This window comes from Pristis pectinata, chromosome 39 (genome assembly GCF_009764475.1).
Source record: "Pristis pectinata isolate sPriPec2 chromosome 39, sPriPec2.1.pri, whole genome shotgun sequence".
Classification (NCBI taxonomy): Eukaryota; Metazoa; Chordata; class Chondrichthyes; order Rhinopristiformes; family Pristidae; genus Pristis; species Pristis pectinata.
This window is the reverse complement of record NC_067442.1, coordinates 1,384,723-1,455,248: the sequence shown is the minus strand read 5'-3', so window position 1 is coordinate 1,455,248 and position 70,526 is coordinate 1,384,723. Positions and strand designations below refer to the sequence as shown.

General features: G+C 50.4%; 2 protein-coding genes across 3 annotated transcripts; both read right to left on the bottom strand.

The window, feature by feature from the left end:
- Nucleotides 1–11,413: 11,413 nt before the first annotated feature.
- LOC127587266 (uncharacterized) lies at nucleotides 11,414–24,508 on the bottom strand. Its single transcript, XM_052045562.1, has 7 exons — nucleotides 24,496–24,508; nucleotides 22,892–23,011; nucleotides 21,984–22,136; nucleotides 17,614–17,739; nucleotides 17,129–17,281; nucleotides 15,328–15,573; nucleotides 11,414–13,634 (listed from the first exon to the last, which is right to left on the bottom strand). The coding sequence occupies exons 2-6, from the start codon at nucleotides 22,995–22,997 to the stop codon at nucleotides 15,446–15,448; spliced, it is 666 nt and encodes a 221-aa protein (XP_051901522.1). The 5' UTR covers nucleotides 22,998–23,011; nucleotides 24,496–24,508; the 3' UTR covers nucleotides 11,414–13,634; nucleotides 15,328–15,445.
- A 7,523-nt stretch (nucleotides 24,509–32,031) lies between these two features.
- Nucleotides 32,032–54,048, bottom strand: LOC127587257 (interferon-induced protein 44-like). Of its 2 annotated transcripts, none has more exons than XM_052045544.1 (7): nucleotides 53,958–54,048; nucleotides 36,942–36,987; nucleotides 36,636–36,828; nucleotides 35,347–35,475; nucleotides 34,544–34,706; nucleotides 34,361–34,458; nucleotides 32,032–33,032 (listed from the first exon to the last, which is right to left on the bottom strand). In XM_052045544.1, exons 1-7 carry the CDS (start codon nucleotides 53,965–53,967, stop codon nucleotides 32,868–32,870), a joined length of 804 nt encoding a protein of 267 aa, XP_051901504.1. In that variant the 5' UTR covers nucleotides 53,968–54,048; the 3' UTR covers nucleotides 32,032–32,867. The 2 variants fall into 2 exon arrangements, with proteins under 2 accessions (XP_051901504.1, XP_051901503.1); XM_052045543.1 differs by lacking the exon at nucleotides 53,958–54,048 and adding an exon at nucleotides 37,070–37,110.
- Between the last annotated feature and the right edge of the window lie 16,478 nt (nucleotides 54,049–70,526).

The following is a 70,526-nucleotide window of genomic DNA, read 5'->3' as shown; positions in this document are numbered from 1 at the left end:
ATAACTATTTCTAACTCTACAATTATATGTTAGTATATGCAATACTAGTGAAAGGCAGACATGCTTTTAATAACTTGGCAAGCACAGCATAAAATACAGATGGCGATGACAATGAGGATGAGAGCAGTTGCCCCGTGAATGACAGTCGCCCACCATCCCCCCCCAGAGACCCAAACGGCCTCAGCGTAAGGGGATGGCCATTTAGGAGGTCATTAGAGTCCTGATGAAGGGATTCAACTGTCCATTTCCCTCCATAGATGCTGCCTGACCCACCGAGATCCTCCAGCTCCTTTGTGTTTTGCTCCAGATTTCCAGCACCTGCAGTCTTTTGTGTCTCTGCTCAAATATTGTGCTTATTTAAATTTACCACAAATCTTTGATGCTTCTATGATATTCTAGTTAATTCTGACGATATCAGTGATTATTGTATTTAATTTTGGGAATGTTAGTGCAAGCCATCAACTTCCCCTGCCTTTTCCATGTGGTAGATGTTAGTCACTATATCTGCTTAAAAATACATCTCCAGAGGGGAGAATTTCTAAGAGGGGAAAGGGTGCATCTCGATCTCCCACTGTAACCACTGGAAGGTTGACAGAAGCCTGACAAAGTGAAGGAAATGACTATTTACAGCATTTCTCCTCCAATTTTTTCAGCATTTTGCAATGAGTATCCGACTGGAAATTCTACCTTTTTATTTCTTACATGTATGTAATGGGTCACCTGTAGCAGCATCGCATGAATGGGTGGATTCCCTCTTGTAGAGATCCCATGAGTAGGAATGTTGTGGTCTGGCGACACCACACCATGTCCATCCACACTGTGATATCACTCATCCACTCCTGTTTCTGTTAGTTCCCACTCACTACTGGATCTCCCAGACCATCAAGGCAAATATTCCTGAAACTTTCCTGCCTCCCCTTTGTTGTCTGCTTGGAAGGACAGGCTTGTGTTGAGACAGTGCCAACCACGTCTCCCAGAAGTGGTACAGGCTCAGGTAAGTTGGTGGTTTGTGTTATTTTGTTGGCAATTGCAGCATCTGTTTTATGCAGAACACCACATAAACCTGCACTCAAGCGAGTTACAAACTAATCTGTTTTTTGGTGGGGTTTGCAAAGATGAGACATTGTAGACAGTGACACTTTGTGGAATATTACCACGCGATCTTCAAAATCCTTCTCACCAAGCAGACCACATTCAACTCTCTTGTTTCAGGGACCACACCCCTGACTATTCAAATCTCCCTCAGTTCCCCACTGTGACAGCTTAGGGGATGTGGTTGGATCCTGTAAGGGGTAGCACTGTGTGATCCAACCAGGACCCAATGAGTGAAGAATGAAACACGGCAGTTTAATACATCTTACCTCGTTGCTTGTACAGTGCAAACCCACTAAACTGGTGTTCCTTTGGCTGCAGCCCAGTGGTGACAAAAGAAGAATTTTCGCCTTTTGTCACTACAGACGTTGGCTCGGACACCCAGGATAAGTGCCACAGCATCATTCGCATCAGCTGAGAGCTTTTGTTTAACATCTCACCTGAAATACAGAGCCTCCCACAGTCCAACATTGGTGCTCCATTGTATTGTCAGCCTGCATTTTTATGCTGAAGTCTCTCACTGGTAGAAGTGTGGCCCAGCCTGTTGTGAAACAGTGAATTTACAGAGTACTTTGTTGGGAAAGTGCAAAGCTCAGTCAGCCCACACTTCATGTGACAGCTGGATGTGTTTGCTGCAGGAGTTGACTGCTGAAACAATTAGTTTATAAAAGAGCGGAAAATGGTTATCTAACTTCCCCAGCTACTGTTTGCACAGCAGCATGCTTGCTCTTTTGGCAGGAATGAGCGGGCCTAACTATGGAATCTATCTACTGTGACACTGCCCCTTCTGAAATTAGTAAGCTGCAGCTGGGGATACAGAGAAGAATATCCTGAGAGAAGGGGACAGAAGGGAAGGTTTCAGTTGTTAACCTTACTAAATTGAAGGGAATGCCTTCACTTATTTAACAGTAGAGTGAGAGGGGACGAGTAACCACCAAGACATTGGTGGGTAGGGTGGGGAGAGGGGTGTGTGAGGAGAAGAGCTCTCTGCTGGTGTCATGTGTTCTTTGTTAGTCCGTGGCAAACTTGGGAGAATGTATCCCCCATTATTGCATTGAAAACTACAAAAATCTTACAGGACATGTCAGGGTAGATGTGGAGGTGATGGTTTCCCTGGTTGGGGGGTCAAGAACGAGGGGACCTGATCTCAAAAGAATTGCTGTACATGGGGAGAGATCTCTGGCTCAGGATCCCAGAACTAGGGGTCACAATATCTGCTCAGGACTGAGATAAGAAGTCTTTTGACCCAGAGAGCTGTGAACCTTTGGAACACTGGAACCAAGAGGGCAGCAGAGGCTTAGTTGCTGCATACATTCAGGACTGAGATAGATAGCTTTAGATATTGATGGAATCAAGGCCTAGTTCTTAGTTGTTTGGCGCAATTTGGGTGAAACCCACCCCATCACAACAGCTCCCTTGTTCCCCAGTGCTGGGCCAGCGCCCCGTGAACTGAACCCCAATTCTCTCACACCAGTCTCTGAGCCATGTGTACAATTCTCCAACACAGACATAACAACAGGATCTTTGCCTTTCCACTCCTCCCTCAGGATGTGTCCTTGACCCTGGTACAGAGCAGGAAACACACTGATCATGACTCACACTGATGGCTGTAGGGAACAGTATCTACCCATCAAACTGCACTGTCCTCAGTCACAACTACATTGCTTTTCACTTCCCCATCTCCAATGGTCCTCTGGTGCTGTGGTCATTTTGCTCTTACCCACACAGACTGCAAAGTGCTGATAGTGTGGACCTCACCCTCACAGGGACTGGTTCAGGTGGATAGTTTAGATATGTCATTGAGGAAGTGGAGGGATGGGCTAGTAAGTTTGCTGATGACACAAAGCTGTCAGAGGTTACCGCGGGACATAGATAGGATGCAAAACTGGGCTGAGAAGTGGCAGATGGAGTTCAACCCAGATAAGTGTGAAGTGGTTGATTTTGGTAGGTCAAATATGGCAGAATATAGTATTAATGGTAAGACTCTTGGCAGTGTGGAGGATCAGAGGGATCTCGGGGTCCGAGTCCATAGGATGCTCAAAGCAGCTGCACAGGTTGACTCTGTAGTTAAGAAGGCATACGTGTATTGTCCTTCATAAATCGTGGAATTGAATTTAGGAGCTGAGAGGTAATGTTGCAGCTATATAGCACCCTGGTCAGACCCCACTTGGAATACTGTGCTCAGTTCTGGTTGCCTCACTACAGGAAGGATGTGGAAGCCATAGAAAGGGTGCAGAGGAGATTTACAAGGATGTTGCCTGGATTGGGGAGCATGCCTTATGAGAACAGGTTGAGGGAACTTGGCCTTTTCTCCTTGGAGCGACGGAGGATGAGGGGGGACGATAGAGGTGTATGGGATGATGAGAGGCATTGATCGTGTGGATAGTCAGAGGCTTTTCCCCAGGGCTGAAATAGTGGCCACAAGAGGACACAGGTTTAAGGTGCTGGGGAGCAGGTATAGAGGAGATGTCAGGGGTAAGTTTTCTACTCAGAGAGTGGTGAGTGTGTGGAATGGGCTGCCGGAAATGGAGGTGGAGGCGGATACGATAGGATCTTTTAAGACACTTTTGGACAAGTACATGGAGCTTAGAAAAATAGAGGGCTATGGCTAAGTCTAGCAATTTCTAAGGTAGGGACATGTTCGGCACAGCTTTGTGGGCCGAATGACCTGAATTGTGCTGTGGGTTTTTTATGTTTCTATGTTTAAGGGGAGGCTGGATGAGCAAATGAGGGAGGAAGGATTTGAGGGTCATGCTGATAAGGTCAGCTGAGGAAAGACAAGAAGGCTTGAGTGGAGTATGGAGAAACAATCTGCTGGAGGAACAGCAGGTTGAGCAGCGTCTGTGAGGGGGGGAGGAATTGTTGATGTTTTGGGTTGAAACCTTGTCTCAGGACTAAGAGTGGAGAGGGAAGATAGCTGATATAAAGAGGGTGGAGGTGGGTGAGACAGGGCAGGGGGTGATTGGTGGACTGAGGAGGGGTGAAGGACGATGGGTAGATCGAGCTGGGTAGGGGAGGGGTGGAGTTGGGAGACAGAGGTAGGTGGATGGAGGAAGAGGCAGATGGAGTCGGGTGAGGGGGGGCGGAGGGTGAAGGTGGAGGCAGCTGCTGGAGGGAGATAAGCAGGAACACACAGTTTCCAGTGCTGGACTCTGGTGTAAGGCAGGTAACAATGGGAACCATTAGGGGACGGCTGAAGGGCAGATGGAACCAGAACCAGCGGAGGAGCCCGTGGGTGGTGTGGGTCGTGGGTGGATGGAACCAGGAGGGGGAGGGGATGAAAATGGATGATGGGTGGCTTGAGGGGGATGTGTGGGAAGGGGGACAGAAATGGAAGGACGAGGAGGATTGGAGGGAGTGAACAGGGACTGGGGGGTGGCGGGAAAACACACCAGTGGTGAGGGTTAACTGAAACTGGAAACTTCAGTGTTCACACCATTGTGCTGGAGACCACCCAGGCGGAATATGAGCTGTTGTTCCTCTAGTTTGCATCGGGCCTACCCCCTGGCAGTGGAGGAGGCAGAGGATGGACAGGTCAGTGTGGGAATGGGAAGGGGAGTTGAAATGGCAGCTGGAAGCTCGGGGTAGCCATTGTGGATACTGCAAACCGGTCAGCTGGTCAAGGAGTTGTTGAGTGCAGTATGGACCGGTTAGGCCCAATGGCCTATTTCTGTTCCGTGTTTTCTGTAATCCTGTGTAACTTTCTTAATTTCAAAGGTTGTGAATGTGTGGAATTCTCTCCCCAGAAAGGCTGTGGGTACTCGAGGTTTATGTATATTCAAAACTGAGATACGTAGATTTTAGGATATAGAGGAGCTGAGGCAGATCAGCCAAGATTTTATTGACTGGCAGAACAGGTTCAAGGGGCCAAATGGCCTGTTCTAGACCCTGTTCATTCTGTTCTTGTGACTGCTCTCTCTGTGTGCAGGCAGTTCCCTGAGAAGACTTCCTGTTCAAGGATTTCTTCCATTCCCTCAAACACATGATGCATCCTCTTGTCCCTGGTGGTCCCATACAATCTTTGACTAATCTGCTGCTAATGTGCTGCCAGAAGCCTTTGCTACTTCCCTTACTGTTGATACCAATCCTCTCTGAGGGGCTCCTTTAACCTTCTTATTCTCTTCAAGGCTCTGTCTTGTACCATCTTGCATTCTTCTTTCCTTCAGCATTATCCTACACTGACTACGGGAAGTAAGCGGACCCTTGAATGAGGCCTTAGGGATGAACTTACCAATGACCAGTGAACTGCTCAAGCACACGGGTCACATGAGCTTCAGAGCACGCTGTTTCAACCAGTGTGTCCTGGGCACATTCTTCCAAAGGGAGGCCAGTTCTAGCCAAGTTATTCCAGTGGTTAAAACACTGACATCCATCTGACAATGTGGGAAACTGCAGAAGTATTTCCTGTCTCAGAAAATGCAAGACAAATCCAATGCAACTAATTCCTGTCCAGTCAGTCAACTCAATCATTACGTTGGAAGGTGGTGTCAATGAAACCATCAAGTGGCACTTACTCACCAGTAACCTGCTCAGCGATGCCCAGTTTGGATTTCACCAGCATCACTCACCCCAAACCTCAGCACAGCTGTGGTCCTAACATGAACCAAAGAGCTGAACTCCAGTGGTGAGGTGGGAGTGATTGTCCTTGATACCAAGGCAGGTGTGACCAAGTGTGGCATTGATGAGCTCTGGTAAACAGTGAGCATCAAGAAGGAAACATTGCAATGGTTGGAGTCACACCTGGTGCAAAGGAAGGAGGTTGTGGTTGTTGGAGGTCAATCATCCCAGTCTCAGGAGTTCCTCAAGGCAGTGCCCTGGGCCCAACTATCTTCTGATGCTTCATCAGTGACTTCCCCACCATCAGATGTGTGGATGTTCGCCAAAGATTGCACAACGTTCAATCCCATTCATAATTCCTCAGAAAATGTAGCAGCCCACGCCTGCAAGTAGCAAGTTCTGGACATTGTTCAGACGTGGGCTGATATGTGGCAGGTAAGCAGAGGAGCAGTGGGAAGCTTAAAAAGGAGCCATTACTGTGCTCATTTCGAGGATCTGAGAGCCAGGAGGTGGAGCAGCAGTGGGAAGTTTGAAAAAGAGCCTTTCTGATTGGCTGACAAAGCTTTTCAGAAAAGCATTTCTGAATGGCTAATTGTGAGACACATCAGCCAATAAAAGAAGCAGGCTCTAGCAGAGTGGCCATTATGAGATGGGCCAGTGTTTGAGTGGCAAGTAAAGAGGCTTTGGCTTGTGAGGCTCAGTTAAGGTTCTTTGAATTTCCTTCTTAGTTTTAGACCATTCAGGATGGCGGTTAGGACAGTGGCATGTTCCTCCTGCAGGATGTGGGAGATCAGGGAGACTTCCAATGTCTCAGAGGACTACACCTGTGGGAAGTGTGTCCAGCTGCAGCTCCTTACTGACCATGTGAAGGAGCTGGAGCTGGAACTGGACGCCTTCAGGATCATTCAAGATGCTGAGAGCATCATAGATAGGAGTTTTAGTGAGGTGGTCACACCTAAGGTACAGGCAGAAAGTAGTTGGTGACCACCAAGAATGGAAAAGGGAGTAGGCAGAGAGTGCAGGATTCCCCTGTGGCCATTCCCCTGAAAAACAAGTATACCATTTTGGATGCTGTTGAGGAGGTGACCGTTCAGGAGAAAGCAGCAGCAGTAGCCAGGTCTGTGGCACCAGGACTGGCTCCAAGGCTCAGTGGGGAAGGGTGAAGGCAGACAGGACTATAGCGATAGGATACTTGAAGGGTAGACAGGAGATTATGTCGTGGCAAAAGGGACTCTGAGATGGTGTGTTGCCTCCCTGGTGCCAGGGTTGAGGATGTCTCTGAGTGGCTGCGGAACATTCTCAAGGGGGAGGGTGAGCAGTCAGGTCATTGTGCACACTGGCATCAATGACAGAGGTAGAGAAAGAGATGAGGGAGTGAATATCGGGAATAAGGGAAGAGGTTAAAAAGCAGGATCTTTAGGGCTGTAATCTCTGGATTACTTCCTGTGCCACGTGCTAGTGAGGGTAAGATATAATAGGTGAATGTGTGGCTGAAGAGTTGGTGTCAGGGGCAGGGATGCAGATTTTTGGACCATTGGGATCTCTTCTAGGGCAGAAGTGACCTGTACAAGAGGGATGGCTTGCACCTGAACTGGAGGGGGACCAATATACTGGCAAGCAAATTTGCTAGTCCTACTAGGGAGGGTTTAAACCAGCTTGGCAGAGGGATGGGATCCCAAGCATCGGGGAGGCAAATGAGAGGCTGGAAAGTGATGCAGAAGTCAGTGACAGGCAGGAGAATTTCAGGGAGTGAGGAAAGCCTATTGGATTAAATTGCATTGATTTGAATGCAAGAGGTCTGACAGGTAAGGCAGATGAACTCAGGGCTTGGATAGCTACGTGGGACTGGGATATTACAGCCATTATGGAAACATAACTAAAGGAGGGACAGGACTAGCAGCTTTATCTTCCAGGGTTTGCACACTGGCCTTCATCCTCAGGGCATCGAGTTTACGAGTTGGGACATTATGTTGCAGTTACATAAGTCACGCACGGAGTATTGTGTACAGTTTTGGTCACCCTGTTATAGGAAAGACATTGTCAAGCTGGAGAGGTGCATTAGAGATTTATGAAGATATTGCCTGGACCAGAGGGCCTGAATTATAGGGAGAGGTTGGCCACACTGGATCTTTATTCCTTGGAGCGTGGGAGAATGGGGGTGACCTCACAGAAGTTTATAAAAATCAGGAGGGGTATGGATAAAGTGGATGGTCATTGTCTTTTCCCCAGGGTTGGGGAGACCAAAACTAGAGGACACAGATACAAGATAAGAGGAGAGAGATTTAAGAGACCAGAGAGGTAATTCCCTTACACAGAGGGTGGTGAGTACCTGGAAATGAACTGCCAGAGGAAGTGGTCGAGGTGGGTACAACTGTAGCCCATAAGAGGCATTTGGATAGGTACACAGAGGGGAGGTGCTTGGAGGATTATGGGCTGAACGCAGGCAAGTGGGACTAGCAGGGAGGATGGTGTGGTCGGCATGGACCAGTTGGGCCGAAAGGGGAGGTCTTGGGAATAGTCTGCATGACCGTAGAGGAGGTGCTGGGTGTCTTAAAATGTATGAAGGTAGATAAATCTCCAGGGCCTGATCAGGTAGATCCGAGAACCCTGTGGGAAGCTGGAGGAGAAGTTGCAGGAGCCCTGGCTGAGAGATATGCATCATCGTTAGCCATGAGTGAGGTGCCAATGGACTGGAGGGTTGCGAATGTTGTGCCTTAATTTAAGAAGGGCTGCAAAGAAAAACCTGTGAACAATAGACCAGTGAGCCTAATGTCTGTGGTAGGTAGGTTACTGGAGAGGATTCTGAGGGATAAGATACGTACAACTGAAAAGATGGGGATTGATTAGCGATAGTCAGCATGGCTTTGTGCATGGGAGATCATGTCTTATCAATTTGACTGAATTTTTTTTGATGAGGTGACCAAGAAGGTCGATGAGGGCAGGGAAGGCAGTAGATGTAGTCTATATGGAATTCAATAAGGCCTTTGATAAGGTTCTGTATGGTAGGCTGCTATGGAAGGTTAGATTGCATGGGATCCAGGGAGAGCTGGCTAATTGGATACGCATTTGGCTTGATGGTAGGAAGCAGAGGGTGATGGTCGAAGGTTGTTTCTTGGACTGGAGGCCCATGACTAGTGGTGTTCCCCAGGGGTCAGAGCTGGGCCCATTGTTGTTTGTCATCTAATGTCAACGATATACAGGGCATGGTTTGTAAGTTTGCAGATGACACTAAAATAGGTGGTATGCTGGATATTGAAGAAGGTTATCAAAAATTGCAGGGGGATCTTGATCAGCTGAGTAAGTTGACCAAGGAATGGCAAATGGAGTTTAATTTGGATGTTTGAGGTGTTGCATTTTGGAAAGTCAAATCCAGGTGGGACTTTCACAGCGAACAGTAGGGCCCTGGGGAGTGTTGAAGAACAGAGACCTTGGAGTGCAAGTACATAGTTCACTGAAAGTGGAGTCACAGGTAGACAGGATGGTGAAGAAGGCTTTTGGCACGCTAACCTCCATCAGTCAGGGCATTGAGTATAAAATTGGGAGGTCATGGTGCGGTTGTACAGGACGCTGATAAGGCCACACTTGGAGTATTGTGTTCAGTTCTGGTCGCCCTGCTGTAGGAAAGATGTTATTAAACTGGAGGGAGTGCAGAAAAGATGTAAATTGCCAGGACTTGAGGGTGTGAGTTATAGGGAGAGGTTGGACAGGCTAGGGCTTTATTCCTTGGAGCATTGGAGACTGGGAGATGATCTGATAGAGGTGTATAAAATCATGAGGGACACAGATAGGGTGAACGCACTCCATCTTTCTCCCAGAACTAGAGGGCATAGGTTTAAGGTGAGACAGGAAAGATTTAGTAGGATCCTGAGGGGCAACTGTTTTTTATACGAAGGGTGGTATCTATGAAGAATGAGCTGCCAGTGGAAATGGTTGAGGCAGGGAATAATATCTTAAAAGACAGTTGGACAGCCACATGGATAGGAAAGATTTAAAACGGCCAAACACTGGTACATGGGATTAGCTTGGATGGGGCATCTTGGTCGGCATGGACCACTTGGGCTGAAGGGCCTGTTTCTGTGCTGTGTAACTCTATGGCTCTATGAGGTAACATGAGCACCAATGAAATGCCAAGCGATGACCATTCGAACAAAGGGAAAGGCTCACCACTCACCTTCCAGTAACAGTATCACCATTGTTGGGTCAACCAGCATGACGTAGCTGTGAGCCCTCACTGACCCTACCTCCTTCCCTTATTCCATGGTCTACTGTCCTCTCCTACTGATTCCTTCTTCTTCAGCCTCTTCCACCCATCACCTCTCAGCTCCTTACATCACTGCCTTTCATCATCCCTCACCTGGACTCACCTATCACCTGCCAGCTTGTGCTCCTCCCCCTCCCCCAACCTTCTTATTCTGGCTTCTGCCCTCTTCTTTTCCAGTCCTGATGAAGGGTCTTGACCTGAAGCGTCGACTATTTCCCTCCACAGATGCTGCCTGACCTGCTGAGTTCCTCCAGCATTCCGTGTGTGTTGCTCCAGATTGCAGCATCTGCAAAATCTCTTGTGTCACTGATAAGTAACTTGCCAGGATTGACTATGTAAATAACATAACTTCAATAACAGGTCAGAGACGGGTATTCTGATGAATGACTCAACTCCTGATCTCTCAAAGCCTTTCACAACTCAGGAATGTGAGGGAATACTTGTCTGGATGGCTGCAGCTTCAACAACACTCAGAAGCCTGACCACCATCCTGGACAAAGCAGCCCATTTGATCAGCACCCCATCCACCCCCTCCCTCTGCAGTGTGCACTGTCTACACGATGCATTGAAGTTACTCGTCGAGGCTACTCAAGACAGCACCTCCCAAACCTGTCACCTCTCCCACCCAGGACAAGGGCAGCAGGGGCGAGGGACCAGCACCAGCTGTTGGTTCCCCTGCACCATCCCCATGTGGAAATATATCGCTGTTCCTTCACCGTCACGGGGTCGAAATCCCGGAACTCTCTCCCCAACACCTTCTCCACACGGACTGCAGCAGTTGGAGGTGGCTCAGCTCCATCTGCTCAAGGGGTGGACAGGGAAGGGCAATAAATATCTGCATATTAAAAGAATTCTCCCATGACCCTGCCCCCTTCCCATCCCAGACCTCTCCCCTGCAGCCTACAGTCCTCCCAGATATCTTCAATTCTGCCCTCTCACACGACAAATGTAATCCCTCCCCACTGGTGGCTGTGCCTTGTGCTACCTGGACCCCAGGCTCCCGAATCCCCACTCTACTTGACTCTGTGCCCTCCCTTTCTTTGCTTCTTTTACATCATCCCCAAACCTTCCTGCTTGACCCAGCACTCACCGAATAGTGTCAGAGAGTCTTACAACATGGAAACAGGCCCTTTGGCCTAACCCGTCCCTGCCAACTGTGTTGCCCAGTCAGCTGGTCACATCTGCCTGCATTTGGCCCATAGCCCTCTAAATCCCTCCTATCCATGGACTTATCCAGATGGCTTTTAAACATTGCTGATGTGCTTGCCTCAACCGTTGTTTCTGGTAGCTCGTTCCAAATATGCACCACCCTTTGTGTGAAGAAGCTGCCCCTAATGTCCCTGTTAAATCTCTTGCCTCTGATCTTAAACCTCTGCCCTCTTGTCTTAAGCTGCCCCTCCCTGGGGGAAAGACTGTGTGCTTTAACCCTGCCTATGCCCCTCATGACCTTATACACCTCCATCAGGTCACCCCCCAATCTCCTATGTTCCAGGGAGTAAAGTCCCAGTCTACGCAACCTCTCCTTGTGACTCAGGCCCCCCAAGTCCAGGCAACATTCTGGTAAATCCTCTCTGCACTCTTTCTAGTTTAATAACATCTTTCCTATAACAGTGTGCCCAAAACTGTAAACAGTACTCTAAGTGCGGCCTCACCAACATCTGCTGGGTGCTGCCAGCAGGCTGACCTTCTCTGCTCTGTAACCTGGATGGACTGACAGGGTCGGCACTGGGAAGTTTCAGATATCCAGCGGTGTCATCCAACTGGACCCTGAAGCACAACATTGAACCAGGGCCACAGGATGTCGATGTTAAACAGAGCTGCCACGTCACTACCTGTGAGATTGTTTCCTGTGCAACTGGCAGCGGGAGCAATAATTTTATTTTTAATTCCCTCTCAGCAAATGGGCATCACTGAAAGCTCCATTTATTGCCCATGAAAATAAAATACTGCAGATGCTGGAAGTCTGAAACAGAGTGCTGGAGACTCGACAGGTCAGGCAGCATCTGCAGTGAGAGTTCACTCACAGAACAGTACAGCACAGGAACAGGCCCTTCGGCCCACCATGTCTGTGCCGACCATGATGCCAATTTAAACTAATCCCATCCGTCTGCACGTGGTCCGTGTCCCTCCATTCCCTGCCTGTTCGTGTGTCTGTCCAACAGCCTCTTAACCATTGATGTCACATCTGCATCCACCACTCCCCTGGTGGCCCGTTCCACACACCCACCACTGTCTGTGTAAAAATAACATGCCTTGTAATTCTTTTTTAAAACATCCCCATCTCACGTTAAACCCTGCGCTCTGGTATTTAACATTTCCACTCTGGGAAAAAGACTGACTCTCCCCTATCTCTGCCTTGCAGAATTTTATCAACCTCATCAGGTCTTCCCTCGGCCTCTGCTGCTCCAGAGAAAACAACCCAAGTTTGTCCAACCTCTCCTTATAGCTCATGCCCTCTAATCCAGGCAGCATCCAGGTGAACCTCTTCTGCACCCTCTGCAAACCCCGCACATCCTTCCTGTAATGGGGTGACCAGAACTGTACACAGAACTCCATATGTGGCCTAAACAAAGTTTTATACAGCTGCAACATTTATACTTTTATGCAACGTGAGTATCGTGAATATCTTCAAAGGCCTCCCACAATTCCAACCAAGGCACCAGCTCATCCCATTCCCTTGTGCCCCAACTCCCACCCCCAAAGGACTTGAAATCCTTTCCGATTCCCCTTGGGCCAGGAGTCAGTTTGACCTGGGAGCACTGTGCAGGGGACAGGTTTGCGTTGAAGGTGACAACAGGTTGGATGGTGTGGACCACAATGGGGCAGAGCTTCCAAACTGTGCCAGCGGTTCCCGATCCGGGTTTATCCAGTGGAAGCTCGGCCTCCAGTGCAGGTGAATCCCTCAGCAGGCAGGCAGAGGGTCCGATTCATGGAACATCAACAATGGTACTGTTGTACTGAGCTCACCATTCCAGCACCAACTTCCCTTCCCTGAACTGTTCAAAGCCCCCATTCCCATCAATCCTGGCTGTCCCAACCTGTCGCACACACCTCGAGGGCTGGAAGGGCACGTGGTCACCGGAGGAAGAGGTATGTGGACAGCAGAGGTAAGTCGCTGCTGGGAAAGGCAGACGATGCTGGGGATACTCAGCATGAGTGGGGACAGGAACACAGGTAGTGGGTCACGCTGATGAACTTTCAGCAGAACAGCACCTGTGACGTCGGACTCTGGGACCACTGACGGCAGGTTTATCAGGTCACCATTCTCTGAGGCTGTGTACGGAATAGTTTCATTGGTAAAGGTAAGCAGAGGCCATAAGTTCTACCAAGCCCACTCTCTGGACTCTGCCCCGATGTGGGCTGTTCAGGGTAATTTTCATCAATGACAGTGGGTAGTGCACATTACAGGAGTCACATCCCTCTTTTATTGTCCATCAGTAGGGCACATAAAGGGTCTGAGCAGGGAACACAAGGCACTTTCAGTGCAATAGTTGTGATCAAACCCCCTTGTTCAGGATGAGAGTCCTCAGTTGCAGCTTGTTTCTGGAGTCAGAGCTTCACAGAAGTGGATCCGTTGTCCTCACTGATAACTGCAGAGCAGGTCAGGGCAGAAGTGGGGTGGGGTGGGGGGGGCAAGCAGCAGCATTTCAGGCTGCTTATGGGCAGCACATTGCCCAGACAGTGGGTGGGGCAGGTGATCATCCACTTTCTCCTGCAGGACTCCCTGGAACAGGAAACACAGATGGGGTCCATCAGCGCTACACATCCCGACATTCCCCCGCATAGGGGTGAGAGCACAGTGCAGGAACACTGCAGTGTTGTGTGAGAACACGGAGATGATGCACACTTCCCCACTCCAAGCCTGCCCACTGGATCCCCTGTGCTCAGTGACACCGGCACCCATGTAGATTAATTAGGTCACACAAGTAAACGGAACCCTGGGGTCCTGTCCAATGGGGCAGTGGAAAATGGAGGTGTTAGGTTAACCTAGTAAGGAGCCTTGCTTGGTCAGACCACACTTGGGAGACTGCACACGTTTCTCGTCACTGACGATTTGGAGATGGTGCATTAAAGGTTTACGAGGAGTGGTCACAGCCCAGAAACACTGAACAGGCTGGGAAAGGGAAGGCTGAGAGTTGTCCTGGTGGAGGTTCTCACCGTTACAGAAGGGTTTGATGGGGAGAAGATGCTTCCACTTGTGGCTGGAACTGGACACTGGGTCATTAACACAGGACAGTCCCTGAGAAATCAGACAGAACTCGGGGGTAACTTCTCCCCCAGAGAGAGGAGAGAAGGTGGAACTCCCTCCCACTGGGGCAGGCTGGATAAACAGACAGTGGGGAAAGGATTAGAAGGACACATTGAGGGGTGAGACAGAGAGGGGTGGGATGAAGCTGGTGTTGGACACAAACATTAACCAGTCAGGACGTGTCCCGATTCCCGGCTGTAAACACTGTCGGTCGAACACTGTCCAATGCAGGATGTGGGACTGTGTCACTGAAGATACAGGTAGATGAGCAGCTGGAGAACATCTGGGACCAGGGCGTTTGCTCCATCAGCTCCCGTCCACCCATCCACACACAGTGGGTGCAGCAGGTGCTTGTAGAACTGTCCATCGAGTCTGGGAGTGACGTTGTCGAGTCTGACATTGGGATCAGACACTGTGGAGGATTGAGGGCACACTGGACAGGATGGAACTTTTCATTGATTCATTTCTCACCACCTGTGCACTGCTGGCAAGGTCAAACTGGGCAACTCGATACAGGGCGACGGTCTGGGAGAGGCGATTGGTGAAGACGTGGTTTATCAGCCTTTGTTGTCAAAGGCCTGGGTGTGAAGAACAAAGTGAACAAGGAAACAGAGTGGGCCTTGGTCCACAGTCTGAAGCTTTGCCAAGCCTCACTGAAGAAACGTGGCCTCGTCTCAATCTTAAACAACCCTCTCCTTATCCCGAGACTGTGATCCCCTTTTGCGACGAATCAGTGTAGGGAAGGAGAGTGGAAGCAGGAAATCACTGGCTGCTCTGCATCACGGCAACTCTCAGGAAAATGCTGAAATCTGTTTTGAGGACACGGTCACAGGAGAACCATTGGACAGCGTTGATATCCAGGTCCAAAAGGAGGACAGTATTTGGTAAGCCCGTTGTCTGAGGGTTTCCTCACCAGGACAGAACATGCAATGTAACTTTATCTTTAATACACTGACAGATGTGACGGTCACTGACAGTGTCCCTACCTGCTGCTGAACTGAATGGTTTCCCTGGCCAGTTCAGAGCTCGGTGAAGAATCCACCCCTGTGGGTGTGCAGTCACCTACGGACCAGAGCAGGTCAGCAGGGGGAAGGGTTTTGTCACCATCTGCACATCACTCACTGGGATTAACAAGTGCAAAAAGCTTTGCTTTGAAACCTTTACTCACCCCACCACTCCCTGATGCTCTGTTTGACTTTCTGCATTGCCTCCATGTTGCTGGGACACTCTTGGATCTTATCAGCTGAATACCAACCCCAGAGAGCGTTAGAGTGTTCCCAGAGAATTCACACAACCACAGTGTTAGTATCAAACATTCCCTGGTATGCAACTTCCACCGGCTTGTGCAGTTTATCCAAAGACTTTTCCAGCAGGACCACAGCACAGATGTCTTCACGTTTCACGCTTTGTGTCTCTGTGGTGGAATTACACAGATCGCTGTCACCAGGTTGGACCCGTCTCTTGTTACTGCATTGAATCCTACACAACACAGACGAGTGGAAGGACCTCAGAGTGACCCAGTCGGGGGCTGTCCTGCACACCCAGTCTGTGATTGAACTCCCCAATTGGTCCCTGAACCCTCAGCTCCTGCCCCAACACTGCCCTCCTGACCTCACCCGTGCCCCCCCCCCCCCCCATGTTTCCACAGGTCACGTCTCTTTCTTCTAATATTCCTCACTCACCTTTACAGCATTCAGTGAGCCAGTCTCCACTGCGTGACCTCTGAGGCAAGGATATTTATCCTCAGTTTTCCATTTACTCGATCAGGGGCTGCGGACACCACTGGCAATGCCGACAGGGATTGTCCATCCCTAATGCCCCTGAATGTAGAGGCAGGTACGTCAGCCACAGAGATCGGTGTGGAGACAGATACACCTCAGTCCTGGGGAGGGTCACAGAAACCGGGCAGGGTGTAGGGGCCAGAGGGGAGGTCACAGAGATGGGCGGGGGGGGGGAAACACGGGCTGGAGGGGGTCACAGAGATGGGGCAGGGTGTGGGGGCCAGAGGGGGTCACAGAGATGAGCAGGGGCATGTCTGGGGACTAGATCTGCCAGTACTCCTGGTGCGGTCACTCACTGACCGGTGTACAGTTCTGTCAGTCTCCCTCCACTCCCACCCCAGAGACACATCAGACCCGTCCCTGATGTTCCATGTGGGAAGTGTGAGGTGCGACGAGGAACTCAAACAACTTCCGTTCCTTCATGCAATAACCCTGGTTCAGTCACCATCCTCTCCTCAGCAACATCTCAGGAGCTGCCCAACACAATCACAGCACAACTGTCTTCCTTCCGTGTTGACCCACCACCTGAATCACAGAGTCATCTGGTTGTTGCTGTGGGGGGGTGTGCGTGTTCCACCCACTGCAGGAACCTAAGGGGTACATCACCCCGGGCTCAGTATCTCCCAGCTGGGGCCGTGCCCACCTTCCTGCCCCCGTGTGTGGCTGGGGGGCGTAGGGCTGCTGCTGTCTGTGTACAAGGCAGTCCTCCCACCCCCACTACGTCCCCACAGGAGGTGCAGCACTGCCAGAGGCACCGTTTGTCCACTGGCACCTTTAGCCCAGCCCTCTGATCCCCACAGGTGCACAGAAAGATCAGCAGACACCATTGCAAGTGCAGCAAGGGCGCACATCTCTCAGCTGGCCACAAGGATTTAATGGAGACACAGGCGACTGCAGATACCGGAATGTGAAGCAAACAACAAACAACTGGAGGAACTCAGTGGGTCGGGCGGGGTCTGCAGACAGAGGGATGTCGATATTTCACGGACCTGATGCAGGGTTTCTACATGAAACGTCCACCATCCCTCTGCCTCCACAGATGCTGCCTGACGCGCTGAGTTCCTCCAGCAGCTTGTTTTATGCTCCACAATTATTTAGTGACAGGAGAGAAGAGCCAGAAGTCAGCAGAACCGAACTCCCCCTAAGAGTGAACGTCACAAGTTAGAGACAGAGAACGAAAGGATTTACCTGTGACCCACTGCAGAGCATTTTGAAAATCCTCAATTTCAAGAGACACTTTGTAGACAAACAGAACACAGGGAATCCTTGGCTCTTCACACCGGGAGATGTGCAGCCTCTTCACAACCTCCTCATGGATGTCCCCACGACCGTAACATTGCACTGTAAAACACAGAGCCCGTGTTCACACAGCCGGTGTCACACCGGGGACATTTCACTCAGGGTGATCCGCAGTAACAGAAAGGAAGGGGGTTGACTTAATGTTCCTCTGAGCTCAGAGATCAGTGTTGGAGTGGTTTGTGTTACAGAGACAGGGAAACATATAGGGGCCAGAGGTTACAGAGACGGGGTGGGGGGTGGGTGGTTCACAGAAACGGGGAGGGATGCGGGGCCGGAGGGGGTCACAGATACAGGGAGGGGTGTAGGGGGCAGAGGAGGGAGTCTGGGGACTCACCAGTATTTGTTGCCCCTCAGCCCCAACCCTCCCCTCTCACCATTACACTGAGACGTGCTGCTGTTCTCTGGGCCCATCTCAGTGTCCAGCACCTTGGAACCAGGATCACCGTCCACGCTCGGCACTGACCGCATTTCACGTTCCATGTGTTTCACCTTCCCCGACTCTATTGGACAACACACATGGCAATCAGAAGTCTGTCGCCCAACACACAGACATGAAGTAATCCCAGGGCCCACGGGGGTTTCCTGCTCTGACCCTCCCTCCCTGTGAGTGTACAGTCCGTCACTCTCCCACCACTCCCACCCGTCTGTGTACAAGGCAGTCCTCCCACCGCAACTCCTGGCACTCACGGACCCACAGGAGATGCAGCACTGCCAGAGGCACCGTTTCTCTGCTGGGACTTTCAGCCCAGACCCCAGCTCCCCCTCAGATGCACAGAAGGATCCACAGATTTAATGTTCCACCGAGCTCAGAGATGACTGCAGGAGCTGGAGGAGGATGTGACCCATTCTTGAGCCTCTTTAACCACTGGACACTTTGTAAACAAACAGAACACAGGGAATCCCTGGCTCTTCACACCGGGAGATGTGCAGCCCCTTCACAACCTCCTCATGGATGTCCCCACCACCGTAACATTGCACTGTAAAACACAGAGCCTGTGTTCACACAGCCTGTGTCACACTGGGGATATTTCACTCAGGGTGATCCGCAGTAACGGAAGGGAAGGGGGTTGATTTGATGTTCCTCTGAGCTCAGAGACGGACACCCACCGGCATGGGTCAACAGCCCGTGCCCTGGTAACAGGATCTGTACCAATGTGGATCAGTCAGGGGAACGGGAGATATCAAGGGATGTGAAAGCAACAGGTTAGTCGTGATTTTACCGCAGGAAACATTCCTGCGATGCTTCATGGGTGCCCGAGGGCAGGAATCACACAGTGTATGGTCCAGATGGCCAAGGGAGTGCAGGGAGTAAATCCACGATACATGGCAGTCAAATGTGGGAGTGGGGTTGACACACACACAAGGTGTGGGGGGCTGGCAGTGACAGGGAGGGGTGTATCGATAGAGGCTTGCCTATAGAAGACAGAGGGCAGTGGTCATTGGGACGTATTCTGGCTGGAGGTCTGTGACTAGTGGCATTCCTCAGGGATCGTACTGAGACCTCAGCTGTTTGTGATGTATATAAATGACCTGGATGAAAATGTGGATGGGAGGTTAATAAGTTCGCAGACGATTCAAAGATTGGTGGTGTTGTGGATAATGTAGAAGGTTGCCAAAGAATACAGTGGAATATAAATGGGTTGCAGATATGGGCGGAGAAATGTCAGATGGAGCTTAACCCGGTCAAATGTGAGGTGTTGCACTTCGGGAGATCAAATGTAAAGGGACCGGACACAGTTTATGGCAGGGCCCTTAACAGTGTAGATGTACAGAGGGATCTTCGAGTCCATAGATAAGATATCTTTATTAGTGACGTACATCGAAACACGCAGTGAAATGCATCTTTTGTGTGGAGTGTTCTGGGGGCAGCCTGCAAGTGTCGCCACGCTTCTGGCGCCAACACAGCATGCCCACAACTTCCTAACCTGTACGTCTTTGGAATGTGGGAGGAAACAGATGCACCCGGAGGAAAGCCACGCAGACACGGGGAGAACGTACAAAGTCCTTACAGTGGCCGGATTTGAACCCGGGCCGCTGGTGCTCTAAAGCATTACAATAACCGCTACACTACCATGCCTGCCCATGAAGGTGGCTGCACAGGTTGATAGGGCAGGAAAGAAGGTGCATGGCATGCTTGCTTTTATTAGTTGAGGCACTGACTTCAACAGTTGGGAAGTTATGTTGCAGCTTTATAAAACTCTGGTTTGGCCACATCTGGAGTATTGCATTCAGTTCTGGTCGCCCCGTTACAGGAAGGGTGCGGGGGCTTTGGAGAGGGTGCAGGACAGGTTCACCAGGACGCTGCCTGGATTAGAGGCCATGAGCTAGAAGGAGAAGTTGGACAAACTTGGGTTGTTTTCTCTGGAGCGGCGGAGGCTGAGGGGAGACCTGATAGAGGTTTATAAAATTGTGAGAGTACTCTGACAGCCGGTATCTGTTTCCCAGGGTCGAAATGTCTAATACCAGAGGGCACATATTTAAGTTCAAAGGAGATGGGCGGGGCAGGTTTTTTTTAATCTATCAATTTATTTATTTTTAAGTAGAGAGCGATGGGTGCCTGGAATGTGCTGGCAGGGGTAGTGGTGGCAGATGTGATAGAGGCGTTTAAGAGGCTCATGAATGTGCAGGGAATGGAGGGAGATGGACCTTGTGTGGGTAGAAGGGATTAGTTTACTTTGGCGTTTAATTACCAGTTTAATTAGTTCAGCACAACATCGTGGGCCGAAGGGTCTGTTGCTGTGCTGCACTGTTCCATGTTGGACAGCACAGAACATTTTATTGATGCATTTCCTGGCAGCTGGAAATAAATGTGGAGAAACGGGAGGTCCATCAGGTGGGTTGGGAAACACAAATTGGTGGGGAGAGACTGAGTAATCTTGGTCACCAACCCAGGCCTAATGAGCAGATTCAGATCTCTGAGCAAAGACAAGGCTTTGTCTGCCTTTATTATCAAAGGCTTGGAATCCTGGAGTCAGGAAACCAAGAAACAGGAGTGGGTCCCACAAGCCCATGGACTTCCCTCCCCCACCGAATGAGATCACGGCTGCTCACCCCCCTCAGCTCCACCTTCCCACCCAGTGCTCAGGTCCTTGATACCCCACCCACCATCAAATATCCCCAACACCTCAGTATCCACACCTTCCTGGGGTAGCCACCCAACACTTCACAAATATCTCATCTCAATGCTCAACACCCTCTATCCCGAGACAGTGATCACCGTTCCCACCTGTTTAAAATAGGGAAGGGGAGTGGAAACAGGGAATCATGGGCTACTCTGCATTGTTCCATGTCTCAGGAAAACACTCACGGTAAAAGGATTGGACAGAGTCTACACAATTTTCCAAAAGGAGGATAGTATTTGGTAAGCCTGTTGTCTGAGGGTGTCCCCACCAGGACAGAACATGGAATGTAACTTTATCTTTAATACACTGACAGATGTGACGGTCACTGACAGCGTCCCTACCTGCTGCTGAACTGAATGGTTTCCCTGGCCAGTTCAGAGCTCGGTGAAGAATCCACCCCTGTGGGTGTGCAGTCACCTACGGACCAGAGCAGGTCAGCAGGGGGAAGGGTTTTGTCACCATCTGCACATCACTCACTGGGATTAACAAGTGCAAAAAGCTTTGCTTTGAAACCTTTACTCACCCCACCACTCCCTGATGCTCTGTTTGACTTTCTGCATTGCCTCCATGTTGCTGGGACACTCTTGGATCTTATCAGCTGAATACCAACCCCAGAGAGCGTTAGAGTGTTCCCAGAGAATTCACACAACCACAGTGTTAGTATCAAACATTCCCTGGTATGCAACTTCCACCGGCTTGTGCAGTTTATCCAAAGACTTTTCCAGCAGGACCACAGCACAGATGTCTTCACGTTTCACACTTTGTGTCTCTGTGGTGGAATTACACAGATCGCTGTCACCAGGTTGGACCCGTCTCTTGTTACTGCATTGAATCCTACACAACACAGACGAGTGGAAGGACCTCAGAGTGACCCAGTCGGGGGCTGTCCTGCACACCCAGTCTGTGATTGAACTCCCCAATTGGTCCCTGAACCCTCAGCTCCTGCCCCAACACTGCCCTCCTGACCTCACCCGCGCCCCCCCCCCATGTTTCCACAGGTCACGTCTCTTTCTTCTAATATTCCTCGCTCACCTTTACAGCATTCAGTGAGCCAGTCTCCACTGCGTGACCTCTGAGGCAAGGATATTTATCCTCAGTTTTCCATTTACTCGATCAGGGGCTGCGGACACCACTGGCAATGCCGACAGGGATTGTCCATCCCTAATGCCCCTGAATGTAGAGGCAGGTACGTCAGCCACAGAGATTGGTGTGGAGACAGATACACCTCAGTCCTGGGGAGGGTCACAGAGACGGGGTGGGTGTAAGGTCCAGAGGAGGTCACAGAGACGGGGCGGGGTGTAGGGACTGGAGGGGCTTACAGAGAAGGGGAGGGGTGTAGGGCCTGGTGGGGGTTACAGAGAAGGGGAGGGGTGTGGGGCCAGAGGGGTTACTGAGACAGGGGTGTAAGATCAGAGGGAGTCACAGACGGGGAGGGGCGTGGGTCCAGAGGGGGTTACAGAGACAGGGAGGGGTGACGATACGTCTCCACACTCAGGTGCACAGAAAGATCCACTGACACCATTCCAAGTCCAAGGGCTCGCATCAGCAGAACCAAAACCCACCGCCACACTCCCAAAAAGGGTAAATTACACAAGTCAGAGACAGAGAACGAAAGGATTTACCTGTGACCCACTGGAGAGCACTTTGAAAATCCTCAATTTCAAGAGACACTCTGTAGACAAACAGAACACAGGGAACCCTTGGCTCTTCACACCGGGAGATGTGCAGCCTCTTCACAACCTCCTCATGGATGTCCCCACGACCGTAACATTGCACTGTAAAACACAGAGCCCGTGTTCACACAGCCTGTGTCACACCAGGGGCATTTCACTCAGGGTGATCCGCAGTAACGGAAGGGAAGGGGGTTGATTTGATATTCCTCTGAGCTCAGAGACGGACACCCACCAGCATGGGTCAACAGCCCGTGCCCTGGTAACGGGCTCTGTACCAATGTGGATCAGTCAGGGGAACGGGAGAGACCAAGGGATGTGAAAGCAACAGGTTAGTTGTGATTTTACCGCAGGAAACATTCCTGCGATGCTTCACAGGGGTGCCCGAGGGCAGGAATCACACAGCGTACGGTCCAGACAGTGAAAGGTATGGACAGCCTAAGGAGTGCAGGGAGTAAATCCACCTCCCCAACCCTACTGCCCTCTTCCCCAAATGCCTCCTCAGACCCTCTCTCCACCCCCTCCCCCAACCACGTCCGCAGACACTCTCCTCCCCACCACCCCTGCCTGGGGGAAAGAGCGAGGGAGAGAGTGTAGGGGCCAGAGGGGGTTACAGAGGGAGGGAGATGGGTGTAGGAGTCGGAGGGGAAGGCAACGAACACAGACACACCGACAGGGTGAGGTATTGACCGACGGAGACTGTGAGGGTCCAACTCTCACATCCGACAGAATCCCTGCCCTGGACCTCTGTGGGCCACTGCAGAGAAGCCACAGCTGAGCTCAGGATATTTTTCATTGCGCGACCACGGGAATGACACAGTGGTGACCCGAGCCCATCGAATCCAACCCTGCCCTCTCACCGTTACACTGAGGATTCTCTCGCCTCCCTCTCTTGCTGTCAGCTGCAGCCATCAAAGATCTCTGTTCCTCTCTCAGCACGGACGAGGTCTCACTACCCTGTTGCATTTCCCCTGACCCTGCTGGACAACACACACATCAGTCAGAAGCACGGAGACACATGAAAGTGGAGCTGCTGTAACGGCGATATAAGGGCTACTGCAGGAATTTCTCCGGTCAGGCGGCATCTGTGAAGGGAATGGAATGGCCAATATTTTGTGTTGAGACTGAACCAGGAGGGAGGGGAGGCAGTGTACAGAGGTGAGAGGGAGGGGTGAGACACGGGGTGGCAGCTGAGAGGTGGATCCTGGTGAGGAGGGAGATGATGGGCAGACGGAAGCAGCTGGGGAGGGGGAGGGCTGAGGGTGAGGGTGGTGAGAGTTGGAAGCACACAAGGCAAACCAACAACAAATAAAGAGTGCAGGCAGTTGGGGAGGGGGGGGGGGGGAGACAGACGCTGGAGAGCGCTAAGTGGTGGTGACACAAAGGTACAAGGGAGAATAGAATGGAACACACTTATCACCCCCCGCCACCTCCTCCCGACCTGGCTCCACCTGCCTAATATTCACTCCTGCATCCACCCATCACCTACCAGACACACGTCAACCCTCCACCTCACCCCTTTACACAGCCTCTCTTCCCTCTCCACCCTCAGGCCTGATGCAGGGTCCCCAAACATCAGCTACTTCTCTCCCCCCCCCCCCCACCCCCACCCCCACCCCCACCCCCACCAATGCTGTTGCTCGACCCGCTGAGGTCCAAAGGCAGATTGCCGGTTGCTCCAGGTTCCGGCATCTGCAGTCCAGTGCTGGGCGGGCCACGGACACAGAGGGGGATGGACCCACGGGGGTTTCCCGGTCTGACCCTCCCTCCCGGTGCGGTCACTGACTGACCGGTGTACAGTTCCGTCACTCTCCCACCCCAGACACACACCGGACACGTCCCTGATGTTCCAGGTGGGAAGTTTACAGTGAGGTGCGGCCAGGAAGAGGCAGGTTTTACCCGCTGGGGTAAGAACCTCCTCTGGATCTGGTGCTGTTGGTGAGACAGTGTCTGACCGTCTGAATCACTGCGGGACACCACGGACCACAACCATCCGGGATCCCTTTCTGATCATCGCTGGTGTCCCTTCCTCCTCCCGTCCCGGCCACACCCTGTCCATCCCATCCCCAGCCTTCCCCCCAGACCCTCTGCCCTTCAGCCCACACCGCTGCTGCTGCCACCCTCCCCAACTCCTCCTCCTCCTCCCTCCCTCTCCTCCCCTTCCTCTCCTCCTCCCCCCTCTCCCCATCCCATCTCCCCCCTCCCTCTCCCCTCCCCCTCTCCCCTCCCCTCCCCCCCCCCCCCCCTCTCCCCTCCCCTCTCCCCCTCCCCTCCCCCCTCTCCCTCCCCTCTCCCCCCTTCTCCCCTCCCCTTCTCCCCCCCCTTCTCCCCTCCCCTTCTCCCCTCCCCCCCCCCCCCCCCCCCCCCCCTCCCCCCCCCCCTCCCTCTCCCTCCCCCTCTCCCCTCTCCCCTCTCCCCTCTCCCCTCTCCCTCTCCCCTCTCCCCTCCCCCTCTCCGCTCCCACCGGGACACCAACGATCCCCGTCCCTCGGCCGCCTCCACAAACTGTTCAAAGTTACTTCCTCTTCCCAGAGCGGGCCCTCCGCTCCCTGCTCCCATTCCATTGGACATAGCGGCAGCCACTCAGCACAGCGCCGGATTGTGAATGGACGGGAAGGAAGGCGGGTCCGGTCGGTGCCAGAGCTCGGTCTGTGATTGGCTGAAGCGGAGGGAGGCGGGAAGTGGGCAGCTGCTCCCCCTAGCGGTGAGGCAGCTCCGCTGTCGGGTTCTGGTCAACGAGACAGAACAGCAACAGGGTCGGGACTCGGTCCGCAAGGCCGCCCCGCCCCGCCCCGTCCCTCCCCGCCCCTCCCCGCCCCGTCCCGCCCCGCCCCGTCCCTCCCCTCCCCGTCCCTCCCCTCCCCTCCCGGCCCCGCCATTCGGTGGCACCGGGCCGACCTGTGCTGCTCTGTCACATTTCTCCATGTCCCTCTGTTGCTCGATCCCCCCCCCCAGACCTTCACCCTCTGCCAGAAGGAATCCCTGAACACATCAGTTTTAAACCAGCGGTCCATTATCCAGTAGTTCTGTTCCCCTGTTCACTGTCCCACCGGGGGACCGTTCCAGCATCCACCCTGTCAAACCAGCATCGTATACGTTTGAATCAGGTCACCCCTCATCCTTCTCAACTCCGAGACCCAAACTATTTAATGTTCCTTGGTGGGACACCCTGTCGCCCAGGAATTAGCCCCTGAATCTCTTTTGCACTGCCTCCAATGTTTTTGCGGGTAAGGGGACCAACACTGCGTGCAGTGTTCCAGATGGGGTAATTGCAACAAAACCCCCCTATTTTTGAACTCGAACCCCTTTGCAATAAAGGCCAACATGCTGTTTGCCTTCCGAACAACTGTATCTGCTGCATCTGCTTGCTAACTTTTTCTGATTCGTGCAGTAGAACATCTCAATCCCTCTGGACTGCACTGACCAGTCTCTCTCCATTCAGACAATAATCTGCCTTTTGATTTCCCTTACTGAAGTGCATGACCTCACACTTCCCCACATTCAACTCCATTTGCCACTCTCGCCCTCTCAGTCAAACTAAGATTCTGTTGCAGAATCACAGCATTCCCTTCCAACTATTTTCACAGCATAGTTAGCTTTGAAAACCTTGCACACTGTTCCTACCTCCAGGCCATTAATGTAAATAGTGAACAATTTCAGGCCAAGAACTGATCCCTGTGCTACTCCACTAGTTACCTCCCTCCAGTCTGAACAGGACACATTTATTCCAAATCTCTGGTTTCTGAGCGACAGTCAGTTTTCAATCCATTCTAACACTCTACCTCCAATCTGCTGGCTTTTAATTTACGCCCAGCCTTGTATGTGGCACCTTGTCAAATGCCTTTTGGAAATCTACGTACACTACACCTACAGGTTCCCCTGCCAGGTTTTGTATTGATTCTCCCTCCAACATCTTCAAAGCATTTATGCAAGTTCATCAAACGTGATTTACCTTTCATAAAACCATGCTGTCTCAGTTTGATTATATTCAGCTTCCCTGCTGATTAGTTAATTATTTCCTCTTGCCAGCAGTAGATGTAAACTAGTCGGCCTGTAGTTCCAGAGTATTAGTCATGTACCACAGAGAAACCCGTGTGTCTCCTCCATTTCATGCATGACTGCTCTCCCTCCCCCTCCCTGGGCAGAGCACAGATAGTTCCCTTGGTCCTCACCTTTCACCCCAGTAACCCCCACATCCAGCCCAGCATCCGTCTCCATTTCCACAAGCTCCAACACAGTTCCACCACCAATCACATCTCCTCTTCTCCCCCGTCTTTCTGCTTTCTGCAGGGACCTCTCTCTCTATGGCTCCCTGGTCCCTTCACTCCTCCCCTCGCACCTCTCCCTCTCCCTGTCCCTGGCACTTTCCCCCACAACCATAGGAGGTGCAATACCAGTCCCTACACCTCCTCCCTCACCTCAGGATTACTCCCCGCGCCACATGCCACTGAGGCCAGGAATAGAAAGATAGTACAGTCGAATGTGTGGCTAAAGAGCTGGTGTAGAAGGGAGGGCTTCAGGTACCTTCCAGGGCAGGTGGGGCCTCTACAGGCCAGTCGGCTTACACCTGAACTGGAGGAGAACCAATATCCTCACAGGGAGGTTCGCTGGTGCTACTCAGGGGGGTTTAAACTAAAGCCTCAGGGGTTGGGAAGCAGAGCAGGGGTGAGCAAGAGGAGGAGTTGAGGAGAAAGTAGAGGTTTGTTTGTGGGTCTAATGGGAAAACAGACAGCGCCAGGATAATGAACACGGTGGGAATGATGGTCTGAAGTGTATTTGTTTCAATGTAAGGAGTATAACGGGTGAGGCAGATGAACCTACAGCTTGGATTAGTACATGAACTACGATGCTGCAGCCATTACAGAAACCTGTCTGTGAGAAGGGCAGAACTGGCAGCTCAATGTTCCAGGTCATTACAGAGGGGATGGAAAAGAGGTGGGCATTTGCACTGCTGATCAGGGAGAATGTATCGGCTGCACTCAGAGAGGACATCCTGGCGGGCTCGTTCAGTGAGGCCGTATGGCGAGAGCTCAGAAAGAGGCAATCACTATGGTGGTGTGGTGCTCTTGGCCCAGTAGCCAGTGGGAGACAGAGGAATAGAGCTGTAGACGGATTATGGGAAGGTGTAAAAGCAACAGAGTTGTTGTCGTGGGTGACCCGATTTTCCCCAGTTTCGACAGGGAGTCCTTTACTGCCAAGAACTTAAATGAGGCAGAACTTGTTAGGTGAACCAAGAAGGGTTTCTTGAAACAATATGTTGATAGTCTAACTATGAATAGGGCTGTCCTAAACTTGAAGCTGGGGAATGAACCTGGCCAGGTGATCAAAGTTTCAGTGGGGGAGCATTTTGGGAACAGTGACTATAACTCGGTAAGTCATGGACAGGGACAAGACTGGTCCTGGTTTGGGTTCTCAGTTTTGGGAAAGGCTAATTGCAACAGTATTAGGCAGAAGCTGGGGAAAGCAGCTGTTATTGGGTAGCCACATCTGCCATATGGGAGTTGTTTAAAGGCCAGCGGGTCAGAATTCAGGACCAGCATGTTCCTGTGGGCAAGGAAGTCAAGGATGGCAAGCTTTGGGAAACTTGGATGACAAGAGATATTTTAGGTTCAGTCAAAAGAACAAGGCAGCATATATGAAGTTGAGGAAGCTGAAATCAGACAGGGCCTTTGGGAAAGCAGGAGAGAACTTAAACAGGGAATCAGGAGGGCTCAAGGGGGTGATAAAATGAAGTAGGATTAAAGTGAATCCCAAGGCATTTTGTACGTGCATTAGGAGCAAGGGTGTGGCTAGGGAATGGGGAGGTCCACTTGAAGTCAAGGCAGGGAATTTGTGTGTGGAACTGGTGAAAGTGGTTGAGGTCCTTTCATGAGTACTTTGCATCAGTATTCCCCAAGCAGAAGGACATGGAGGAGAGTGAGACCAGGGAGGGGGATGTTGATATTCTAGGACACGTCAATATTAGAGAAGCTGGTGTTGGCTGCTTGAAAAACATTAAGATGGACAAGTCCCCAGTGCCAGCCGCCTGACCCCCATCAGCTGTTCGTTGCTGACTGACAAGTGAATGCTTCAATAGAAGCAGAAAAACAAAAAATACGACAAATACTGGAAATCAGAGACTAAAACAGAGGATACTGGAAATACCCAGCAGTGTCTGTGGAGAGAGAAACTGGGTCAATGGATCAGGTCCCACAACCCTCGTCAGAACTGCACAAGTGAGAAACAAGTTGGTTAAAAGTTGCCGAGAGGGAGGAAGGGGTGGACGAGACAAAGGAAACATCCCTGATAGGGTGAGGCCAGGGTTGTCCTGCAGATAAGTTGCTGCTGAAGTCATGTGGTTGATGTGTTAGCATGGGTACAGAGAGAGTGAACACAAATACAGACTTGTAAATATAACCTGCATTATATGTACGGCAGTCATTTAAAGGTGTGGGAAGATATCACCCTTACCATTTGGGTTTGCAACTTTTAACTCCATTTAAATCTTCTCTTAACTTCAACAAACTCCTGTTTGCTGAACTTAAAACCAAAAGAAGAACGCCTAGGAGACCAGGCAGTGTCCGCGGAGGGAGAGTCGTTGAGTTAATATATCCAGGTGGATGACCAGTTCTGGTGCAGACAGTGGAAACGAGTCAGCTAAATTTGAAGAATTCAGCCTCGGGTCCGGTTGGCTGCAACGTGCCCAGCTGGAACAAGTAGGTGTTCATAGAATCATATAGTATGGAATCAGGCCATTTGGCCCATCACATTCACACTGACCAGTGGGCACCCATCCCCTTAAATATTCCATTCACCAAATTCTTTTGACAAGGTCCCATGTGGTGGGCTGGTCCAGCTTCAAACACGTCATGAGCCTCACTGTAACAGTGCAGGATGCCACAGGTACAAAAGGTCAAAATACAAAAGGTCACAGATAAAAACACACATTTCACAGTGTGTTTCGATGTAAGATAAGAAAACATATCTTTATTAGTCACGTGTACATCAAAACACACAGTGAAATGCATCTATGCCTAGAGCGTTCTGGGCAAGTGTCGCCACGCTTCTGGCGCCAACATAGCGCGCCCACAACTTCCTAACCCGTACGTCTTTAGAGTGTGGGAGGAAACCGGAGCACCCGGAGGAAACTCACGCAGACACGGGGAGAACGTACAAACTCCTTACAGACAGCGGCCGGAATTGAACCCGGGTCGCTGGCGCTGTAATAGTGTTACGCTAACCGCTACGCCACCGTGCCTGCCCTGATTAAAGGAAATCTCTGTTTCCAACTCAGGACAGAATGATAGGTCTGAGAAATAAAGTGGCAGGAAACTGGAAGCTCAGGGTCACCCCTGTGGGCTGGACGCAGGTGCTGCGTAAAGGGGTTACCCAATCTGCATTGGGTTTCTCCAGAGTAGAAGAGAGCACCTTGTGAACACCGAAAGCAGTACGCTAGCTTGGAAGTGGAAGTGAATCACTGGACCTAAAGGAGTGGGAACGTAACACAGGATACAGGTAACCTGAAGCACTTCAGGTAACCAACACCACGTGTTCCTTTTTCACACCTACTGGTCTACCCCAGTTCTCTCCATTTGGTCCCCCTTCAGCAAACACACCCCACACACCCACCCCGTTACCTGGATTTGCTGCCCGCGCCCACCTGGTCCCACCTGCCCATCACCCACACACCTGGGTTTCTTCTCCCCTGGCTGATGCAGACAGAACACTTCACATGGAGTCCAGGGTTTACCTTTGGAACAAACTTCCTTTATTAAAAGTGGACGGCAACAGGGGAGTCACTCGTCTGGAACCAATGCTCCCTGATCCAAGGTTTCTAGTGGCTTTACGCCATTTCATACCTATACTTGCCCCTATCCCTGCCACACATGCTCAGTGAAGGCATGGAGCAAGGGAACTGATTTACAACACCAAGCTCCAATGCCCACCACATGCACTGGATGCATTTCTGCTTTTCCCCTTTTATGTACATTGGTCAGCTACCCTTCCTGCAGGTTACGGGATGGTTGTTATGCAGGATCCAAGCATGGGGTTTCTATTGGCCACTGGAGCCAGCAACTTGTGACTGGAGTCAGACTGAACAGGTTACAGTCAGCCCCATCTGCCTCACGCAGCACCTCCTTTGTCTGCCTACGACAGCCTCCCTTTCCCATCCCCTTCTTCAGTTCAGGGGATGTGGGCTTTGCAGGCTGAGCCAGCATTTAATTGCCCATCCCCAGTTGCCCTTGAGAAGGTGGTGGTGAGCTGCCTTCTTAAGCCACAGCAGTCCTTGGTGTGGGCAAACCCAGTGCTGTTAGGGAGGGAGTTCTGGGATTTTGACCCAGTGACGGTGAAGGGACTGTGATGTAGTTCCAAGTCGGGACGGTGTGAGGCTTGGAGGGCAGCTCCCAGTGGGTGGTGTTCCCCGTGTTACTGCCCTTGTCCTTCCAGCTGGGAGAGGCGGTGGGTTTGGAAGGTGCCGTCTGAGTGGTCTTGGTGAGTTGTTGCAGACGGTACACACTGCTGCTACTGTGTGTCGGTGGTGGGGTGGGTGAACGGTTGAGGGTGGGTTACCTGTCAAACGGGCTGTTGTGTCCTGGATGGTGTCGAGCTTCTTGAGTGTCACTGGAGCCGCCCTCACCCAGGCCAGTGGGGAGTGTCCCATCACACCCCTGACTTGAGCCTTGTAGATGGTGGGCAGGCTTTGGGGAGTTAGGAGGTAGTTACTCACCACAGGATTGCCAGCCTCTGACGTGCTCTTGTGACCACCTTGTGTGCATGGCTACTCCAGTTCAGCTTGTGGTCAGTGGAAATCCCCAGGATATTGACAGTGGGAGACTCAGTGATGGGAACCATTGTGTGTCAGAGGGTGATAGCTGGATTTTCTCTGGTCTGACTCCAATCATTGCTTGGCACTTGCCACCTATCAGCCCAGGCCTGGATATTGTCCAGGCCTTGCTGCATTTGGATGTGGACTGCTTCATTATCTGAGGAGTCACTAATGGTGCTAAATATTGTGCGATCCCTGGTGGATGATCACCGGGGTCCGCTCCCTCATCCAGTCCCATCTGCCCATCATCCCTTCCCTTATCACCCTCCAGCCTCTGTCTGGACCCTCCCCATCCCTCTCCCCACCTGGCTCCATCCACCCAGCATCTCCCACTTCACGATTCTACCGTTCACCCACCAGCCCGTCTCACCCCTGCTTTCAGCTCCATATACTAGCTATCTGCCCTCTACACTCTCAGTCCTGGTGCAGGATCACCGACCCTAAACATCAACCATCCGTTTGCCTCCACAGATGCTGCTTGACCTGTTGAGTTCCTCCAGCAGTTAGTGCTGGGCAGCGCTGGGATGGGATTGACTGAACAGTCAGCTTGTCCAGGGAGGGAGGCAGGACCTGGGCAGTGACGCCCCTGGTGGTACAGAGGTTCTGCTCCTGACTTCTGGAGCTGTAGGGACTGGGGTCAGGGGTCAAAGATGGGGTCAGTGCTCTGATTCAAGGTGGATTGGTCAAGGTCCAAGGACTTGGGTCAGAGGTCAGGATCATGGCTTTGGATCAGGGGCTCTCAGTGTGTTCAGTTGTGAATTCAGAGGGCTTCAGGCAACGTGGCTGACATGGTGGGACGGTGTCTCTGGACACGAGTGTGAGGTGGGCACTGAGGTGTGAGTGCTGTACAATGGGTCCTGTATTGTCAGCCGTGTTGACAAGGGGTGACACTTCTACTTGACGAAGCAAGCTAGGTCATCCAGTAACACACAAAGCCCTGGGGAACTCAATGGGTCAGGCAGCATCGACACAGGGAAATGGACAGGTGACGTTTTGGGTCGAGACCCTTCATGAGGAATGGAAAGAGGGGGGATAAACAGTAACATCCATCTGGATATATTACTCAATCATTGTCTCTCTGATGCTGTCTGGTCTGCTGGGAATTCTTTTGGTTTGAAGTTCAGCGAACTGGTTTTTTGTTTTCACTCTCTCTGCAGCCTTGTTAACTCATCAACCAAATGAGTTCAGCTACAATTCACCCTTATAGGGGTTTATAAAATCCTGAGGGGTGGGTGGTCACAGGCTCTTCCCAGGGTAGGGAGTCTAAAACTAGAGGGCACAGGTTTAAGGTGAGAGGGGCAAGATTTAAAGGGGAACTGAGGGGCAAGTTTTTCCACACAGAGGGTGGTGGGTGTGTGGAACCAGCTGCTGGATGAAGTGGCAGAGGCGGGTACAGTTACAACATTTAAAAGACACTTGGACAGGTACATGGATAGGAAATGTTTTGAGGGATATGGGCAAACGCAGGCAAATGGGACTGGCTCAGGTAGGCATGGAGAGTTGGGCCGAAGGGCCTGTTTCCGTGCTGTATAACTCTATGACATAACTATCTTCAATAGTATTCAGCTGAAATAGTCTCACAGCATGTTGAGCAACAGTGGGACAACACTGGGGCCCAAGTCAGTGACGCCTGACCCCATGCGTGCCTCGCCTTTGGTTACTGATATTCTTGTGGATTCAGTCAACTGTCTTTGAGTGACATCTGCCGATTGTCATTGTTTCTTGCAAACTCAGTCAGCTGAATACGTTGAAGGTTTTGATGAGTCCACTGTTACAAACTTGACCTGATGATGTAATTTCCAAGGGTTACTGGCATTTTAACTGTCTTCTTTTTAGCTAAAGGGGATCTGTGTGATTTATTGAAACTTTCTGTCTCTATAGTTCATCAATCCTCAACTTTCAACCCCCTCACGATGCAGCTCAGCAGACAGTGGGTTTACAGGTTGGAGCTACTGAAGCAGGCCAAGGCAGTGAGTGTGGTCCTGAAACTGGATCAGTTCCACACTTCTGTACAAGGTCAGGTGTGGCCATTACACCGTCACTTTCAGATACTTGTTGATGTTTCTGACCATATTTTCCAGAACATACAGGGCAAGAATGCATTTTATCTGCTCGATCTGATCACCTTTCCATTGATTGGAAACCACAAACATGGAGCGCTTGTCCATCCCAGTGGAGTCTGACAACTTCTTAATCTGGGCGAGAGGAAGGAGAGAGACGGTATTAATGTCATTACAAACTCCTCAGGGTGATGACACATTATGTGTCAAAATCTGACTTAATGAGAGAAGCAGTTCCTTGTCATTGATCTTGGTTCTCTCAGTGGGATCTTGCTGCACACAGATTGGCTGCTGTGTTTCCCACACCATAACATTGACCAAAGAACAGAGAGACCCAGGGGCACAAGTACATGGTTCCCTGAAAGTGGCGACACAGGTAGACAGGGTGGTGAAGATGGCGTTTGGCACGCTGGCCTTCATCGGTCAGGGCACTGAGTACAGCAGTTGGGATGCAATGTTACAAATGTACAAATTATTGGTGAGACCACACCTGGAGCATTATGTGCAGTTCTGGTCACCAGCTCTCGTCAGGACGTTATTCAGCTGGACAGGGTGCAGAAAAGATTCACCAGAATGTTATCAGGACTGGAGGGTTTGAGTTATGAGCAGATATTGGACAAGCGGGACTGTTTTCCCTGGAGCGAAGGAGGCTGAGGGGGTGACCTTACGGAGGTTTATGAAATTATGAGGGGAGTAGATACGGTCGGTGGTCAGTCTTTCCCAGGGGAGGGGTCAAAAAACCAGAGGGCACAGGTTTAAAGTGAGAGGGGAAAGATTTAAAGGGGACCTGAGGGGCAAGTTTTTCAGCCAGAGGGTGGTGTGTGTGGAACGAGCTGCCAGAGCAAGTGGGAGGTGGGTACAACTGCAAAGTTTAAAAGACACTTGGACAGTTCCATGGATGGGAAAGGTTTAGAGGGATATGGGCCAAACGCGGGCAAATGAGAATAACTCACGTAGACCTCTTGTCAGCACGGAGCAGTTGGGTCGAAGGACCTGTTTCCGTGCTGTATAACTCTCTGACTCTCTGAGTGTGACAGGTTAGAGGGGCCGAGTGTCCTCCTCCTGCTCCTATGTTCTTGTGTTCTTGTCATTTATCTCAGTGCAGTTGATGGGATCCTGCTGTGCACAGATTGGGTGCTGTGTTTCCCACACCACAACATGGAGTACACATCACTGACTGAGGTTGTAAATACAATTACAGGACAACAGTGGCTGAAGAAGGTGGCTCACTGTTACCTGCCCAAGGCTGGTCAAGGGTGGACAAAAAATGGTGGATCTGTCAGTACACCCGCACTGTGTAACATGTAGAACAAGTCAAATAACAGGCTGTCTGGGTATTAATGGGAGGAACGTCCAACAGACCAGAAAATCAGTTCGTCCGGCATCATCACTGTCCCGGGAGAGACGGATTATCGGAAGTTTACTCTCGTAATATCATTGCTCCCGATTCTGCAGATTATCACCTTCTCCTGCAGTGGCTTGTATTCATAAATCCATGCATGGTGTTTCTCTCGAATCCCCAGTCGTTCGAACTTGGTCCCAATCACAACCCTGTAAATATCTGAAGAGACATATGATGAAGATATCAATATTCAGCTGCCCCACAATGGTGACAACGGTGACACAGACCAAAAGAAAACACTTACATTTCTGTACAACGATTGTCTGTAACTCATGAAATTGTTTCATTTTATCTTCACAGATGTAGTCCATGGTATTAACATCAAAAATGAAAGCCACTCCGTGAATTACATTTTCTGCAATCACTGGATACTTGGCGTCATCTGAGTCAGGATTGAATCCTTGCAACTAAGTGAGACAAGGACGAACTGGTTACAATGGAAGCAGCAGGAACACTAATGTTCACATTCACTCAGCACTGAGGTGAATGCTGACTGGAGGGGCCAGTCCCCTCAGACAAAGCCCAGTCATTGAGTTCAATGCTCTGCTCCCGTGTCCCTGTGTGTTACTCCAGGACTAATCTCTGTCACTGTGTCCCTGTGTGTTACTCCAGGACTAATCTCTGGCACTGTGTCTCTGTGTGTTACTCCAGGATTAATCTCTGTCACCGTGTCCCTGTGTGTTACTCCAGGACTAATATCTGTCACTGTGTCCCCGTGTGTTACTCCAGGACTAATCTCTGTCACTGTGTTCCTGTGTGTTACTCCAGGATGAATCTCTGTCACTGTGTCCCCGTGTGTTAATTCAGGACTAATCTCTGTCACTGTGTCCCTGTGTGTTACTCCAGGACTAATATCTGTCACTGTGTCCCTGCATTAGACTGAATTTCATCTCCGTCAGGGCTTGGATCCAAATCTTCTGAATCATGGCTGACATATAGGGAGCCTTCTCCAGGCCACATTGCACCTTTCTCTCTCCAAGGTTGCTCAGTGTTTAATGAGGCTGCAGTGGTGTGTGCCTGAAGTCTGAAGTAACTGAGGAAACTCACATTTGTTTCAGGGGGAACTCTTCCTTCCAGGATCATGAGCAACACTCTCTTTGTCCTTTCTGGATTCTCCAGTGCATTCCATGCAGCTGTATCCCAAAACTGTAACTTCCCTGTTCTGTAGGACTTGAGCTGTAAATTTTCAAAAACAGTTTCATTTGTATGGCACCTTTCATGGAGACTGGAGTTCTGTGTAATGTCGGACACGTGGCAGCCAACGGTCACACAGCAAGATCCCATAAATAGCAGAATGATCAGCAGAATATCTGCTTTTGTGCTGTCGGCTAAAAATTGGCACCAGGAACGGGAGATCCCCCTGTCCCTCTCTCAGTGACGGGACGTCCCAGGACATGGGAGATCCCCCTGCCCCTCCCTCAGTGACAGGACATCCCAGGTCATGGGAGAACTCCCTGCCCTTCTTGCCTTGCTGCCATGGGACCTCTTACATGCTCCTGAGAGGGCAGATGAATCCTTGGTGTCCAGACCCTGAGACTCTCGGACTGCAGCAACAAACCTGGACTACTTTGTTTACATCTCAGGATTCACCTTTCAATCTACAACCTTCCTGTTCACTGAGGAAACCAAATGAACAAGAACACACATGGGATGAGAGAAACAGAATGTGGGGAATACTCAGCAGATCAGGCAGCGTCCATGGAGAAAGGAACAGGGAATGTTTCTGCATGATGACCTTTTGGCACTAACCTTGTGCGTTTCTCTCCCCACTGACACTGCCTGACCTGCTGTGTATGTCCAACACTCTCTGTCCCTCTGTCACGTTCCAGCTTCTGCAGGTATCTGCTTCCCCACTGCCTGACAGATCTCACAGTCTGGTTGGCTAGAAGCTGTTCTGGAGCAGCGATGCAGCCACTGAGAGTTCAACTCGCATCACAATGGCTGAGACCCGGAGTTCAGTTGAAATCTATCAGTGGACATCTGGGCTCAGTGAGAGTGAGTGTGAGGCTGTTGTTTCCTGTAAATATCCAACTGGTCCAGTTCTGTCCATTAGTGAGTGAAACCTGCTGTCCTCACCCTGTCTGGGTACAAGTGAGACTCCGTGAGTCCCAGCAAATTATTCACTGATATCAGGGACTTGCATTTCAGTGGCACCTTTCCCAGCCTCAGCACCTCCCGAGGGACTTTCCAGTCAATAGACTAGAGTGGGGTTTGTTGGATCTTTCACCGCCTCTGATGTGAACACTCGGGTACATCAGGGAGACAGAGAATGGGCAGTGAATACAGCCTGGCCAGCAATGTACACAGTCTGTGTGTTTATATGAAAGTGTGGGTACCTCTAGTGTGATAGGCCAGGGATTGCCCCCCGTCGGGACGCAGCTTATGGTCCTTCCATGGAGAGCCGAGAGGAACGTGTTGATGAGGGATGATTTCCCAGCCCCCACCTTGCCGAGCAACAGGATGTTTACATGGTCACAGCCCTTGGGAGGTTTGTAGTTACACAGGTAGTCCCTCAGAGTGTAGAGGTTCCTGCCAAAGACCAGGGAGGGAGAGGATTAACTGTCTCGGTGAAGGAGGTTAATGAAATCATCACATTTCAGTGTGCCCGGTCGGCAGCACACACACCGATTGAGGAAACCTACCGCTGGTCCATGGTTGGAAAGTGAAAGCAGTCCTCCTTTGAAAAATCTGAAATGGAAGTTGAACGAATTAATGTTTGTTTTTATCACGAGAGGGGGATCTCAGGAACAGATTGAAGATATAAACTCACCGCTTCCCATGTCCGGCGCCGTGTAAATCCAGCAATATTTGGCGGCGAGTTGACAATGTTTTAGACAATGTCTATTTCTTGCCTCCGCTTTCACTTTGAGCGGGGCGTGTGACTGCTCGATGAGGGAACTTGGGCGGGTTGAGCAAAGTGAGACAGGAACCGATAAAGAATTTTACTTTGACACCGTCTTCATTCCACCTTTACTGTTGGTCCAGATCCAGCACCTCTGCCCGGGACGCCCGTTAACACGAAAGGAGCCCATTCCGTGTACAATCCCATGACCCTACCACCCTCACTGGGATTTTCCACCGGGATTGGGAGCACAGTGGGTGGAGGAGGGGGATGATTGGAGTGTGGGTCCCTCACCTCCCCATCTTCCCTCCCCACTTCTCACAGCCCGGCTCAGCTGTGAGTGACCAATACATGATGGGCAGAGATTATCATTTTCACCCTGGTGATCAGAGCCCAGTAGGAGGCCATTCAGCCCGTCGTCCTACTGCAGCTCCTGTTCAGTTTCACACTTCCTGAACCCCAATAAGCCTCCTCCAAGTGCACATCCAGTGGCCTGGTACTGCAGCCCCTCAGGTACTTATTAAATCTCTCACCTTAAACCTATGCCCTCACGTTCGTGATTCCATTACCCCGGTAAAAGATTGTGTGCATTCATCCTACACATGCCCTTCATAGTTTTTTTATGCCTCCTTCACACACAATTCTCTGAGCAAGGATCGAGAATACCAAAGGTTGTGTTGCCTGCCTGGTGCCCGGGTTCGGGACATCTCATCTGACCTGCAGAGGAGTTTAGAGTGGGAGGGGAAAGATCCAGTTGTGATGGTCCATGTGGGTACCAACGACGTAGGTAGAACAAGGAAAGAGGTTCTGCTGAGAGAATTTGAGCAGCTAGAGACTAAATTCAAAATCAGATCCAACAAGGTTATAATCTCTGGACTGCTACCTGAGCCACGTGCAAATTGGCACACGGTCAATAAGATCAGAGAGTTAAATGCATGGCACAAAGGTTGGAGTGGGAGAAGTGGGTTTGAATTCCTGGGACATTGGCACCAGTATTTGGGAAAGAGGGAGCTATTCCGATGAGACGGGCTCCACCTGAACCATGCCGGGACCAGGGTCCTAGAGAATCGCATAACTAGGGCTTTAAGCTAAATAGTAGGGGGGTGTGTTCAACAGATTGGAAAAATATGGATAAAGTGGAAGGGAAGCTGAGCACAGGAGAGGTTACTGAAGTCTCCAGAACAAAAAAAAAGGCAAAGTTTAGAAAGGGATGAGAGTTTAACTCAGGTAACATGGAGAAAAATTTGAGAAGAGTGGTGAATACAGGACTGAAGGTGTTGTATTTGAATGCACACAGTGTACAAAAAAAGGTAGATGAGCTTATAGCACAGTTAGAAAATGGCAGGTGTGTCACTGTGGGCATCACAGAGTCGTGGCTGAAAGAAAGTCACGGCTGGCAGCTAAACATCCAAGGATACACATCCTATCGAAAAGACAAGCAGGTGGGGCAGAGGGGGTGGGGTGGCTCTGTTGGTAAAAAATGAGATCAAATCCTTAGCAAGAAGTGACATAGGATTGGAAGATGCAGAATCCTTGTGGACAGAGTTAAGAAACTGCAAGGGTAAAGGGACCCTGATGGAAGTTACATACAGGCCTCTGAATAGTAGCCAGGATGTGGGGTACAAATTACTACAGGGGGTAGAAAAGGCTTGGAAAAAGGGCAATGTTACGGTGGTCATGGGGGACTTCAATATGCAGGTAGACTGGGAAAATCAGGTCGGCACTGGATCCCAAGAGAAGGAATTTGTAGAATGCCTACGAGATGGCTTTTTACAGCAGCTCGTGGTCGAGCCCACTAGGGAAAAGAAAATTCTGGATTTGGTGTTGTGCAATGAAACAGACTTGATTAGGGAGCTTAAGGTAAAGGAACCGTTGGGAGGCAGTGATCATAATATGATAGAATTCACCCTGCAGTTTGAGAGGGAGAAGCTAAAATCAGATGTATTGGGATTACAGTCGAGTAGAGGTAACAACAGAGGTGTGAGAGAGGAGCTGGCCAGAGTTGATTGGAAGGGGACCCTCACAGGGATGACGGTAGAGCAGCGATGGCAGGAGATTCTGGGAGTAATTCGGAAGACACAGGATCAGTTCATCCCAAAGAAGCAGCATTCCAAAGGGAGGATGATGCACCCGTGGCTGACGAGAGAGGTCAAAGACAGCATGAAAACAAAAGAGAGGGCATGCAATATTGCAAAATTAGTGGGAAGGTAAAGGACTGGGAAATGCTGATGAAGCAGGGAGTCTGCAGAAGGACTTGAACAGGTTGGGAGAATGGGCAAAGAAGTGGCAGATGGAACACAGCATAGGGAAGTGTACGGTTGTGCACTCTGGTAGAAGGAATAAAAGCGTAGACTATTTTCTAAACGGGGGAGACAATTCAGAAATTGGAGGTGCAAAGGGACTCGCGGGTCCGAGTTCAAGATTCCCTACAGGTTAACTTGCAGGTTGAGTCGGTGGTGAGGAAGGCAAACGCAATGTCAGCATTCATTTCACGAGGACTAGAATATAACAGCAAGGATGTAATGCTGAGACTTTATATAAGGCGATGATCAGACCACATTTGGAGTATTGTGAGCAGTTTTGGGCCCCGTATCTAAGGAAGGATGTGCTGGCATTGGAGAGGGTCCAGAGGTTTATGAGAACAACCCCGGAAATGAAAAGGTTAATGTATGAGGAGCGTTTGATGGCTCTGGGACTGTACTCCATGAAGTTTAGAAGGATGGGGGGGGGGGGTTGGGGGGGCAGGGATCTTATTGAAACCTACTGAATATTGAAAGGCCTGGATAGAGTGGACGCGGAGAGGATGTCTCCAGTAGTGGGAGAGTCCAGGACCAGAGGGCACAGCCTCAGAATTAAAGGACATCCCTTTGGAACAGAGATGAGGAGGAATTTCTTTAGCCATAAGGTTGTGAATCTGTGAAGTTCATTGCCACAGACGGCTGTGGAGGCCAAGTCATTGGGTGTATTTAAAGTGGAGGTTGGTAGGTTCTTGATTAGTGAGGGCATGAAAGGTTACGGGGAGAAGGCAGGAGAATGGGGTTGAGAGGAAAAATAATTTGATTGAATGGTGGAGGGGACTCGACGGGCCGAATGGCCTGAGTCTGCTCCTATGTCTTTTCTCATAGGGTTTTGTCGTGGAAACTCTAATTTGTACTACAATAAGAGACAATAACTCCGAGGTTCATTCCAAGGCTTTTATTTATACATGGTACCATGGAGAGTGGGCAGCGACCTCCACCGTCACCCAGACCCTAACATACAGAAGGTTGCAAGCTTAATTTATTTGTGAAAACAACAGCTATATCACGTGACTAGTTCAGTTACGGTCGTTACATGCTGAAAAATTAATTGATGTGTTACAAAGTTCAAAATAAAACAAAACCAACCAGTTCCTCTGAAGTCTGGTTTCAGCAGTCTCCTGCAGACCTGCTGGCTCCAAGCCCAGATTTACTGTTGGCTGGAGGCAGAGTTCACTTACACAGTGTCAAGTATCCCATCGGCCCAAGTATGGTCAAAAGGCACCATTTAATCTTCCACAGGTATCCTGTGGGGAATCCTGAGAAGGACAAGGGGTGACCTGACTGAAACATCTCAGTCCCTGAGGGCACAGGACAGGGGAGAGGTGGAGATGTCTCCCTCAGTGGAAGAGTCTCGATCCAGGGGACAGAGTTACAGGATCAGGGGGGTGGTCACAACACTGAGGGGGGTGGGGACTTCTGGCAGAGGGTGGGGATTCTGGGAACTCTCTGCCCCGGAGGGAGGTGGAGGATGGATCACTGGGGGGAATTATAGAGGAGGGAGATAAATGTTTGAAAGGTCAGGGGATTGAGGGTGATGGGAAACAGAGACAGAAGGAGATGAGGTCTGGGACAGATCTGCCACGGTGATATCAAATGTGGGGGCAGTCCTGATGGACAGTCATCTACTCCTGCCCCTATACCCTGGTGTGACTCCCTGCCCATCCCATTCACCATCCTGAACACTGTCACCCCCCTTTCCCCCAGTACACTCTGGTGCACAGGTATACTTCTGAAAGCCCGTTAGAGTCTGTGGTAACTGATGCTCATCTTCATCCAACCTTCATGTCCCTCTGACCCAGAGCTGAGTTTTCGGGACAGGGAGGTTTGCAGGTCAGTCGCTTGGGAGGCAGGGCAGGCCTGAGTGGATAAAGTGCTTTAGGTGAGGGAGAAGGGTAATTTCAAGTCTGGGCTCCCTTCAGGCCCAGGGCAGTTCTCATTGAAAACATCCAGAGCAGGTCAGGGCAGAAGTGGGGGGGCAGGCAGCAGCATTTCAGGCTGGGTGTGGGCAGCACATTGCCCAGACGGTGGGTAGGGCAAGTGATCACCAGACTCCTCCTGCAGGGGGTCCAGACCCTGGGCAGGGGACTGTCTGGGCACAAGGCATTGACTCACCACCACCTTCTCCAGGACAGTCAGGGATCAGCAATTACTGGGTCCTCATCAGTAGCACACCCTCATCCAGTAACATGAAGATAAAAGCCCTCGAGGAATGGTGGTTCTAGCCCCCTCCATGTAGGGTATTGAAAAACCCTCCCACTTCCTGCATTGACGGCGAGTTTATAGAACAAAGAACAGTGCGACACAGGAACAGGCCCTTCAGCCCAACATGTTGGTCCTGAATTCTGACCAGCTGGCCTGTAAACTACTCCCACATGTCAGATGTGGACCTACCCAATAACAAATGCTCCCAAATTGCTCTCCCCAGCTCGCTTCACGAGCAAACATCCAACTGGATGCAGAACAATCTATCTGGAAGAAGGCACAGTTTCAAAGTCCCACAACTATCAGAGCCGAGGCTCGAGCTTCCCCCACCGCACAATAGCCACGCAGTCTTCAGTCCCGATGGATCAGGACTCAGTCTGACCTTGGAGGAGAGAAGCAAGGGGAACAGGATTGTGTGGAAGGGGTCAGTGAGCCCCGTTCATAATGATTCAATAGAGGGAAGGAGCATGGAAACAGGGAATCCTGGTTACTCTGCGTCATTCCAGCTCTCAGGAAAACGCTGGAATGCACTGTGAGGACATGGTCGCAGGAAAATGATTGGACAGAGTTGGTATCCAGGTCCAAAAGGAGAATAGTATTTGGTAATCACCATCTCGGGATAAGGAGAGGGTTGTTCAAGATTGAGACAAGGCCACGTTTCGTCAGTGAGGCTTTCAAAGCTTTGGACTGTGGTCCAAGGCCCACTCTGTTTCCTTGTTCACTTTGTTCTTCACTCCCAGGCCTTTGACAACAAAGGCTGACAAACCATGTCTACACAATTGCCTCTCCCAGACCATCGCCCTGTATCGACATGCCCAGTTTGAGCTTGCCAGCAGCGCAGAGATGGTGAGAAATGAATCAATGAAAAGTTCCGTCCTGTCCAGTGTGCCCTCAATCCTCCACAGTGTCTGAACCCAACGTCGGACTCAACAACATCACTCCCAGACTCGATGGACAGTTCTACAGGCACCTGCTGCACCCACTGTGTGTGGATGGGTGGACGGGAGCTGATGGAGCAAACGCCCTGGTCCCAGATGTTCTCCAGCTGCTCATCTACCTGTATCTTCAGTGACACAGTCCCACATCCTGCGTTGGACAGTGTTCCACGGACAGTGTTCACAGCCGGGAATCAGGACACTTGTCCTGACTGGTTAATGCTGGTGTTTGTGTCCAACACCAGCTTCATCCCACCCCTCTCTGTCTCACCCCTCAGTGTGTCCTTCTAATCCTTTCCCCACTGTCTGATGATCCAGCCTGCCCCAGTGGCAGGGAGTTCCACCTTCTCTCCTCTCTCTGAGGGAGAAGATACCCCCGGGTTCTGTCTGATTTCTCAGGGCTGTCCAGTATTAATGACCCAGAGTCCAGTTCCAGCCACAAGTGGAAGCATCTTCTCCCCATCAAACCCTTCTGTAACGGTGAGAACCTCCACCAGGACAACCCTCAGTCTTCCCTTTCCCAGCCTGTTCAGTGTTTCTGGGCTGTGACCACTCCTCGTAAACCTTTAATGCACCTTCTCCAGCTCCTCAGTGACCAGAAACGTGTGCAGTCTCCCAAGTGTGGTCTGACCAAGCAAGGCTCCTTACAAGATTAACCTAACACCCCTACTTTCCACTGTCCCACTGGACAGGACCCCAGTGTTCTGTTTACTTCTGTGTGACCAAATTAATCTACATGGGTGCGGTGTCAGTGAGCACAGGGGATCCAGTGGGCAGGCTTGGAGTGGGGAAGTGTGCATCATCTCCGTGTTCTCACACAACACTGCAGTGTTCCTGCACTGTGCTCTCCCTCCTGCACGGGGGAATGTCGGGGTGTGTACAACTGATGGAGCCCGTCTGTGTTTCCTGTTCCAGGGAGTACTGCAGGAGAAAGCGAGTGGTCACCTGCCCACCCACCGTCTGAGGAATGTGCTGCCCACACCCAGCCTGAAATGCTGCTGCTTGCCCCCCCCCCCCCCACTTCTGTCCTGACCTGCTCTGGACTTCTCAGTGAGACAACGGATCCAGTTCTGTGAAGCTCTGACTCCAGAAACAAGCTGCAACCGTGGACTCTCATCCTGAACAAGGGGGTTTGATCACAGCTATTGCACTGAAAGTGCCTTGTGTTCCCTGCTCAGACCCTTTGTGTGCCCTGCTGATGGACAATAAAAGAGTGATGTGACTCCTGTAATGTGTACTGCCCACTGTCAGTGATGAAAATTACCCTGAACAGCTCATATCGGGGCAGAGTCCAGAGAGTGGGCTCGGTAGAACTCGTTCGTGGCCTCTGCTTACCTTTAGCAATGAAACTATTCCACACACAGCCTCAGAGAATTGAGATGGTGACCTGATAAACCTGCCGTCAGTGGTCCCAGAGTCAGATGTCACAGGTGCTGTTCTGCTGAAAGTTCATCAGCGTGACCCACTACCTGTGTTCCTGACCCCACTCATGCTGAGTATCCCCAGCAGCAACTTACGTCTGCTGTCCACATACCTCTTCCTCCGGTGACCACGTGCCCTTCCAGCTCTCAAGGTGTCTGCGACAGGTTGGGACAGCCAGGATTGATGGGAGTGGGGGCTTTGAACAGTCCAGGGAAGTTGGTGCCGGAATGGTGAGTTCAGTACAACAGTATCATTGTTTATGTTCCGTGAATCGGACCCTCTGCCTGCCTACTGAGGGATTCCCCTGCGCTGGAGGCTGAGCTTCCAGATCGGGAACCGCTGGCACAGTTTGGAAGCTCTGCCCCATTGTGGTCCACACCATCCAACCTGTTGTCACCTTCAACACAATCCTGTCCCCTGCACAGCCCTCCCAGGTCAAACTGACTCCTGGCCCAAGGGGAATCGGAAATGATTTCAAGTACTTTGGGGGTGGGAGCAGGAGCGCAGGGGAATGGGATGAGCTGACACCTTGGTTGGAATCATGGGAGGCCTTTGAAGATAGTTTCACGATACTCACGTTGCATAAAAGTATAAATGTTACAGCTGTATAAAACTTTGTTTAGGCCACATATGGAGTTCTGTGTACAGCTGGTCACCCCATTACAGGAAGGATGTGCGGGGTTTGGAGAGGGTGCAGAAGAGGTTCACCAGGATGCTGCCTGGATTAGAGGGCATGAGATATAAGGAGAGGTCGGACAGACTTGGGTTGTTTTCTCTGGAGCAGCGGAGGCTGAGGGGAGACCTGATGGAGGTTGATAAAATTCTGTGAGGCAGAGATCGGGGAGACAGTCAGTCTTCTTCCCAGAGTGGAAATGTTAAATACCAGAGGGCAGGGTTTAATGTGAGATGGGGGAAGGTTTTAAAAAAGAATTACAAGGCAAGTTATTTTTACACAGAAGTGGTGGGTGTGTGGAACGGGCCACCAGGGGAGTGGTGGATGCAGATGTGACATCAATGGTTAAGAGGCTGTTGGACAGACACACGAACAGGCAGGGAATGGAGGGACACGGACCACGTGCAGACGGATGGGATTAGTTTAAATTGGCATCATGGTCGGCACAGACGTGGTGGGCCGAAGGGCCTGTTCCTGTGCTGTACTGTTCTGTGAGTGAACTCTCACTGCAGATGCTGCCTGACCTGTCGAGTCTCCAGCACTCTGTTTCAGACTTCCAGCATCTGCAGTATTTTATTTTCATGGGCAATAAATGGAGCTTTCAGTGATGCCCATTTGCTGAGAGGGAATTAAAAATAAAATTATTGCTCCCGCTGCCAGTTGCACAGGAAACAATCTCACAGGTAGTGACGTGGCAGCTCTGTTTAACATCGACATCCTGTGGCCCTGGTTCAATGTTGTGCTTCAGGGTCCAGTTGGATGACACCGCTGGATATCTGAAACTTCCCAGTGCCGACCCTGTCAGTCCATCCAGGTTACAGAGCAGAGAAGGTCAGCCTGCTGGCAGCACCCACCAGGCTGTCCCAACCGTGGTACACAGGGCATTTACTGCAGGGGTTCCAGATATTGTCTGCAGAGACTGCAGCAGCACTGGCTCCTTTCCTTCCAGCCGAGAAGGTGAATGGAAGGTTTCATGGAGACGGTGAAGATCAGGGAAATGAGGAGAAACTTTCCAGCAGCAGGAAGATCAGGAACCAGACAGACAGATCCTGGGGAACGATCAGCAGGGAAATGAGCAGGATATGTGCAGAATGCGTGGTTAGACCGGGCAGTGGAAGCAGACTCTGATAACGTCTGAAAGGGAAGGAGAAGAATCGTGGAAAAGGGAAAGAAAATTTGCAGGGTTGTGGAGAGAGGCTGATTGGACAAGTCTGTCCAAGGGGGCTGGCACAGACATGATGGGCCAAATGGCCTCCTGTGTTCTACCACTCTGTGTCCACAGAATGGAAAGTAAGTGCAGGGAACCTCAACGTGTGAACTGGCCGTCGACCTCTGAAATGTGGTGAATGTTACCTGTCCCAAACCCTACTGGACCACCTCAGATCAGGAGTACAGCCATAGTGTCATGGCATTACAACACGGATACAGGCCCTTTGGCCCAACGAGTCCATGCTGACCCTGATGCCCACCCATCTAGTCCCAATTTCCTGCATTCAGCCCATATCCCTCTAAGCCCCGCCCCTCCGTGTACCTGTCCAAGTGCTTCTTAAATGACACTATTGTCCCTGCCTCACCCTCTTCCTCTGGCAGCTTGTTCCATATACTCACCACCCTCTGTGTGAAAAAGTTGCCCCTCAGGTCCCTTATAAATCTTTCCCCTCTCACCCTAAACCTATGCCCCCTGGTTTTGGACTCCCATACCCTGGGGAAAACACAGTTTCCATCCACCTTATCTCTGCCTCTCATAATTTTAAACACTCCTATGAGGTCCGCCCTCCTTTTCCATCATTCCCAGGAATAAAGACTGAGCCTGGCCAACCTCTCCCTATAACTCAGGCCCTCAAGTCCTGGCAACGTCCTCGTAAATCCTCTGCACTCTTTCCAGCTGAGTGGTGTCTTTCCTGCAACAAGGTTACCAAAACTCTACACAATATTCCTGGAGCAGCCTCGCCAACATCTTATACAACTGGACCATAAAGTCCTGACTTCTGTGCTCAATACCCTGATTAATGAAGGCCAGATACCAATCACCTTCATCATCATCTTGTCTACCTGTGACACCACTTTCAGGGAACTATGTCCTTGTACTCCCAGGTTCCTCTGTTCTACAACACAACCCAGGGCTCTACTGTTCATAGTACAAGTCCAGGGCTGGTTTGACTTTCCAAAATGCATCACCTCACACTTATGTGTATTGAAATCCATTTGCCACTCCTCGGCCCACTTCCCCAACCGATCAAGATCCCCCTGTACTCTACGATAGCCGCCTTCACTGTCAACAACACCCCCTAATGTCACGTCATCCGCAAACTTACTGATCAAGCCTTGTGCATTCATTGATAGAAATATTAACAAGGGTCCAAACACTGACCCCCGTGGCACACCACTCGTCATTGGCCTCCATTCTGAGAAACGTTTTCAACCACCACCCTCTGCTTCCTGCCTCTGAGACAATTCCGAATCCCCACAACCAGCTCTCCCTGGATTCCATGGGACCTAACCTTCCAGACCAGCGTACCAGGCATGACCTTGTCGAAGGCCTTGTTAACGTCCAAATAGATAACATCCACTGCCCTCCCCTCATCTACCCTTTTGGTTACCTCTTCAAAAACTCTGAAAGATTCATCAAGCACGACTTCCCACGCACAAAACCATGCTGACTCTTCCTTATCAGACTTTGTTTATCCAAATGCTGGTAGATCCTGTCCCTCAGAATTCCCTCCAGTAACTTCCCCACTGCTGATGTCAGGCTGACCGGCCTGTAGTTCCCTGGCTTGTCCTTGCTGCCTCTCTTAGACAATGGAACAACATGAGCCACCTTCCAGTCTTCGGGAACTTCACCAGTGGCTAACAATGATGCCAATATCTCTGCAAGGGCCTCCGCAATTTCTTCTCTGGCCTCCCACAAAGTCCAAGGATGCAGTGGGTCAGGCCCTGGGGATTTATCCACCTTAACGTGCTGTACAGCTGCAAATATCTCCTCCCTGGTAATATGAATGTCCTCCAAAACATCCCCACTTGTTTCCCTTATCTCTTGAGGAACCATGATTTTATCCTCAGTAAACACCGAGGAGAAATATTCGTTGAAATTCCCACCTCCTCCTGCGGCTTGAGATATTGACCTCCCTGTTCATATCTAAGGGGACCTCCTCTCTCTCCCTGGCCACCCTTTTAATGTCGCTATAGAACTGCTTGGGATTTTCCTTAACCTTACCTGCCAGATCTATCTCATACCCACTCTTTGCCGTCCTGATTTCCCTCTTAAGTGTACACTTAATCTTTCTGTAGTCATCAAGGGATTCATTCGTCCCTGACCGAAACCCAATGCATGCTTCCTTTTTCTTGACCAGAGCCTCAATATCTCTCTTCAGCCAGGGTTCTGTCAACTTGCCAGCTGTACCCTTCACCCTAACAGGAACGTGCTGCCCCTGCTCTCTTGATATCACACTCTTCAAAGCCTCCCCACTTGCCAGTTGTTTCTTTCCCTTCCCAAACAGACTCAGCCGATCGACTTCTGCTAGATCCTGCTCCCCCCTCCAAAATTAGCCCTGATCCGATTTAGGACCCTAACCTGTGGACCTGTCCTATCCTTTTCCATCACTAGCTTAAATTCCACACTTCTCTATCTTAAACTCCTGCCCCTCCTCACTTACCTGGACCTGTCACACCTGTAGCATCTGTATCCTGGTACATTGAGATGCCAGTCCTGCCCTTCTCTCAGCCATGTTTCTGTTATGGCTGGAACATCCCAGTCCTCAGAGCCAATCCACACTGAGTTTGTCCACCTTACCTGTTTAGCCTCGTGCATTGAAATAAATGCAGTTTAACTGAGTATTCCCTTCCCTCCCTTTACTCTGCCCCTGGCTATCCTGATTACTAAACTTGTTCTTGCTCTCACCTGGGACATTCTCTCTTCTCGCCTCTCTCATCAGGCAGAAGATACAGGAGCCTGAGGGCACGAACCACCAGGCTCAAGGACAGCTCCTACCCCACTGTGATAAGACTATTGAACGGTTCCCTTATACGATGAGATGGACTCTGACCTCACGATCTACATTGTTGTGACCTTGCACCTTATTGCACTGCACTTTCTCTGTAGCTGTGACACTTTACTCTGCACTCTGTTATTGTTTTTACCCTGTACTAGCTCAATGCAGTGTGTAATGAATTGATCCGTATGAACAGTATACAAGACAAGTTTTTCACTGAACCTCGGTACAAGTGACAATAATAAACCAATCCCAATAAGTGCAACCTGTCCCTCTTGTACAGGTCACCTCTGCCCCAGAAGAGATCCCAATGGTCCAAGGACCTGAATCCCTGCCCCCTACACCAGCTTCTCAGACATGCATTCACATGGACCATCTTTCTATTTCTGACCTCACTGGCACGTGGCACGGGGAGTAATCCGGAGACCATGACCCTCCAGGTCCCGCATCTTAACTTCCTACCCAACTCCCTATACTCATTCTGCAGGACTTCATCCCTTGTTCTACATGTTGTTTGTACCAACAAGGACATTTGGCTGTGTGCCCTCCCCCTCGAGAATGTTCTGCAACTGCTCAGAGACATCCTTGACCCTGGCACCCGAGAGGCAACACAATATCCTGGCGTCTCTTCTGCAGCCACAGAATCTCCCATCTGTCTCCGTCACTGTCGAGTCTCCTATTGTCATCGCCCTGTCTGACTGCACCCTTTCCCTCTGAGCCTCAGAGCCAGTCACAGTGCCAGAGACCTGACTGCTGCTACGAGCCCCTGAAAAATCATCCCCCTCAACAGTATCGAGTGGTATACCTGTTAGTGAGGGGAATGGCCACAGGGGAACCCTGCACTGTCTACCTCCTCCCCTTACTTTTCCTGGTGATCACCCATCTATCTGAAGCCTGCACCCTGGGTGTGACCACTGCAGTAAAATCTCATCTATGATGCTCTCAGCATCCCAGATGATCCTGAGTACATCCAAATCCAGCTCCATTTCCCTGACCCAGTTTGTCAGGAGTTGCAGCTGGGTGCACTTCCTGCAGATGTAGTCATCAGGGAGACAGTGAGGTTCCCTGACTTCCCACATCTTGCAGGAGGAGCATTCCACTGCCCTAACTGCCATCCTGCCTACGCTGAATCGAGTGCTAAGGACGAACAGGAAAGTAAAACCTGACCTGTTCTTACCTGTGCCTCCTTGCCCAAGCCTCTCGAGCCAAAGCCTCAACTCCCCACTCTTACACTGGCCCACCCTCACAACGGCCGACCCAAAATGGCCGCTCCACTTCACCTCACCTTCCTTTTATTGGTTAAAGTGCCCTCCAATTAGCCAATCGATGAGACTTGCCTTTCTCACAGCTCCCACTGGCTCCCAACTCCTGTAGAGTGAGGAAAGATTAATATGGTAAAGGATCCCAAGGAAGTCGTGATTGCAACAGGGTAGAATTCCAGTTGCAAGTGAGGGAGAACTCCTCAGGTGCAAGATGAAGACAACGTAAACAAAAGGCAATTATAATAATATGGCAGTGGAGTTGTCACAAGTGGACTGGATAAATAAGCTCAGAGGCAGATCAGTATGTGAGCAGTGACAGATAATCAAACAGCTTGCCCAAATTTTCAACAGAAATGTACCCTAATTACAAAGACGGATTCCATGAGGAAGAGGAGCAATCCATGGTTAACATGAAACATCAAGGATAATGTTAGATTGAAACGTAGGCCATACAAAGTAGATCAGAGGGCGGGGAGTTTTACAGGAACCAGCAGCAAAAGACTAAAAGGCTCATAAGAAAGGAGAAAATTGATTTTGAGAGAAAACTTGAGGTAACATCAGAATGAACAGTGAGAGTTTCTATGGATATATAAAAAGGAAGAAAGTGGCTGAGCGACGTCTGTAGAATGAGTCTGGTAAATTAACATCAGAAAACAAAGAAACGGCAGATACATTAAATAAAATTTTTGCATCAGACCACTATGGAGGACACTGCAAATATCCCACAGATAACAAATAGGCCGATTGTAAATAACATGGAAGAACCTGTAAAACTCACAGGGCCAGAGGCAAAGTCGTCAGGACCTGATGGCCTGCACCCAAGAGTGTTAAGGAACAGCCTGCAGACATAGTGGACCCGTTGGTTGGAATTTTTTAAAACTCTCAATATTCTGGGAGGGTACCAGAGGACTGGAAAACAGCAAACATGACTCTCTTGTTCCAGAAGGGAGGAAGACAAAAGGCGGGGACAGAGGGGAACACAAAAGAGGAGGGGGAGTCACGTGAGATTAGGGGGAACATCACAGCCGTACTTAGAATATCCTGGAGATATCGTCTAATGAGGCTATGTGGGTAGAATCTAGGAATAAGAGAAGTTCAATCACATTGTTGCGGTTATACTATAGGTCTCCTAATAGTCAATGGGAATTAGATGACCAGATATATAAGAAAATCACAGAAAGGTGTCATGGTAATAGGGTTATAGTAGCCAGGGATTTTAACTTTCCCAACATTGACTGGGATTGCCTTAATGCAAGGGGCTTAGATGGGAAGGAATTTGTTGTCTAAGAGAATTTTTTGAGAATATATGTAGGTAGTCTACTGGAGACGGGGTGGTACTCAGGAAGTGAAAGTGGGCAAGTGGTGGAAGTGTTAGCAGGGGAGCACTTTGGGAACAGTGATCTTAATTCTATAAGATTCAAGGTAGTTAACGAAAGGAGTAAGATTGGTCAAGTTCAGATCCTAAATTGGGGTAAGGGGGTGGGGTGGCTGATTTAAAAAGCGTAAGAGAAGCAAAAGTAGATTGGGAGCATATGCTTGTGGATAAAACCACAACTCACAAGTGTGCGGTTATGGTCACCTAGCTACAGGAAGGATGTCATTAAGCTGGGTGCAGAAAACGTTCACAAGGATGTGGTCGGGACTGGATAACTTGAGTTACAAGGAGAGACTGGATAGGCTGGGACTGTTTTCCCTGGAGCGATGGAGGCTGATGGGTGACCTCATGGAGGTATATAAAATCATGAAGGATTAGATATGGTGGATGGTCACAGTCTTTTCCTCCCAGAGTAGGGGAGTCCTAAAACTAGAGGGCATAGGTTTAAGGTGAGAGGGTAAAGATTTAAAGGGGACATGAGGGACAAGTTTTTCCACATTATATTCCATATGGGTATATGGAATGAGCTGCCAGGGGAAATGGTCAGTACAATTACAACATTTAAAAGACATTTAGACAAGTTCATGGATAGGAAAGATTTTGAGGGGTTTTGGTCAAATGCAGGCAATGGGTCCAGCTCAGGTCAGCCCTTGACTCTATGACGAAGTGGGTGCCCTTTAGTAAGATGTAGTGAGAGTTCAGGGCCAACATGTTCCGGTAAGGATGAAGGGCAAAATGGCAAGATCAGGGAAGCTTGCATAACAACGATACTGCAGCTTTGATGAAGGGAGAAGGAAGCATATGACAGGTAAAGGCAACTGATATCAAGAGAGTCTCTTGAGGAATATAGATGGTATAGGGGAGAACTTAAAGGCATTAGGAGGGCAAAAAGGGGCCATGAAATATCCTTGACAAGTAAGATTAAGGAGAACCACAAGACATACTATATCAGGAACAAGAGTGTAGCTGGGGAAAGAGTGGGTGACCTTCGAGACCAAAGAGGTAATCTAAGTGTGGAGCTAGGAATTGCAGGCGAGGTCCTAAATGAATCCTGTCTGTATTTACTTAGCAGAAGGATGTAGAAGATAGTGAGAATGGGGAGATATGTTGATAGTCTGGAGCATGTGGGTATGATGAAGGTGGAGGTGTTAGACGTTATGGGCAGCAAGGGTGGAGACTGCTGGGGCCCTGATGGAGATTTTTGCATCTTCCATTGCCACAGATGAGATACCAGAGGACTGGAAGATAGCTGATCACATCCAAGTTGTTAATGATTCACAGAGCACCTACACTCTGTCTGCAATGGCCTTCCTGAGCTCCCAGTTGCATGCCACTTCAATTCTCCTTCCCATTCCCACACCGACCTGTGCATTCTCCGTCTTCTCCACTGCCAGGGTGAGTCCACTACAAACGAGAGGAACAACAACCCATATTCTGTCTAGGTGGTCTACAACCCAGTGGTATGAACCCTGCACAGCTGTCTCCACCTTCACTCTTCCCTCACCCCTCCTGGCTCCAGTCCCTTTTTTTTGTCTGCCTCAATCTATCATCCACATGCCTCTGTCTGCCAACTCCACCCATCCCCCTCCCTACCTGACTCAATCAGCCTGTCATCCAACACCACTCATTTCTGGCCTCTGTCTCACCACTCCCCCTCTCCAAATTATACTCGCCCTCTCCCCTCTCAGTCCTGATGCAGAGTTTCAGCCTGAAGCGTCAACAAAACCCCAGAGATGCTGCTCGGCCCACTGAGTTCCTCCAGCAGTTTGTTGATGTTGTTGTTGTTGAAGGTCCTGGCACTGATCCCTGTGGTACACACTGGTCACAGACTTCTAATCGGAAAATCGTCCTTCCCTCACCACCCTCTGCCACCTATCACCGAGTCAATTTGAAATTTGGTAGTGTTGTGGGGATCGCAAGGAAGATTGTCCAAAGCTACAGCAGGAGAGGGATCAGATGGAAAGTTGGGCAGAGTGTCGGCAGATACATATCAGGAAGTAAAATAGGGCTAGGACATAGGCAGTAAATGGTAGGGCACTAAGGAATGTTGAAGGACACAGAGACCTAGGAGTCCAAGTCCATCGTTCCCTGAAAGTAGCAATACCGATAAGAGGGTGGTGAAGACGGCATATGGCATGCATCCCTTCATAGGGTATTAAAGTTAGTACAGACACTGGTCAGGCTACGTTTGGAGTATTGTGCGCGGTTCTGGTTGTTTACACGGAGAGTGGTTGATATTTGAACCTCTCTGCTGAGGAGGTGGCGGAATCAAATAAAATTCATTATGGTGAAGAGACATTTAGACAGGCACTTGAATGGGCAAGGCAGAGAAACCTGGAGGCCATAATCAGAGGAAATAACCAATCATTTAGGAGAGCTGAACATAATCAAAGTCAGCATGGTTTTATGAGACGTGAATCATGTTTGACAAATTAGTGACTGACCCGCACCGGTGGGGCTTAGGGCGCGGGGACCTGCATTGATGGGGTTTAAGATGCAGGGACCTGCATTGATGTAGCACCTTCCTGGTCCTTGCACGTCCCGACCTGTTTTCCCACCGATGTTGGACGCAGCCAGCACCGGGCCGGGGTTGTGAACCTCACCCGGACCAGCCACATCAGTACCGGGGCTACAAGTTCCCTGCGGCGGGTAACTCACCGACTGACATCCCGACACCTCGCCACCATCGACAGGACACGACTCAGGACCGGGACCGACACTCTCCACCGCTCCGGGACATGGAGCCCCGCCCACGGCCTGCGCCGCTCTCCATTGGCTGCAGTGTCCCCCGCCCTCCCCGGCCTCCAGTTTTCATTGGTCCACACTCGTGTCAATCGGTTCAGGGAGCCGTGGTCCACGCGCCTTGATTAAAATACCGGTCGTTTCCCAACGGAAAAGAGGCGCGAGGAAAGGGGCGGGGCTACATTGATGGGCATTGCAAAAACCCAATCGTCTTACAGCCCATGCTGGAACCCACCAATGAGGAAAGAGCAGCGCTGTTTGGGCGGGCTGGTGCGGAGGCGGGACGTGGGTCCGGTTTCTCGCCTCTCCTCGCCGGCGGGCGTGCGGATCCCGCTGCCTCCATCGACCAGCAGCCGGAAGCGGGGCAATAAAACCCTACAGTGCGGGCATCCGAGACGAAAAGAAAACAGAGGATGCTGGAAACACTCGGCAGGTCGGGCAGCGCCCGTGGAGAGAGGAAGAGGGTGTCGGTGGGACAAGGGGAATGTCCCTGGTCGGGTGAGGCCAGGGTTGTCCTGTGGATAAGTTGTCACTGAGCTCATTTGGTTGATGTGTTAACCAGACCCATTGGAGAGAAACAACACACAAGCAGGAGGAGGCCACTCTGCCCATTCATCCTGCCCCACCCTTCAGTCTGTTCATGGCTGACCTGCTCTGGACCTGGTGGATTACAGGGCAACATCGAGCTATGTGGCCCAGCGCGTCCCTGCCGTCCACCTCAGCCGGTCCCATTGGCCCACGTCCTTCTGAACCTTTCCCATCCATGTACCTGACCAACTGTCCCCTCTACCACTTCTCTCTGTTCACTTACCCACCACCCTCTGTGTGGAAAACTTGTCCATCAGGCCCCCTTTAATCTCTTCCCCTCTCAGCTTAAACCTGTGCCCTCTCGTTTTAGAGTCCCCGACCCCCGGGGAAAAGCCTGTGACCACACACCTTACCTACGCCCCTCAAGATTTTATAAACCTCTGCTTCAGGGAAAACAGTCCCAGACTGTCCGGGCTCTCCTTGTAACTCAAACCCTCCAGTCCCGGCAACATTCTCATGTAATTCTGCACTGCGTCCGGCTTAATAACATTCTCCCTATAACAGGGCGACCAGAGCTGCACACAGTACTCCAACGTCTTGTAAAGTTGCTATATCACGTACCAACTCCTCTGGTCATTGCCCTGACCGAAGAGGGTAACCGTGCCAAAAAATGCCTTCTTCACCACCCTGTCTACCTGTGGCACCACTTTCAGGGAACCATGTACCGGTACCCCCAGGTCTCTCTGTTGTACAACAAATGCTCCCCAGGGCCCTGCCAGTCACTGTGTATGCCCTGCCCTGGTTTAACTTGCCAAAATGCAACACATTGCACTTGTCCAAGTTGAGTTCCATCTGCCATTCCTCCATCAGAGTGAGAGCAGGGACAGAGCGTGGCCACTGGCTGCTGATCTGTGGTGCAGAGCTGCTGCCTGCTTGAGGCTGCCTTCATTACAGCTCCAGGAAGTGCTGTGAGTTTAAATGTCTTCACTGAAGTGATTTCCAGAATCACAGCGTGGTGAAATTGCAGGAGGAGGCTGTTTAGCCCATCAAGTTCATACCAGCTCTGTGTTTGAGCAATCAAGCCAGTCCCCTTCCCCACACCCTCCGAATTCTTAGCTTTCAGTCACGTGTCCAGCTCCTTGTACCTACAATTGGATTCACCTCCACTCTTGCCCAGCCCTGCATTCAGACACAACTCATGCTGTGGGAACATATTCCTCCCTCTGTCACTTTTGGTTCTTATGCCAGTCTCCTTCAGCCTTATCACCCATAGTCTTGACCCCCTCCACCAGTGTCACTCTGTATCCTTCACAAACTGAATCACCTTTGTCGGATCCTTCACACCCTGTTTGAGGCAGCAGAACCTCAGGTCCTCCAGTCAGACTCATCAGCCGTGTGATCACTGGGTTTGACTGACAGGGGAATACCCAATCATCATCTCATTGGCTGTCACTTAGTTGTCAGCATACACAGCTTTTCAGTGCTGAGTAGTTAGTCTCCTGTCTACTTCTGAGATCTGAGCTACCTACAGCACAAATCTGTGCAAATGTTGCTGTATAGCAGAGTCGATTTGTACTCTGAGGTAATCCTGTTCAAAGAGCTGAGGAAATAAATTGCAGCAACTTCTCCCGAGAAAAGCAGAATAATTTCTCCAGGAAAGAAACTTGAAAATTGTTATTTCTAATGGATTGTGGATGGTGGTTACTGAGAGTATTTCTTCACCTGGAGGTTGGTTGATGTTTGAAATTCTTCACCCCCAGAGGCTGTGACCTGTATCATGTATTGCGTTCAAGACAGGTCAATGTGTTTCTGGATATCTGGAATTAAGGGATATGGAGGGGCAGACAAGACAAATGTTGGAGGGAGTGCTGGAGCAGTCCTGATGAAAGGTCATCAAGCTGAAATATTAAATCTGTTTCTGCCTCCACAGAGGAAACCTGACCTGCTGAGTAACTCCAGCATGTCGTGTTGTTGATCAGATGGTATTGGGAGAGGGCAAAATTGGTTCTTGTGTTTAAAGATCAGCCATGATCTTGCTGAGTGGAGGAGCAGGCTCGAGGGGTGAACTTGGTACAGCGACGTCACACCCTCAGCACTCTGCCTAGTCGGAACAAAGTCCCTGGTAAAATGCAAGGATGATTTTTAGCTGTGGTGAGGACAGCTCCCAGCAGGTGGCAGTGCTACACCACAGTGCCACAAAGACTGGGCTCACTTTCTGACGGGCAATGGTTTAACTTTAAACACACTTAAGCCACTGTAAATCGTTGCTTTCACCACTAACTCGATATTAGTATTAGTGGGAATAAAATGTGTGGGTTCAGGTGAGAGTATTTTGAAAGACAAAGAGTAAGACAATGGTAGGGATAACGTTAACCAGCATGTATTGGGAAGGGACAGAGTATGTGTCCACAAGTGTACCAGCTAATAGATTCTGAGGAAGGGAAATTATAAACAAAATTAGAGGTAAAAAATGCAAAAAGAAAAGGGAAAGTTCGATTAGGCCAGGGTAGGGATTTCAGTGGATATAAAATAACAACAAAATTTGCCATGAATGTACGTAGATGGTAACTGTACAGGTACAGATAGCTGAATGGGAAGATGATATGGTGGTGAATACAGAAACTTGACTCAAAAAGATACAAGACTAGGCATTAAATTTTAATGTTAATGGTAAACCCCTTAATAGCATTGAGGTATAGAGGGATCTTGGGATCCAGGTCCACAGTTCACTGAAAGTGGCTACTCAAGTGGTAAAGAAGGCATATTACATCCTTGCCTTCATTGGTAGGGGTGTTGAATTTAAGAGTAAGGAAGTCATGCTGCAGCTATATAAAACTTTAGTCAGACCGCACGTGCAGTTCTGGTCACCCCTTTAGAAGAAGGATGTGGAGATTTGTGGAAAAGGTACAGATGAGGTTTACCAAGATGCTGCTTGGATTAGAGGGTGTGAGCTATAAGGAAAAGCTGGACAAACTTGGGTTGTTCTTCACAGAGTGTCGGAGGCCGAGGGGAGCCCTGAAAGAGGTTTTTTAAATTATGAGAGGCCTAGACAGGGTAGACAGTCAGAATCTTTTCCCCAGGGTAGAAATGTCAAACACCAGAGGACATGCTTTTAAGGTTTGAGGGGGGAAAATTTAAACGTGATGTGAATTTTTTACGCAGAGAGGTGTAGGTGCCTGGAGTGGGTCACCAGGGGTAGCAGTGGAAGCAGGCACTTTGGTGGAGTTTAAGAGGCTTTTAGATAGACACATGAGTATGAAAGGAATGGGGGGATATGGATAATAAGCAGGAGGAGGACATTTAGTATATATCAACATCAAGATCGGCACAATGGACTGAATGGCCTGTTCTATGTCCAGGGTACAACGTGTTCAGGAAGGAAAGAAAGAAGCAGTGTTAATCAAAGAGAATATTGTGTTGGTGCAGAGAGGATGTTGCAGAGGCATCAAAGACAGAATCTGTTTGGTTCAAGCTCAGGAACATTAGAGGGAGAACTACGTTGCCAATGTGTGGGAGAGAGAGGAGCAAATACACAGGGAGATTACAGAGAAACGCTAAAGCTGTAGGGTAGTTATAATGGCAGACTTTAGTTATTTCAAGGTAAACTGGGATAGTAGTATTGTTAGGGCACAGACTTTCTAAAATGTGTCCAGGATAATACTCTAGAGCAGTATGTTTCCCGTCCAATGAGGAAAGAGGCGTTGATTCTGGGGAATGGGGTGGGTACGTGCACCAAGTTTTGGTAAGAGAGCATTTTGGAGATAGTGATGATAACATTGACAGTTAGCATAACTAGAGAAAAGGAAAGGAGCAATACAAAGTAAAAACATAATGAATTAGAGGCAGGCTGATTTCAGTGGGATGAGAGTGGATCTGGCCCAGGTAAGTTAGAACCAAAACCTGTCAAGCAGATCTGTGCAGAACAAGGAAGAGATAGTTCAGGTGTGGTTGATGCACATTGTCCTGAGGGGCAAAGGGAGAACAAACGCAGGGCTCCCTGGGTGACAGAGAGACAAGAGGAAGATGAAGTGGGAAAAGGCTGTGTATGGCAAGTGTCAGGTTATAAATGCCAGTGAGAACCAGACTAATTACAGATTGGAGGGGACGTGTGAAGTAAAATCACAGAAGCAATGACAGAGTGTGAGAAAAGGTTAACTGCAACATAAATGGGAATCCAAAGTGTTATATAAGCAGATAAATGGTGAAAGAGTAGAACATGGGTTAAGGGGCCCATTGAGAACAAAGATAGGATCTTGCCCATGGATGCTGAAGGCAGGGATAAGGTAGTAAATGGGCACTTTGCATCTGTCTTCACCAGGGAAGAGGGTGCTTCCAAAATAATGGTGAGACTGGATATGCTAAAAAGTGATACTGCAGAGGTATTAGGATAGTTGGCTGAACTTATAGAGTATGTAAACCACCAGGACCAGATGGGATGCACCCTGGGAACTTGAGGGAAGAATGGAGAAAATCATGATGCATTGACCATAATCTGTCAATGTTCTTTAGTAAGAGGTGGTGCCAGAGGACTGGAGAGTGGCAAACGTTACTCCCTTCTTCATGAAGGGGAGGAGGGATGATAATCGCCTGGAAGAAAATGGATTAATTTGGACAAGCAGGCACTGATTTGTTATGGGCAAATCATAGTTAGTTAATTTGATTGAATGTTTTGATTAGGTAACAGAGTTATTGAGGGTAATGCAGTGGATGTGGTGTACTTGGACTCCCAGAAGGATTTTGATAAAGTGCCGCATAGCAGGCTTGTCAACAAAGTTGAAGCACTGGGCACAGTAAGGAATTGACAGCATGCATCTGAAGTTGGCCAAGTAACAGACAACAACAGAGGGCTGTGGTGAATGGTTGATTTTTTGGACTGGGGGAAGATTACTATTGGCATCCTTCAGGGATTGGTGCTGGAGCTACAGCTTTTACTAATCTACATTAGTCACCTAAACTTGGGAGTGCAAGCCACAACTTAACTTGTGGGTGACACAAAACCTGGCAGTATTGTGAAGTGTGAAACAAATACAGGCGACACCCTTTGTTATGCAAGGGTTGCGTCCCAAGAATATGGGCATTGTGATTTTCCCTAATGCAAAGAAAAATAAATTTTGTGTTGATATTTTCACTTTTTCTTTTATATAAATTCCATGAGAGCGAATTTTATGCTGTATCTCAAACTTTTGGGTAGTGATTAGTGAATTCTGTAACAGTGTAATTTCATAACCCACACAGCCATAATGCGGGGGTCGCCAGTAGTGATAAATTGCAGTAAGATACGAACAGGCGGCTGATGTGGGCAGATTCATGGCAGATGAAGTTTAATGTTGAGAAATGTGAGGTGGTGCATTTAATAGGAATGAGGAGACACAGTGTAGAATGAAGGACACTTCTACAAATGGGTGTAGGTGCAGAGGAACCTGGAGATGTGTGTGCACACATCATTGAAAGTGGCAGGGTAGCTTGAGGAAGCAGTTATTCAGATGTACACAGTTCTGGGCTTTATCAGTAGAAACAGGGATGTCAGTTGAACTTTTATAAAACATTGGTCTGGCCTCAGCTGGAATATTGTGTTCAGTTTTAGTCACCTCATGAGAGGAAGGATGGGAGGGCATTAGAGAGGGTCCAGCAAAGGTTTATGGAATGCTTCTTGGGATGAAGGATGGCAGTTTCGGGGATAGATGTGGAGGCTGAGACTGGTTTCTTTGGAGAAGAAAAGGCTGAGGGGAGATGTGATAGAAGTGTATAAAATGATGTGGGGTCAGTGGGAGGCTGTTCCCATTGGTGGAGGGGTCAAGGGTTGGAGATTACGGTATAAAATAAAGGGGAAGAGAATTAATATTAACATGAGGAAAAACTCTTTTATACAGTGTGGTTGGAATCTGGAAGGAGCTGCCTGTGGATATCATGGAGGCAAGTTCCTCTGTGGCCTTCACAAGGGAATCGGAGAAAAATTTGCAAGGCTGCGGAGAAAGGACCAATGGATGGAAATAGAGATGTGCTCTGCTAGAAAGCCAACACAGACATGATGGGCTGAATGGCCCCCTTCTGTCCTGTAACCATTCCGTGATGCTGCAACTTTATGCAGGTAAGATCTGTTTACATCCAATAGAAACTGCCCCCCCCCCCCCCAACTGACTGTTTTACCTTTGTATGGTCTGGATAATTTTCTATAGTTGTTCTGAACCTTATGATATGATCGCTGTTTCCCTGATGATCCCCACTGGTATTTGCTTCACCTGGCCCTGCTCATTTCCTGGAACAAAGTTTCACAATGTCTCATTGAGCCAGCAACATAATGATCAAGAACGTTCTCTTGCACACAGTTCAGAACCCTACACCTCTTTCCCCCCCATATTATTGTCCCAGTCTATATTTGGATATTTAATATCTCCCATTATCACTCCTCTGTGGGTTTTGTAATTTCCCTGCAAATTTACTCCTCAATATCCTCCCCACAAGGAGGTGCCCTTTGTACCTCCACTGTTTCTGAGCACTAAACAGATAAATTCAGACCCTGATCATCCTGGGATATGTCTCCAGCACTGTGGTCAGTACTGCCCCTCCCCCTTCATTCTTCCCTTCCCTCTTTTTTTCTAACCCCCTGGTATCCAGCAGTGTCACGTAGCAGCTGTCCAAAACACTGGTCAGGCCGCCCTTGGAGTATCGTATACAGTCTGGTCACCACACCACAGGAATGATGTGGGAGCAATAGAGAGAGTGCGGCAGCAGAGCGTGTTGCCTGGAATGGAGAGCTGTAGTTTGAAGGAGAGATTGGGTTGGCTGGGTTTATTCCCATTGGAATGCAGGAGGCTGAGGGGAGAGGTTCATAAAATCATGAGGGGCATAGATAAGGTGGATGGTCACAGTCTTTTTCCTAGGGTAGGGGAGTCTAAACCTAGAGAACGTGGTTATAAGGGGAAAGATTTAAAGGTGAGCTGAGGGGCAGGTTTTTCACCCAGAGGGTGGTGGGTATGTGGAACCAGCTGCCAGAGCAAGTAGTAGAGGCAAATACAATTGCAATATTTGAAAGGCATTTGGACAGGTACATGGATAGGAAAACAGCAGAGGGATATAGGCCTAATGTAAATGGGATTAGTTTAGAAAGGGATCATGGTAGGAATGGATGAGGTGGGCTGAAGGGCCTGTTTCTTTGTAACTTTGGAGCAACTGCAGTGTCGGGACAGGGAACGTTCAGGAGAACCCAATATGTTATTCTGGACTGCCTGCCCCTGGGCAGAGTCCAGTGATTGGACTTGGTATCCTGTCTCTTTCAGTGCCTTGCTGAAATTGAAACTATTTCATCCACAATATCATGGGGAATCGAGATAAGCACGTCACTAATGGTCCCAGAATCAGATTTCACAGCTGCTGTTCTGCTGAAAGTTCATCAGCCTGACCCATTACCTCTGTTTCTGTCCCTACCCATGCTGAGTTTTTCCAGCATCATCTGCCTTTCCCAGCAGTGACATCTCTGCTGTCCATGTACTTTTTCCATGGTGTCCTTGTACCCTTCCAGCCCCCGATGTGTCTGGGGCAGGTTGAGGCAGCCGGGATTGATGGAGGTGGGGGCTTTGACCGCTCCATAATGTCCACCATTCCAGAACCAACTTCCCTTCCCTGGGCTGTTCAGTGTAGCAGTGTGGGGAAGCAGGAACAGGGGCCCTGAACATTCTGGATTAAAGGAATTTTACTTCACCTCCCATATTTTGGTGTTGAACTCAAGTGATCAGCAGTTCTCCTCCCAATCAGTCACAATGTGTGTCCAGTGTGTACGTCATCTATAAGTATAGACATTGTGACCTGTACACGTACGTCAAAGTTATTGGTAGATACATTAAGAAAAAGAGTGTGACTGGTTCTAGTTCTTGATTATTCACTTGCCTCCCGTTTGTGCAACAACCCTTCCCTTTGTTTCCAGTGTTGTTTAAAAGAACTTGCACTTGATTTTGCAACCACAAAATATCCCAAAGCATTTGTCAGCTGCACCCATGCAGTCAGTATTGCAGGGAACAAGGGAGCCAATGATTTCACAAACAGCTCTGATGAGGACAAGATTAATTGGAGAATTCGTCTGTGCAAAGTGAGCCGGCAGATCCCCAGTTTAACATCTCATCTGAAAGATCGACGCTACTGTTATATTCTCGAGTATCAAGACCAAAGCACAATATCTGTGCACCAAGCCAGTGTTGGGTCCTATAGAAGGTGATTCTGGGGAATTAATGGTAGAAGGCATAGTGGTGGCAGGAGAATTAAATGGGTACCTTGCATCAATCTTTATAGTATCATCCCAGAAATGGCACAGGATCAGGAAATGGAAGGGACAACAAGGGACTCAGGGAAAATTACTACCACTAGTGAAGTGGTAGTGAGCAAATGTTGGAGCTGGGCTGGCTAGGCTCTGATGGACTTTGTCCAAAGCCAAAGTTGAGTTTATTGTCATATGTGCAAGTCCATGTGTACACAGGTGCAATGGAAAACTTACTTGCAGCAGCATCACAGGCTCATAGCATCAGAGACACAACATTCACAAGAAAAACATAAATTAAACATAAATTATACACATTTTTTACAATAAGGAACACAACTAGAACAAAATAAAACCCATTGTAGTGCAAACTGTGGTCCATGAGTCTTACAAAATGGCTAGTGAGAGTCGATGTGTCAGTTTTATTTTCTGAAGTTATCTGATTCATTGAAGGTGATTGTGCAAAGTTAGCATGATTTGGTGGAAGGAAAATCATATTTGAACAATTTATTAGTGTTCTTTGAAGAAAAACATATCCTATGGATAAAGGGGAATGAATACATGTAGAATACAGAGATTTCCAGGAGGCACTTAATAAGGTGACTTATCAAAGGCTTTGAGTAAGTAAAAGGTCTTGATGCAGGTAGTCACACATCTAGGTGATTGTCAGGCTAATGGGAAACAGAGAATAGACACAAATGGGTCTTTCTTTCCTGGTTGCCGAGACGTAATAAACATTGTATCTGGGGATCGGGACTGAAGCCTTATCTTCTTACAATTTACATCACTGACTTGGATGAAGGCACCAAAAGTACAGTTGCCAAGCTTGCCGATGACACAAAGAGGAAGTTAAATTGGAAAGAGCACTACCACCTACAGATTCCCCTCCAGGTACCCAGCATCCGGACTTGGAAACGTATCGCAGTTCCTACATTATCCTTGGGTCCAAGTCTCGGAACTCGGGAACTTGACCAAATCTCGGTCAGTGAGGCCGAGATCCCCAAAACTTAATCTAAAACAAGGGCAACAGGAGGCAGCAACGGGATATAGATGGATAGAGTGAGCAGGCAAAGATCTGGCAAATAGACCATAATGTGGGGAAATGTAAAATGGTTCAGTTTGGAAGGAGAAAATATGGAACCAGAGAGATTTCCAAGCACGGAGGTGCAGAGTGATCTGGGTCTCCTAGTGCATCGTTCACAGAAGTCTAGTGGGTGGGTTCAGCGAGTGATTAGGGAAGCTAATTTATTGATTGGGCAATTGAAAGCAAAAGTGGGGAAGTGATGCTTCAGTTATATCTAGGACACTGCTGAGACCACTTTTGTGCACAGTATTGGTCTCCTAAAGGAAAGATGTTAATATATTGGGAACAGTTCAGAGAAGGTTTACTGGACTGATAAATGGAATGGGTGGGGTGTCTTCTGTGGAAAGGTCGGATAGGCTGGGCTTGTATCTGCTGGAGTTTGGAAGGAGTGAGGCGACTGGATGGAACATCACAAATCCTGAGGGGTCTGGGCAGGGTGGGAGTGGAGAGAATATCTCTGCTTGTGGGACAGTCTGGAATGAGGAACCACACTGTCAGAATATACTTCAGAGACGAGGCGATATTTTTTTCTCTCAGAGGACGGTGAGTATGGGAACTTCTTCAAATGGAGATGGAGGCAGAGTCTTTGGATGTTTTTAAGGCATCGCAAGATAGCTTCTGGATGTGAGGAAGAGCTGAGGTGAAGTTACAATCAGATCAGCCTGATCTTATTAAAACGCGGGACAGGTTTGAGGGGCTGAGCGGCCTGTAGCTCCAGGTCCATTGAAAATATCCGGAGCAGGTCCGGGAAGAAATGAAGAGCAAGCAGCAGCATTTCAGGCTGGGTGTGGGCAGCACATTCCCCAGATGGTGGGTGGGCAGGTGATCACTGGCCTTCTCCTGCAGGACTCCCTGGAACAGGAAACACAGACGGGCTCCATCAGTTGTACACACCCCAACATTACCCTGTGCAGGAGTGAGAGCACAGTGCAGGAACACTGCAGTGTTGTGTGAGAACATGGAGATGATGCACACTTCCCCACTCCAAGCCTGCCCACTCAATCCCCTGTACTCAGGAGATCAATGACAGTGTGTTATGCAGCTGTGTAAAACTTTGCTTAGGCCACATTTTGAATATTGTGTGCAGTTCCGGTCAGTGCATTACAGGAAGGGTGTGGGGGTTTGGAGACGGTGCAGAAGAGGCTCACCAGGATGCTATAGAGGGCATGAGCTATAAGGAGAGGTTGGACAGACTTGGGTTGCTTTCTCTGGAGCGTCGGAGACTGAGGGGAGACCTGATAGAAGTTTATAAGATTATCAGAGCATAGACAGGGTAGATGGTCAGAGTCTTTTCCCCAGAGTGGAAATGTCAAATATTACAGAGCATAGGTTTAAGGTGAGAGGGGGAATGTTTTAAGGCAAGGTTTTTTTTCACAGACAGTGGTGGGTGCCTCAAACGGGCTGCCAGGGGATGTAGTGGATGCAGATATCGTAGCAACATTTAAGACATTGTTAGGCAGGCACATGAACAGGCAGGGAATGGAGGGATACAGACCATGTGCAGGCAGATGGGATCAGTTTAAATTGGCATGATGGTCACCACAGACACAGAGGGCCGAAGGGCCTCTTACTGTGCTATATTCCCCATCCAGCGGGATAGCACTGTTAACCTTGTGCAGATCCTCTGTAGACCACGCTGGGAGCATTGAGGATATTCTTGGCTTCCACGGGATGCACTGGGCCGGAGAAGAGGAAAAATCAGTCTCAAAGGATGGCTCTGTAACAAGCACAGTGTGAATGGGATGGGGCACAATTCCCGGGAATACCGAGAGGTGAGGTGACAGTTCTGACAGAGCTTGATGTTGCAGGTATGCCTGCCTCCATTGAGAAAACAGAGGCTGCAAACACAAGCCAGTCACCAATGCCTCCAGCAGGGAACTCAGTGGGGGGAGTTTCCTCAGCCTGAGGGGTGGGGTTGGGGAGCTCAATCTCACTCTACATTCTGAATACATGCGGGAGAGAGGGACGTGTTGAGAGGGGTGACGGAGGCTGGGACCCGTTTCCACGCTGGATGTGATGTTGTGTGATGTAACTGTGGCGGAACAGAGGGACCAAAGAGTATAAACACATGGTTCCCTGCAAGTGGTGTTACAGATAGACAGGGTGCTGAAGAAGGTGTTGGTCACACAGGCCCTCATCAGTCAGGACACTGAAGATAGAAGCTGGGATGTGATGTTGGTGAGGCTGTGCTTGGATTATTGTGTTCAGTTCTGGTCATCCTGTTGCAGGAAGAGTGCAGAGGGATTTACAAGAATGTTGCCGGGACTCAAGGGACTGGGTAAAAGGGAAAGGTTGGACAGGCTCGGACGTTATTCTAGCCTGAGGGGTGACCTTGTGGAGGTGTATAAAGTCATGAGGGGCATAAATAGGGTGAATGCACACCATCTTTTTTTCCCAGGGTTGGGGAATTAAAAATTTGAGGGCACAGATTTAAGGTGAGAGGAGATAGATTTAAAGGGGACCTGAGAGGCAGGTTTTTCACCCAGAGGGTGGTGGGTATCTAGAATGAGCTGCCAGAGGAGGGGGCAGAGGCGGGTACAATTACAACATTCAAAGGTCATTTGGACAGATACATGGATAGGAAATGTTTAGAGGGATATGGACCAAATGCGGGCAGGTGGGTATCGTGATCAGCATGGAGCAGTTGGGCCGAAGGGCCTGTTTCCATGCTGTGTAATTATATGACGCTAATAACGCAAGTACAGCTGCAGAATGAGAAATATTCCCATTGACACAGGGGACGAGAGGGTGGGGACGGGGGGATCAGCCACTTGGTGGGTCTAGAGTCGCACATGGCCAAGAGGGGGAATGGACGGTGGATATTCCGCCCCGGCAGACGTCGGTCAACCTGGATCTGGGGCTTAGATACAGATTTATTTTACATAAATTCCCAGCTGGGATTCGAACTTGAGCCTTGGATCCATGCACCAGGCTGACTCACTGCTGAGGTGGCGGATCAGCCCCAAACTGGGGGCCACACTCCCTCCCTACTCACCGTCCACAGCGTTCGCTGCCCCCGAGACTGCTCACGTCGGAAGACTGCCCCGGGGGGACGGCCACACCGCCCGGCATTCAGATCCCTGGCGCTCCGAGCGCCTCTGTCCGAGCACAGCCACACTGTTCCTGGACAATTGGTCAAACCCTCCTCGGCCACCGCCCGCCACTGGACGGTTGAGTTTATCTGAAATCTTTCCCAGCGGCACCACAGTGCAGGTGTCTTCCCATTCTGACATCTACTGTAGAAAATTACTTCTTTCGCCAGCTCGCTCGTCTCTCTTGTTTTTGCATTTATTCCTACAAAACACAGTTCAAAGAACCTCAGAGGGAGACACCGGAGGCTGCAGGTGCTGGAGGAACTCAGCGGGTCGAGCAGAATCTGTGGGCGGGGTAAAGTGACAATGTGTCCTGGTGCAGGGTTTGGGCCCGAAACGTCGACAATTCCTTTCCTCCCACAGATCATGCTCGACCCGCTGAGTTCCTCCAGCAGACTGTGTGCTCACCCAGTAGGAGCCTGTCCCGGTTTTACCATCAAACTCTCTGAGTGGTCCCAGAACCAGCTCTTTCCCCACAGCTCGACTTGTTCTTTCAAGTGTTCCCACAATTCTCCTTCTGAAGGTCCCTCGCACTTGTATTCCTGTGCCTTGTCCACTTCTGCCCGCGCCCCTCCCTCAATCCCCCTCTACCAATCTCACTCTGGGGTCTACATGACGTCTGAGCACCAGCTTCACGACCCCAATCCCAAAGAGCTGGTCGCCGACCCTAAGGCAGTGAGCCTCTCTGGCAGAAAACGTTTGGGGCAGGAGTTGGACAGCATCTGGTCGGCGTCCACCTGTCAATCCTTCCACAAGTTGGCGTCTCTGTCTCCTAAACCCTTCCTTCACCCACTCCCCACAGCATCACCTCTGGGCAGGTACATCCGTCCTGAAGAGTGGTCTCAGACCCCAACCGTTCACTGTTTCTCCTTCCCCTGACCTGATGAGTTTTCAGATGCCTCCCACAGGCAGGGAGTGGAGGGATATGGAGCAAGTAGTTGGGACGTTATGTTGCAGTTGTACACAACATTGGTGAGGCCGCAATATTGTGGAGTATTGCGCACAGTTTTGGTCACCCTGTTATAGGAAAGACGTCGTTAAACTCGAGGTCCTGGGTTACAGGCAGAGGTTGGGGAGGCTTGGACTTTATTCAGTGGAGCGCGGGAGGCTGAGGGGTGACCTCGTAAAGGTGTATAAAATCACGTGGGGTATTAGATAGGGTGAAGGCGGGGGTTTAAGGCGACGGAGGAAAGATTTAAAGCGGACCCAAGGGGCAACCGTCAGCGGTGATGCCGGCAGTCGTTGGCCAACCGTCACTGCCCCTGAACTGAAGAGTCCACCAGCTATAACCCACCGACCCTGCACATCGTTGGGATGTGGGAGGGAACCGGAGCCCCCGGAGGAAACCCAGGCGGGCACGGGGAGAACGTGCAAACTCCATACTGGACAGTCATGTGGCACCCAAGTACCTGTGATCCATCGGAGAGCGTCTTCAAGGTCAGCGTGTGCACTGGACACTGGACAAACAGAACGCCCTTCACTCCGGGAGATGTCCGGCTCCTTCACAATATCCTCATGGATGTCTCTGACCGTCACATCGCACTGTAGAACACGGTGTGAGTTCACCTCTGAGTGAAAGAGAGGCACCCGGTCCTCCGAGGGCCCAACACTGAACAGAGGGGCTGCCAGTAGCGAGACGGATGCCCCCGGCCCCGGAGTTTGTGGGAGAAGCCGCGGCCAGTTCAGCGCACAGCCCGCGTCGACACTGCATCCGAGTGAAACCGGGGAGGGAGGAGAGAGGGGCTGGCGTTGAAGGGGGGATTTACTCAGTCCACCCCACCCCCGATGTACTGCCATCTCCGCCTCGCCTTTCCCTCGCCCACACGCTCTCCTCCTCCCATCGCACACTCGCCGCTCCCCGGACAGCCCCAACACCCCCCCCCCCCACCACACACACAACTCTCCCGCGTGGGTGTGGGCGCACAGATCACCCACCTGCCCCTGTCTCCACTCCGTCCCTCACCGTCCCCTACCTGGCTCCAGCCACCCTTCACCTCCCCTCCGCCACCACTCCCCCTCTCCACTTTATACCAGCTGTCTACGCTCCACACTCTTCATCCTGACCCCACCCCACCGCTCACAGATGCTCCACCAGCCGCTGTCCCTCCAGCAGACTGATTGATGCTCCGGATTCCAGCGTCTGCCGTCTCTATGGTGTGGACAGTCTCCCTGCGCCCCAGACCTTCCCTGCCAGCCACTCCCCGCGCCCCAAACACTCTCTCCTTCAACTCCCACCCCTTCCATCCGTCGTTCCCACCTCCAGCCCCGCACCCAGGACTCTCCTCCCTCTCCCATAACTCAAGCCACCCGCGCTCTCCCGCCCCGAGCTCACCTTCGCAGCGGCGTTTCCTGTCCATCCTCGGCTCATGCTGTCAGCGCCGCCCATGGTCCTCGCCCCTCTTCCCTGGTATACACGTCCCTCCGCCTCCTCACCCCCCCACCCCACCCCCATCTCCAGTCTCCCCCCGACACACACCCTCACCTCTCCCCAACCCACCACTCCCTCTCTCTCCATAACCTCACACCCACACCGCACTCCGCCTCCTCGCTGCGTCCACGTTACGGACCCCAACACTCGCCCCCTCCACCTGCCGCCCTCATCATCATATCCCGAACTGCTCCCTCCCCACACCTCCCTCCTCACCCCCTCCCCACACCTCCCTCCTCACCCCCTCCCCACACCTCCTTCCTCACCCCCTCCCCACACCTCCCTCCTCACCCCCTCCCCACACCTCCCTCCTCACCCCTCCCCACACCTCCCTCCTCACCCCCTCCCCACACCTCCCTCCTCACCCCCTCCCCACACCTCCCTCCTCACCCCCTCCCCACACCTCCCTCACCCCCCTCCCCACACCTCCCTCCTCACCCCCCTCCCCACACCCTCCTCACCCCCTCCCCACACCTTCCTCACCCCCCTCCCCACACCTCCTCACCCTCCCTCACCACACCTCCCTCCCTCACCCTCCCTCCTCACCCCTCCCTCACCCTCTTCCTCCTCTCACCCCTCCATCCTCACCTCATCCCCTCCTCACCCTCCCTCTTCCTCACCCTCACCCTCCTCACCCTTCCTCCTCTCCCTCCTCACTTCCTCCTCATCTTCACCCTCTTCCTCACCTTCTCCCTCCTCACCCTTCCTCCTCTCCGTCCTCACCCTCCCTTGTCACCTCTCCGTCCTCACCCTCCCTCCTCTCCCTCCTCACCCTCCCTCCTCTCCCTCCTCACCCTCTTCCTCCTCTCCCTCCTCACCTTCTCCCTCCTCACCCTCCTCTCCCTCCTCACCCTCTTCCTCCTCTCCATCACCCTCTTCCTCCTCACCCTCCTCTCCCTCTTCCTCCTCTCCGTCCTCACCCTCTTCCTCCTCACCCTCCTCACCCTCTTCCTCCTCACCCTCCTCTCCCTTTTCCTCCTCTCCGTCACCCTCTTCCTCCTCTCCCTCCTCACCTTCTCCCTCCTCACCTTCTCCCTCCTCACCCTCTCCCTCACCCTCTCCCTCCTCTCCCTCCTCATCCTCTCCCTCCTCACCCTCTTCCTCC

What these genes read in the sequence shown, in the direction of transcription:
- LOC127587266 (XM_052045562.1), bottom strand. Translation starts at nt 22,997, where the DNA reads ATGCAACAGGGTAGTGAGACCTCGTCCGTGCTGAGAGAGGAACAGAGA. An exon ending in CAGCACGTCTCAGTGTAATG is followed by an intron (nt 17,282 to 17,613) that starts GTGAGAGGGGAG and finishes TGTGTTTTACAG; the next exon opens with TGCAATGTTACGGTCGTGGG. An exon ending in TGCTCTGCAGTGGGTCACAG is followed by an intron (nt 15,574 to 17,128) that starts GTAAATCCTTTC and finishes ATTCCACCACAG; the next exon opens with AGACACAAAGCGTGAAACGT.
- LOC127587257 (XM_052045544.1), bottom strand. An exon ending in CCTGGCCTATCACACTAGAG is followed by an intron (nt 35,476 to 36,635) that starts GTACCCACACTT and finishes GAAAATTTACAG; the next exon opens with CTCAAGTCCTACAGAACAGG. An exon ending in ACAAGCCACTGCAGGAGAAG is followed by an intron (nt 33,033 to 34,360) that starts GTGATAATCTGC and finishes CCTCTCGCCCAG; the next exon opens with ATTAAGAAGTTGTCAGACTC.